General features: G+C 41.8%; 2 protein-coding genes across 2 annotated transcripts; both read left to right on the forward strand.

The window, feature by feature from the left end:
• Positions 1-25,396: 25,396 nt before the first annotated feature.
• Ankrd34c (ankyrin repeat domain 34C) lies at positions 25,397-39,402 on the forward strand. The gene is made up of 2 exons (XM_041646659.1): positions 25,397-25,731; positions 34,515-39,402. The coding sequence occupies exon 2, from the start codon at positions 34,559-34,561 to the stop codon at positions 36,161-36,163; it is 1,605 nt and encodes a 534-aa protein (XP_041502593.1). The 5' UTR covers positions 25,397-25,731; positions 34,515-34,558; the 3' UTR covers positions 36,164-39,402.
• Positions 39,403-49,601: 10,199 nt separating this feature from the next.
• Tmed3 (transmembrane p24 trafficking protein 3) lies at positions 49,602-56,294 on the forward strand. Its single transcript, XM_041646647.1, has 3 exons — positions 49,602-49,888; positions 51,319-51,567; positions 55,508-56,294. Exons 1-3 carry the CDS (start codon positions 49,712-49,714, stop codon positions 55,742-55,744), a joined length of 663 nt encoding a protein of 220 aa, XP_041502581.1. The 5' UTR covers positions 49,602-49,711; the 3' UTR covers positions 55,745-56,294.
• The last annotated feature ends 15,795 nt before the right edge of the window (positions 56,295-72,089 follow it).

The following is a 72,089-nucleotide window of genomic DNA, read 5'->3' on the forward strand; positions in this document are numbered from 1 at the left end:
AATCTGGAACAGGGTTTCTCAAGTTCATACTGTTGATCACTTGGGCAAGCCGATTCTCGTTGGTGGGGAACTGTAATGTGTATAGTGGCTTCAAAACATCTCCACCCTCTCCACAATCAATGCCAGCGGTGAATTCTTCTCTGTGACCTGTGGCAGCTGATGGCTTCACACATTGCTAATTCTGTGCTGGCGACTGATGCAGGCTCTACCCTCAGTTTGTTGAGAATCACTGTTCTGGCTTCTAGAAACTTGGCTAGAGTGAAGGTTAGCTTTTGTTTGGTCAAGCCTGGTCATTAGACTGAAGGAGTAATGTATTGCCTAGTGTACACAAAACCCTGACTTCCATTTCCAGCACTGTGAAAAACAAACAGAAACAAAGAAACAATACCAACCATGGATGAGGAAGAGTATTTCTTTTCTGACTGTATCTTTATGATGTCTGATAGCCCTGTCTGCCATAACCCTGAGACTGATCCCTGAGTTCCAGTGTTGTCAAACAGCTTGATCAACCCTAGAGGTACTGAATAAACCTGAAAATTCTAACACATAAGGTACTAGTCAGGGCTCCATAGAAAAACAGAACTTATAGAATGAATCTCATCTATTATCTATCTATCTATCTATCTATCTATCTATCTATCTATCCCTTCATCATCTATCATCTTTCTGTTTGTCTATCTCTCTGTCTATCTTCCCACCTACCTTTCATTTATCTATCTATCATCTTTATATATAGGATTTATTAGAATGGCTTACAGGTTGTGGTCTATCCAGTCTGACAATGGCTGTCTACCAATGAAAGGTCCAAGAATCCAGTAGTTGTTTAATCCACAAGACTGGATGTCTCAGATAGTCTTCAGTATATTCCAGAATCCCAAAGAAGCATCTTCAAATACCTTTGAAGAAATGGACTTGTCAGTGAGAGTGAGAACAACCAAATAGAACAAGTTTCCATTTTTCCGTGTTGCTTATAGAGGCTGTCACCAGAAGGTATAGCCAGATTAAAAGTAGATCTTTCCACCTCAGAAGATCTAGATTGAAGGTGTGCTTTCCCACTTCAAATGATTTTATTAAGAAAATAATCTATCACAGATGTATCCAGCACTTGGGTTTTAGTTAATCCCAGATGTAGTCAGGTTGACAATCAAGAATAGCCATCACACATATTGATGAATGTGGTCTAGATCCACTATCTCATTGAGTGTTAAAAAGAGAGTGGATGCTTTCTTTAACTACCACCACCAAAATGAAAACAAACAAACAAACAAAGAAACAAAAAAGCCCAAATGTCCTCCGATCATCTATTTTGTTATCCTGAACTCCAGACTGTTAACGTTCATCACTATGATAATCTTTATGATTCATTAAGAGAAAAGGTTTATTTCAGGTGTTGGGCCTGTGGTGAGGAAGGGCATCATGGCAGGGACATGTGAAAGAGAAAATCCATTCACCTTGTGATGGGAAGCAAAAATAAGAATGAGGAAGGGGCTAGGATCTGACTATCTCCTTTGAGGGAATACCATTAAGAACCCAAGGACTTTACACAAACCTCTTTTCTGAAGGCTTCCATCACTTCCCAATAGCACATCCTGGAGACCAGGCCTTCAACATGGCAGCCTCTGGGGGACAGTTGAGATTCAAACTATTACAAGTACTGAGTGGGACAGGACATCCATCTCTTCCCTTTATTTACTAATTCTCAGAAAAACAAGTCATTGCCCTACTTTATGCTTTGAAATAGTTTCAGGCTTATTTTAAGACAGTACAGAGCATCAGGTGTGAGATGAGAGTGTCTCTCTGTGTGTGTTTACGCATGAACACATGTGTGTGCTTGTCCTCAGGTTTCCTTCCTTCTTGTAAAACTTCCAGTATTCAGCCATAAAGTGATATTCCAAAGGCCTGTTTAGTACTCATTATCTCCCAAAGGCTAGTTATTTGAGACAGGCTGGCCTTGAACACATGATCCTCCTGCTTTAGCCTCCTAAGTGCGAAGATTCCTAGGCTGCACCATCATCCCAGCAGGTCCTACCCATAAACATCATAGATCGGTTTTATTTCCTCCCTCTTAAAAAATAACTTGCAGTGGTGACTGAACTTAATCAAATGATGCCTTAGGGAGTCATTCAAACCAAATCCACACTGTAGTACCACTTTGGGTAGAATGTTGGAGACATCTTCAGTGATTTTTGCTTTATAGCTTTATTGAAAAATACTTTATATGCTATAAAGCTCAACTGTAAATGTATAATTTCGTGATTTTAATATATTTCAGTCATGATTCAAACATCGTTTTGGTTTCAAGATATTGTCAACATTCAGAAAGCTCTGCTGTGCTCACTTGCTCATGTTCCTTACTTCAGTGGAATTATTTATTAATATAGTTTGGAAATTTTATATGAGTCCTGTATTTATATCATCTCCATCCCGCATTTCCCCTCAAACTACTCATTATGCTCCCAGTTACCTCTCATCTTCGTCACCTCTTCTTTTCTTATTTTTTCTCTTATTATTATTGTCACACACACACACACGTGCACATATGCCTATATAAATAAATGCATCCCGCTGAGTCCTTTTAGTGTTCTTTGTGTGTACGTGTGTTGAGGGTTGACTACTTGGGATTGGATAACCTATCAGGGATCTTGTCCCTGGAGAAGACCATTCCTTTCTTGTTTAGAGACCATTAATTGCTTATAGCCTTCTTACTTCAAGTCTCAGGCAATGACAGGTCCACATTCTCGTTGGGAGCTTGTTTTCTCTGAGTGCTTCATATTGCTGCATGGTATTTTGTGCTTTGCTTTTTTCACACATCATGATACTTTCTGAGCTTCACATGTGTAGCACAAGTCAGTACTTTCTGGGTTTTTTACTTCCTGATTTTGTTTTATTGAATACAGTATTTATCCATTGATGGGTATTTTGGTTGTTCACAGGCATGCACACACAGACACACACACACACACTCCTTTCTATTGTCTAGAACTTTAGAGGTCGATTTTGTTAGTTGCCCTCACTTGATTTTACAGTGGTGTGAACTATCACATAGTTGGATTGCAGTTCATTCCGCTAATCACCTGTTGATGGACACAATTTCATTTTTCCATTTTGCTATTATAAACAGTGATGCTATGGACAGTCTATCAAATTATATCTGCTGTCTGTTCCTTGTGATAATGTGTCATTTTGCCAGATTGTTAGACATGGGTTTGCTGAGTTGGGGAGAAGATGGGAAGAGAAGAGGGGGGAAATTGCCATTGGGTTGTAAAATAAATGAATAAATTTAATTAAAGATAAAAATTATAAGCCAACAGAGACAGCTGACCTGAGTTAGTGTGAGCTCACTGACTCTGGACTGAGAGCTGGGGAACCTGCATAGAACTCAACCAGGCTCTCTGAGTGTGGGTACCAGCTCTGTGGTTTGGGCAGTCTGTGGGGCCACTGACAGTGGAACCAGGATTTATCCTCAGTGTATGAGCTGGCTTTTGGGGGCTCATTCCCTATGGAGGGAGTTGCTCAGCCTCCATATAGAGGGAAGGGTCTGGGTCCTGCCTCAACTTGATTGCCAGATTTTGTTGACTCCCCATGGAAGGCCTTACTCTTTCTGTGGAGTGGATGGGGGCACTTCAGTGGGGGGAAGATAGAGGGTACAGAAGGAGGGGTGGGAGGTAAAACTGTGTTTGGTATGTAAAATAAAAAGAGTTTTAAATAAAAAATAAAAAATCTTTAAAAAGTATTATTTTTTTAAACAAAACAAAACAGCAACCAGAAAACATTTAGAGGTGAAGAGCGACCGGTGATCCAGATTGTGAAGTTGATTTGGTGGTTGACACCCAGGGTGAATAGGAGTGTATTCTGGGTGAGGAGGTTTACAGATAGGTAGGCCCTTTAACTAATTATTTAATCCATTAATGAATTAAACTTTGAGTAGCAGTAAAACGACGGAAAGTGGGTTTCATTAGAGAAGGGGGTTGTCAGGGCACACCCCTGGAGGTTGCATCTTGACCCTGGTCACTTCCTGTCACTCCTCTCTGCTTCCTGGTTGTCATGATGGGAGAATCTGTGTTTGCTAATACCCTGCCATGACGGCACACTGCCTCAGCACAGACCAGGAGCAATGCAGCAAGCCCGCCATGCACGGTAATCTCTGATATCACAGGCTAGGGACACCTTCCTTTGCAGCGTTTGTCGCTGTAATGAGAAGTCAGAGTAACAAACTATGTGACTGAGGACACATTCCATTAAAACTCCATTTGTGAAAACACGCTGTGGAGGATTTGACCCTCGGCAGCTTGAAATTATTATGAATATAAGAGAACATTTTTTTCTCCTAAACTCTTGTGAATTTACTGTATGACACTCTTTTAAATAATGTAAAAATAGGCAAAAATCCAAGTCTCACAGAAGAAATACTGGACTTCCATAAGCCAGAGTAAACATGGTGGAAACCTGTGTTCTATGAAGTATGAAATCAGCTTTTCACTCTTTATAATGAAATGCAATGTTTCTATTGAACTCACAAATAAAAATATCACACCAATTAATTAAGAAATGGAATATTACTCAGTGTAAAGAAAAAGGGAACCATGAAGTCAACAGGAAGATTGGTGGCCTTGGGATAATATTAAAGCAAGGTGATTAAAATTCAAAAGGAAAAAGCGGCATGTTTCCTCTCATGTGGGGGCCTTCGCCTCTAATGTATACAGGGGTGATCTTAGGCAGCTGTGAGCGGGTCACAGAGCAGCTTCCAAATAGGACACCAAGAGCAGGCAATCCTGGTGACAATGAAGGATGGAATGCAGGCAAAAGACACATGGATGAGTATTGAAAGGGGAGATAAAGTGATTTTTTTCTAGTTCCAACTCTGTCACAGTTTTTTTTTTTATTTTTTATGGAGGATAAATGAATGAAAATGTAAATGTCGGTGCCAGTGTAAAACCTTAAGAGAGAGAGAGAGACAGACAGACAGACAGACAGACAGATACACAGAGAGAGCTCATGCATGAGTATGTGTGAGCCAGAAGAGGGGGTGTTAACTGCCCTGGCCCTGGAGTCACAGGTAGTTGCGAGCCTCTGGACATTGGCGCTGAGTATCATACTCAGGTCCTCTATACGAGAACTACTTTGTTTATCAATAGTATATGTGTATGGTGTGTGTGTACATATGTGATTAGTTTCCGGTGCATCTGCAGAGGTCAGAGGACATATGGAGTTGGTCATTTCCTTCTACCTTTAGGTGGGACCCAGGGATCAGACTCTGTATCAGTTTTTTTCCTTAGGGCCACCAACCAGCTCCCAAACCATGACCTAGAGACTTTTAGTTTCGAATGCTTGACCTAGCTCAGGCACAGTTCTGGCTAGCTCCTTTAACCTGTTGGCTTCTCTTTATCTACTTTTGCCTCTAAGCTTATAACCTTTTTCTACTTCTGTATATCTTACTTTCACTGCTTCTCTGTCTTTCTGTCTGTCTGTCTGTCTGGGTGGCATCTGATAAGTCTCTTGCCCAAGGCATGTCTCTTGTTCTCTCCTCCTTCTCTCATTCCTCTTTCTTTCTGCCAGCTCCGCCTATTCTTTTCTTCTTTAGCTATTGTCTGTTCAGTTTTTTACTAGACCAAGTAGGTGCCTTAGACAGGCAAGAGGAAGCAAACGCAGCACATCTTTACATAACTAAATGGAGCATAAACAATAGTAGCACACATAGGCACAGTTAAAGTCATATTCTGCAGCATAAATAAGTGTAACACATCTTTGCCCAGTTAAAATGATATTTCACAACAAATTTCATATAGCCAGGCTTGCCATCAAGTGTTTTGACCTGCTGAGCCATTTTGCCAGCTCATGAAATAAAATTTAGTCCTAAAATATTCAGTCAGTATAGAAGTATAGTAAACGATGTTATTTATTGTAGTGAGAAAATGAATTGCCACTACTTGCTTTCTGGTTACAGTATTGTTACTGTTACAATAGTCTTCTGATTGTTCAAAGGAAATAATTCATATTTCTTAGAACACGTAAACAGCAATAACTTTAGATAAATAGTTCGTGATTATTCCTTAGAGAAAAAAAATATGAACAACAAACATTCAACAATCCAGGAGTGATTCATTAATTATGGTGGAATGAAAAAGTCAAGAAAGCAAACCAAGGAAGTTATAGGGTGAAGACAGTAAGCACATTCCTCCATGGCTTCTGTTTTAGTTCCTGCCCTGTCCTTCCTTATAGTTGTAAGCTGTAAGATGAAATAAACCCTTCCTTCCCTGAGTTGCCTTTGGTCATGGTGTTTATCACAGTAGAAAACAAATTGGACAAAAAGGTATTATCTGAATGATAGTCCTGTCCAGAGAGTCATGGTCTTCAAAGGTACAAAAGCACAGATTCTCTTCTTCCCACTGCCTTGTTCAGTTGCATTGTTAATCACTTCAATTTCCCTATATTCTGCAAAATAACTACGGCAGTGTCTTTTTCACACTACCACTAAAGATCTGTTTCACAGTTAAGTGGACACCTCATCTTTGAGACTCTTCTCCCCACAAAGCTCTCTTTGGTTCCACAACTCTCCCATCCACCTCTATGGCCTTGCTTACATGGCTGAATCCAACTCCTTCACAGAGACAAACACAAACTCCCTGGGGCAGCTGGTATTTGGATCTTGCCTTACTGTGTGGTTGGTGGCTGTTCCCACTGCTGAGAATGACTCCCCAGACTCTCCTGGGAGGGTTGGAAGCTCAGCCATAGGTTGAGGAGCTTTTGAAGCTGTTCTGCTCCTTAGGAGACTGACTTTGACACACCATCAGTGAGATGAGAGACTTCAACAATGCTTCGGGAGTTTGAATAAGATGTCCCCATGTTCTCAGGCAGGCATTTAAATGCTTGGCCCCCGATTAGTGGCCCTGTTTGGGTAGGTTTAGGAGGTGTGGCCTTGCTGGAGGAAGTAGGCCAATGGAGGTGGGATCTGAGGTTTCAAAGTCATGTGCTATTCCTAGTTTTCTTTCTCTGCTTCCTGTTTATGGTTTGAGAAGTGAGCGCCTAGCTGCCAGCTCCATCCTCTCTGCACGTCTGCTGCCATGCTTTCCTGACATGCTGGTGATGGAACGCTAACCCGCAAATAAATCCTCCCTCCTACAAATTGCCTTGGTCATGGTGTTTCATTGTAGTGAGGGAAAAAGTAATTGAGATAGATGCTTCCTTTGGTCATGTCCATGGACAGAAAGTTTGTTTGTTTGTTTGTTTTAAATACAGGATCTCATAGTGGAGAACAGGCTACTTTCCAGCTCATGGCAATCTTCCTGCCTCAGCTTCCTGAGTGTTGGGATGACAGACATTGCCATTATGCCCAATTTGCTGAGTTCTTTAGTGGCTGGACAGAAGTCAGTAGCATTTGACTCTCCACACACCAGCTAGACCCACAAGCCTGCTGCGCTCCAAGCACCATCAGTTCAAGATCATGCCCCAGTCCCTGGCAGAAACTGGATCAAGATGCAAGATCTATCCTCCACATCTGCTCTAAAAAAAGTGATTAAAATATGAGGGCAGGAATAAGGGTCTCCGGAGAACCTCGATGTGTCAGACTCAATTTTGCAGGGACATGAAGCCTGACAGAAGGAGCTTCTGGGAAGGGCTAGCCCCATCCTCATCCACCCAGTCTTCCCTGGGGACTGCAAGCCAGGGCTGCATTTCCAGACAATTCAGGGCTTGACTCCCAGTTCCTAGAGATTTGCATATGCTAAACCTCCTTTGGGTGGCGAGAGGGGGGGGGGATCAGGGTTTTTAAACAAGATTATTTTTAAAAAGACACAAGGCTTTTACAGGACCCAAACGCACAAGCTCACAGCTTCTAACTAGGCTAGCTAAACAAGGATGCTCCTCGGAGGGAGCTGCGAGTGCGGGCTCTATTTTAGGCTCTTAGGAGGAACACGGGTGATCATGACTTCTACTGATAGAGTGGCTATTTAGGGACATTTATTTTTGCTGAAGTATTTGCTGAGTATTTTTATAAAGAACTTTAAATCTGAAAAGACCAAATCACATCTGTAGGAGCTTTGAGAATGGGGTGGGAAGGAAGAGGGCACCCATAATATTGTTGCTTTTATGTGGCGGTGACACCTTAGATTCAGTCTCTCTAGAGCAAAGAAAGGAAGAAGTAAAGCAGAGGCGGCAGCATAAATATTACATGAGACAGCTTGCTGCCTCTGCAGGCTTCCCCAGGGCTGCCATGTTCCCTGAGGAACAGGATAATAGAGAAGTTTCAAGTGGCCATGCTTCTGAGAACTATGGCTTCATTCAGGTCTTGGGATTCTAGGTTCTAGGGAACCCACTGGGTCACCACCCTGTATGGTCACTTTTATTCTCTCTCACATTCTCTGGGAAAGTTGACCTCAGTGTTTCAGGCAGCATGGAGGACATGTGGCACAGCTAAGACCTTCTAGACACTGTAGCATCACCATCTTTATCTCTTTGAAAAAGAAACCCATGCTTGGGCTCCATCCCACCCTGTTATGTAATTTCTGAGGAAGGGATTCAGGTATGGGGATGTCAGTTAAATACTCCAAGGGAGTCTAATGGACCATCTGCATTAGAACTACTGCTTTGCATCTCCTGCTTTGATGTGCAGAAGATTGACTTGAAGAGTTTGCTTTCTGGACCCAGCACAGGACTGGTGCAGAATCTGAGAATCTGACTTGTTCTTAAGCTTCTATGTGCTGCTGCTATTGGCATCTTTCATTGAAATCCCAGATATAGATCTCTTCATACTGGACCAGCTGCAGGAGCAGATGGGCTCCCCTCCCCAGTCAATAACCATAAGTGCAGTTTTGAGTTATTCCAAACCTGAGCTTTGCCCATCTAAAGGAAGTATTAATTGGGCCATGCCATTGCTGAGAGCCCTTCAACCTCAGATTTTCTGCCATTTGAGGAATGCCGGTCAGGAATGCTGTATTAGATTTGCTTATGACAGCTTATGAGAATCGGGTGTACACTTTCCTGGAATTTTGCCAGCCTGTCAAAACATAGTTATTATTTAAAATTTTATAGGAACTTGTAGGCCAGGCCAGTCAGAACAACAGGTATGTTTATTTCTTATAACCTCTTTATACCCCAGTTCAAAAAGGAGGAAGGCAGAAGACTTCTTTACCAAGATAAAACAAAAACAAAAACAAACAAACAAATAAACAAAAAACCAAAGTAATTACCTTCTTAATACCCAAAATATCAAGTAACCATGTACTAGGTCAAAACATCCTGTTAGTAGCCACATCTTAGGTCAAAACTCCTGACATATAGCCTTGAAGGAGCAAGAATACTTCTGATCTCTCTGATCTTTAGTCAAGGTGGAACAGAGATCCACTTTTGTGAGCTCACACATGGACCTATAAAATAAGTTGATGTAGCCATTCGAATACCTAACAAAATAGACTTCTAACCAAAAGTAGTCAGAAGAGACAAGGAAGAACGCTTTATACTCATCAAAGAAAAAATCCACCAAGATGACATCTCAATTCTGAACAGCTATGCCCCAAATGCAAGGACACCCACATTTGTACAAAAAACAACACTGAAGCTGAAATCATTCATTGACCCTCACACATTAATAGTGGGGGATTTCAGTATCCCTTTCTCACCAGTGGACAGCTCATCCAGAGAAAAACTAAACATAGAAATATTGGCGCTAACAGACGTCATGGCTTAAATGGACCTAACAGATATCTACAGAACATTTCACCCAAACAAAAAAGAATGTATCATTTTTTCATCATCTCAAAGAACTTTCTTCAAAACTGACCACATACTTTGACATAAAGCAAGTCTCAACAAATACAAGAAAATTGAAATAACCCCTGCCTCCTATCATATCGCCATGGTTAACCACAGAAACAACAGAAAGCCTATAAACTCATGGAAACTGAACATCTGAATGACTACTGGGTCAAGGCAGAAATAAAGAAAGAAATGAGAGATTTCTTAGAATTCACTGAAAATTAAAGCACAACATATCAATACTTACAGGACACAATGGAAACTTCATAGCACTAAGTGCCTACATAAAGAAATTACAGAGGTATCATACTATCAACTTAACAGCACACTCATAAGCTCTAGAACAAAAGGAAGCAAGCACACCCAAGAAGAGTAAATGGCAGGGAATTATCAGTCTAAGGAATGAATCAATAAAATGACAACAAAGAGAACAACACAAAGATTCAATGAAACAAAGAGCTTGGTTCATTGAGAAAATCAACACGATAGACAAACTCTTATCTAAATATAACTTGGTTCATTGAGAAAATCAACACGATAGACAAACTCTTATCTAAATATAACTAAAGGACTAACTAAAAGAGATAATATCCAAAATAACAAAATCAGAAATAAAAAAAAAAAAAGAAACATAACAAGCCACCAAGAAAACATAGCCACCAAGGAAATCTAAAAAATTAAATGATAACTCTAAAAAATAGTACTTCACCAAATTGGAAAATCAAATCTAAAATTTAAAAGAAAGACAATTTTCTCAATACATATCACTTACCAAAATGAAATAAAGGCGAGATGAACAATTTAAATAGATCTATAGTCTCCAAGGAAATAGAAGTAGTCACTATAAGTCTCTCTCAACACCCTCCCCCAAAAGCCAGAAGGTTTTAGCACAGAATTCTACCAGACTTTTAAGAAAGAACTAATATTTTTCAAATTATTTCAAAAATAGAAACAGAAGGAACATTGTCAAATTCATTTATGAGATCACAGTCACCTTGGTTTCCAGACTACACAAAGATTCAACAAAGAAAATTACAGACCAGTTTCCCTCATGAACGTTGACACAAAAAATACTCAATAGCATACTTGCAAACCAAATCCTATGGCACATCAAAAACATAATCCACCATGATCAAGTAGGCTTCATCCCTGAGATACAGGGAGGGTTCAACATCTGGAAATCTGCCAAAGTAATCCACCATATAAACAAACTAATAAAAAAAATCACATGGCCATTTCAGTAAATGCTGAAAAAGCCTTTGACAAAATCCAACACTCCCCATGATAAAAGTCTTATAGAGATCAGGGATACAAGGAATATTCCTAAATATAATAAAAACAATATACAGCAAGCTAATAGCCAACATCAAATTAGATGGAGAGAATCTTAAAGTAATTCCACTAAAATCAGGAACAAGACAGGCCACCCATTCTCTTCATATCTATTAAACATGGTACTTGAGTTCTAGCTAGACTAATAGGACAGCAGAAGGAAATCAAAAGGATACAAATTGTAAAGGAAGAAGTCAAAGTATCATTATTTGCAGATTATATGGTAGTATACATAAGTGATCCTAAAAATTCTACCAGGAACCTCCTATAGTTCATAAATACCTTCAGTGAAGTGGCTGGATACAAGATTAACAACAACAACAAAAAGAGTAGTCTTCCAATACACAAGTAACAAATAGACTGAGAAAGAAACCAGAGAAGCAATACTCTTCACAATAGCCACGTTCAAGCAAGTGAAAGACTTGTATGACAAAAACTCTTAAGTATTTGAAGAAAAATTTGGAGAAGATATCCATGCTCATGGATTGGTAGGATTAATACAGTAAAAATGGCTGTCTTACCCAAAGCAGCCTACAGATTCAGCATAATTTGCTTCAAAATTCCAGCTCAGTTCTTCACAGACCTTGAAATAACAATACTCAACTTCACATGGAAAAACAAAAACCCAGGATCGCTAAAACAATCCTATACAATAAAAGAACTTCCAGAGGTTTTACTATCTCTGATTTTAAGATGTACTTAAGAGTATAGTAATAAAAACTGCAGGGTATTGACATAAAAATAGATAGATTGATCAATAGAATCAAATGAAGATACAGACATAAATCCACACATCTAAAGACAACTGTTTTTTGATAAAGAAGCCAGGAATATACACTGGAAAGAGAGAAAACATCTTCAACCAATAGTACTGATATAACTGAGTGTTGGCATGCAGAAGAATGCAAATAGATCCATATCTGTCGCCCTGCACAAAACTCAAGTCCAAGTGGATCAAAAACCTCAATATAAAACCAGATATACTGAACCTGATAGAGGAGAAAATGGGGAAAGCATTGAACACATTGGCACAGAAGACAACTTCCTAAACAGAATATCAATAGCACAGGCATCAAGACCAACAATAAATAAATGGGACCTCATAAAGCTGAAAAGCTTTTACAAGGGAAAGGACCCCTTAAACAGGACAGAACAGCAGCCTACAGAATTGGAAGAGATTTTCACCAACTCCATATCTGACAAGGACTAATATCCAAAACATATAAATAACTCAAAAAACTAGATACCAATAGCCCAATTTCTAAACAGATAATTCTCAACAGAGGAAGCCCCAATGGCTGAGAAATATTCAAAGAAATTCTCAATCGTCAGGAAAATGCTAATCAAAACTACTTTGAGATTACATCTTACACCTGTCAGAATGGCTAAGATCAAATACACAAGTGACAACTATGCTGGTGAGGATGTTGAACCAGAGGAACACTCCTCCATTGGTGGCAGGAGCGCCAACTTGTACAGTTACTGTGGAAATTAATATAGCAAGTTCCCTAAGAGACTGGGAGTTCATCTACCTCAAGGCTCAACTATATAACACACTTGGCCATATACCCAAAGATTCCCCATCCTACCACAAGGACATTTGCTAAACTATATTCATAGCAGTTTTATTCATAATAACCAGAAACTGAAAATAACCTAGCAGTCCCTCAAGCTAAGAATGGATATAGAAAATGTAGTACATCTACACAATGGTGTATTACTCAACTGTTAAAATTAAAAAAATGACATCATGATATTTGCATAAGAATGGATTGAATTAGAAAAAAAAAATCATCCCAAGTGAGGCAGCCCAGACCCAGAAACTCAAACATGGGATGTATTCACTCATAAGTGAATATTATTTGTAAAGGATATTCATGGTACAATCCACAGACCCAGCGAGGCTAAGTAATAAGGAGGCCTCAAGGGGCAGGGTACACACATGGATTTCTCTGGGAAGGGGAAATAGAATAGATTTCAAGAGTGAAGTGAGGGCAGGTTGGGATGGGGACAGGAGGGATCAGGCGGGTGGGTGGAATAGAGGGAGAAAGTTCTGGCAGAGATGACTGGAATTGGAGGGCACTTCGGGGGGCAGTGCAGAAAACTCGTGCATCAGACACTCCCAGGAATCTCTGAGGATGACTCCAAGTAGTGGGTGATATGGGGCATGAATTGGTCATCTTCTGCACCCAGGCAAGGCTTCCAGTGGTGTGACTGAGACATCAGTCCAGTCACAAAATTTTTGACCTACAATTTGTCCTGCTTTCAAGATGTGCTGGGGTAACAGTGGCATAGAACTTGTGACCAGCTAATAACTGGTCCAACTTGAGATCCACACCTTGAGAAGGAGCCCATGACTGACACGGCCTGAAGGGCCAGGAACCAGAGGCTGAATCACTAAGAGACCTGGGATAGAACCAAACATGACTGGAAATAAATGAATAAATGAATGAATAACGTCAATGAAATTATATTCTTCTCTCTTCATAGATTGGAGTCTAGCCTAATTATCATGAGAGAGGCTTCATCCAGCAACTTAACTATTATGTCTACCAATGAAGGAGATGACAAGTCATTAAAATGTATTCCTTTCCAATTATTCAATAATTCTATTATTGTATATATTCTTGGGGCTATAAGATTTTTGTGGCTGCATGCCAGAAATACCATAAAACAGCTGGAGAGTCCACACAGTTCTACTGTAATTTAGTGAATCAAAATCATCCATGACAGAAAAATCTACAGGGTCGTAGAGAGTGAGACTGACTGACTCTGGGGTCCTTTAACCTTAAATTTGAAAAGTCAAAGGTCTTCCAAAGGGAACTTCTGGAGAGTCTGGGCATGAGATGCAGTGAAAACCAAAAACAAGAAGACTGAGGTTTACATCTAATTAATTTTCCTCCTGCAAAGAAATTCAAGACATCCCCCTTTCCAGTGTTCTGGGAAATATATAGAAGGCTTTGAGGTTTCTAATGTTGTATTTTCCATTTCTTTGCCCAGTGACATCAGCAGCATTCATATGTCATTCAAATCACACTCCCTGCTTAGCACCTCCTAGGGTTAAGCCTTTGGGGGAGTTCTGTTCATAATGAGTGAAAAATAGGACTTGTTTCCAGGAATCTAGTTAGAGCAATATACAAATAAAAAGGAACTTAAGGTTCCATCCACTCTGCTCTGCTCTGTCAAAATCATGACATAAATGGTTTCCTGTTGGCAGAGTCATATTCTCTGCTCTCAATATTTGTGGATGTTCAGACTATCCCTTTATAAGCTCTCTCAGGGTACCATCTGACAAAGCATCATTTACACAGGCTAGTGCCAAAAGGGTCTGAATGGTTCAAGGAGGGTCTCATTGTTCAAAAAGTTATGCTCCATGACGGCATTCATGGTAGCTTTTTCAAAATCTTATGTGTCTGGATGACTCATTTCAATTCCCACCTGAATGAGCAAGAAAAGGCATTCCAGGCAATCTTTGCAAATATTTCTATTCTGTTAGCATAGATATAAAGAGCTAAAATGAATGTAGGAGCAGTTGTAGGGGAATATTTTTTTGTTCTCATGGGAATCTCATTCAAATAAAAATAAAAGAGCAACCTTGTACAAAAACCAATTCAAAAATGGATCAACAACCTTAATTTAAAACCCCCAAACACTGAAAATTTCACAAGAAAGCAGGGAATACACTTCAAGATATTGGTGTAGGCAAAGACTTTCAAGATAGACTATTAATAAATAGCACAGGAACTAGCACCATGCATCAACAAATGGAGTTATATGAAAATATATTTCTGTACAGTCAGAAGAGTTAAAAGACAGTCTACAGACTGGGATAAAAATCTTTATCTGCTACACTCAGACAAGGGGCAAATATCCAGAAATTACAAAGAATTACAGAAATGAAGTTCCTAAGGAGGAAAACTTCCAATCAACAATAAAGAAATTAATTGAATAGACATCTTTCAAAAAGTAAACAAACAAACAAATGAAGACAAATGGCCAAGAATTACTTTAAAAAGTGTTCAGTATTTGTTGATATCAGGGGGAACGCAAATTAAAAGTACTTTGAAATATGTCCTCTTTCCAGCTACCTTCAATTAATTTGACAGCAAATGTTGAAGAGGAGGTGGAGAGGAAGAGCTCTTATTCACTGTTGTGGGGGTGCAAGTTTATAAAGTCATTGCGGAAATAAGTTTAGATATTTCTTAAAAATTTAAATAGTCATATAATATGACTATTTTTTTTATCATATGACCCTGATGTTTCAAAGCCTATCATAGAGATGTTTTCACCTCATGTTATTGTTGCTTGATTCACTATAGGAAGAAATTTAAATGAACATAGTCCTCAGCATCTGCCTGGCAACAAGAAGGCAAAGGCAGAAAGCACTGGCACTATCCCTGCAAGGCACGAGTTCCTGAACCACTCACCTAAGGCCATGCTCAGATCATTTACCTAATAAGAAATTGAGCTCTTGTCTAGTGGTGTGTTGAACAGCATTGGGCCTATTATCAGTGCTCTGTTGCATATTTAATACATTTGGTTAGGCATTCCTACTAGAATTTGAAATTAGAATAGAAAAAAGACTATTGTTTAAGATGAGGGTTTCTGTTAATTGTAGCATATTTAATAGAGTCATTTGAATGAAACAAATCATCTCACAAAAGAAAGGGTGGACAAGATAGATCTGAAGTGTTCCAAGTAAGATAGACCAGAGGTTGCTGCTGTGGAACCCAGTAAAGAAGAATGAGAATAAGAAAGGACAGATTTATTTCAAAGTGAAGGAGAGGAAAGGCTTCAGAAGTTCCCAAAAAGACAGCTGAAAGGGGCAGAGAAAAGGATGGGTGAAGTCCAGAAAGATGTGCACTAAGTAACCAAACTTCTAACTGCAGAGCTCCGCAGAGGCAGTGAAAAGTTCCATTGGAACAGGAAGCCAGGTAGTCCAGGTGAAGAGAGATTGACAGCCCTAATCTATGGGCCAGCCCATGCCCTCACAAACCACAAATTCGCTTGAAAGTTTTGATGGGAAAGTAATTTCTCTGCTGAGCACATCATCAATAGTGGAAAATAATTCCACTTGTCACCCCATAAAACTGAGAGTGGGGTTGCTGGGTGCCCTCCCCCCACCCCCACACTTGAAAGAGAACCTGTTGTTTAAAGCTGTGTCACCCTGGAGGCCAGAGAACAGAGAACACCATTAACCTGCCACAAACCGAAGACAAGAGATAGCCCAGGGATATAGTTATGAAGAGTGAGGGGCCTTGGTGTTGGCAAGCCAAAAAGTGAAAGTAGTGGGCTGGGTTCAGACAATGACATGCATGCACGGGGAAGGCGTCTTCACCCTCAGTTGTCAGGAACAAATCTCATCAGCTGAGGTCACCCTGGGGTTTGACACCCTGAGCCCAGTGTCAAGGGTGGGCATAGCTTTAAAGCTACCTATCTGCCAATTTTGATTATGAATTCTTTTCATTGTAGGGATAAGTCCTGCCCCTAAGGGGGTGTGTTCGCCTCGGGCTAATGTTTGTCTATAAATTTGGCGAGCATGCTCCCAGCCGCTTCTTCTGCTTTCCTGGTCTCCGCGGGAACGGTGGTTCTGTAAGTCTATTTCTCCATTAAAGCTGTATATATATTTTTACAATCTGTCTGCATTCGTTTACACTGTTACATTTTGGCGCCCAACGTGGGGCCAAATCATTTCCTGCTTCGTGGAAATGTCTGCTGGAAACTATAGGCCTGTAGGCCGAAGATGGATGCCCCAACAGTACAGAGGAACTTTGGGTGACTGTCCAGGCAGCGAGATGTCTCTGTCATTTCTAGAGTTTGTAAGTTGCTTATTTCTTGTTTGCTTAGGTAATATTATATCCTTCTGGAGTCTTTGATGGAGTTAAAGAATATATAGATAGTTATAGTTTTCCTTAGTTATGAAAAAAGATAAAATAGATGTAAATATTGTAACTTTTACTTGATAACTGTTTTGTTATATGTAATTTTGCTATGTTAAAGTTAAAGTCTTCCTTTTTTTGTTTAAACAGAAAAAGGGGAAGTGATGTAGGAGTGTCATATATCGATCTGTTGATTTCATTGGTTAAGCAATAAAGAAACTGCTTGGCCCTCATAGGTTAAAACATAGGTGGGAGGAGTAAACAGAACAGAATGCTGGGAGGAAGAGAAAGTGAGCTCAGACTCGACAGCTCTGCTCTCTGGAGCAGAGACGCCATGCTCCTCTCTCTGGGGCAGACACAGGCAATGAAGCTCCAACCCAGGATGGACGTAGTCTAGAATCTTCCCAGTAGGCACACCTAGCAGTGCTACAACACATGATTAGAAATGGGCTAAATTAATATGTGAGAATGAGCCTAGAAGAGGCTAGATAGAAATGGGCCAAGCAGTGTTTAAATGAATACAGTTTGTGTGTTGTTATTTTGGGGCATAAGCTAGCCAGGCGGCCAGGGTGCTGGGGACGCAGCCCTGCCGCTCCTATTACAACATTTCATTGTTGGACAATCTTTTATTTTCCTTTCCATTTCTCTCTGCATTTCCCATGGGTTTTTTTTTCTATACTTTTAGTAATATTTTGAGTTTTATTTTTAAAAAGCTCTTTTGTTTTTAGTTTTTATCTTTGCTATCTTTGTTTTTAAAGGTTCTAATTATTGAGAAATATTTTTACCATTTTTACTTACTTTTCTAAATCTCTTCATGTTTTGGCTTCACTACACCCTTTTCCTTTCTATTTTTTCCTTTCTTTCATTTTACTTTGCTACTCAACTACTTTCCCTTTCTCTGAAGCACTATCCTAAATGATTTTTAAATCTGTAGCACACTTAACATTAGTTTTGTCATTTCTGATATATAGTCATTAGTGATATATTTGTGGGCTTTAATCCATTTTAAGTGTGTGGTTTGATGTTGTTCCAGCAATTTGTTTTCTCTACTCTGAGATGTACTCCAGGTTAAGCTCCTCAATAAAAACAGCCACAAACATTCCCAAATAAACCCAGAAATTAAAATACAAGATACATGTAAAAATAATGATACATGATTCCTCCAAAACTCATAACTCATCAATTACTATACTTAAAGATACTAAAATATGCAAAATATTGGATAAAGATGTCAAAAGTTTACTTGTAAAAATGACCAATGATTCCAAAAATGATACAAATAAGCAGGCAGATAAAATACAGAATCTAGAAAGGAAGTCAATCACTTAGAGGAAGATATCAGTAAAATGAGGAAATCAACAATATGGATAAGAAAGATAAGAAACATGAAAGAAAGATAATCAGAAAAGAGATTACAATTTTAAACAGCAGTAGCAACAACAAACAAACATAAATGTAAAATTCAGCAAATCAAAAGAAAAGCACAATTAAAAGCATCATATATTGTCTTGACTAAGCTGAAGAAAGATTAAAGAAAGAGACAAGGTCAAGGAAATGCTACATTAAGAAAAGTAAAAAAAAAAAAAAAACAATGAAAGTCACCAATTATCCAAAAACTATAGAATTTATTTAAGAGTTCAAATCTAAGAATCTGTGGAATAGAAGATGAAACTGAGATTTAAAACTAAAGGCATAAAAAATATATTCAATGAAATTATAGCATAATGTTTCCTAAATCTAGATAAAGAGATAGAAATCTCAACATGAGAGACACTTATAAATTCAAATACACATGACCAGCTTGAGTTACACTGATGCTCAAGCTGGATAAGAGCACAATAAAAATGGAAATTGCAATTTGATTTCCCAATGAATATAGTTATAAATTTTTAAAGGTTTACTTATTTATTATGTATATGGTGTGTATATCTGCAGGTCAGAGGAGGCCACCAGATCAAATTACAGATGTTTGCGAACCACCATGTGGTTGCTGGGAATTGAACTCAGGACCTTTGGAAGAGCAACCAGTGCTCTTAACCTCTGAGCCATCTCTCCAGCACTATAGTTAAAAATTTTTTTTTCTTTTTTCTTTTTTTGGATTTTTCGAGACAGGGTTTCTCTGTAGCTTTTTGGTTCCTGTCCTGGAACTAACTCTTGTAGACCAGGCTGGCCTCAAACTCACAGAGATCTGCCTGCCTCTGCTTCCCGAGTGCTGGGATTAAAGGCATGCGCCACCACCACCTGGCTTATAGTCATAAATTTTTAAGTAGAATTCTTGGAACCACATTAAGGAGCCTATATACCATAAACAAATTGCTTCCTTCCAGAGATACTGGAATAGTGCATACATACAAATTAATTACTGTAATACAACACATAAACAGACTCAAGGCAGAAATCACACAACTATCTCAATAGATGTAGAAAAGGTCTCCAACAAAATTCACTATTTTTTCATATTAGAAGTCCAGAGGAAACCAAGACTAAAGGAAACATGCATTTACAAAATAAAGATTAGGCACAAGAAATCTATAACCAAGATAGGAGATAAACCAAAAATTTCCTCTAAAATCAGGAACAAGACAATAGTTCTGACTCTTTCTCTTCTTATTTAATATAATGCTCAAAATCTTAGCTAGAACAATAAGAGAAATAAATAGGATATAAACAGGAGAGGATGATGTAAAATTACCTCCGCGGGTAGATGACATTATCCTATACTTAAACAAGCCTGACAAATTCCATCACAAAAACCAATTAAATAAACAATTTGAGCAAAATATCAGAATACAAAATCAACATCTAAAACGAATGGCACACTGGAGAGGTGGCTCAGTGATTAAAAGCACTGATTGCTCTTTCAGAGAACCAGATCCAATTCCCAGCTACCTTATGGAGGCTCACAACCCTTTGTAACTCCATTCCCAAACAGTCCCAAAGGCATTTCATGCACATGGCACACAGACATATATTCAGGCAAACATTCACACTAGTAAAAATTAAAATCTATAAAAAGCCCAAGTCAGTAACTTTTAAAATGTCAGTAATGAACTTACAAGGAAAGATGTAAGGAAAATGATATTATTTGCAACACTCTTAAAATTATCAAGAAATAGGAGCAGTGAAGTGACTCAGGGGGTAGGACAACTTGCTGCCAAGCCTGACAACCTGAGTTCATTCCCCAGAACTCCATGGTAGGATGAGAGAACAAATTTCTGACAGTTATTCTCTGACCTCTATACACAGCCCACAAACATAATGCAGACCAAATAAAAGTAAAAAGGTTACATAAAGATGATATCTAAAACTAAACCTTTGAGACATGGAGAAATTGAAAAAGACAAATGACCTTTCATGCTCATGGGTTGGTAGAACTCCTATTGTGAAATGGCTCTGTCACTTAAAGGAACCTATATAGTTATTGCAAGCTCCATCAAAACTCCAATGACATCTTTCACAGGGCTAGAAAAAGCAATATGAAGGTTCATGGTGAAACATCTCAAATAGATAAAGCATAGAAAGGAGAAAGAGCAGGTATCACAACACCTGCTGGTCAATCATACTGCAGAGCCACAGCACACATCATGGCACAAAACCAGACAAAAATGACAGTGGATAGAATGGAGGATCATAAATAAACCCTCATGGCTACAGGTATCTAATCATGACAAAGGAGTTAAAATTACACCTTGAAAAGTTGATGCAACATATGATGCTGGGGAAAGGAGCAAACACATGGAAAGAAGTGAAATGAGGTCTAGAACTTTCATCTTGCAGAAAAGTCAAAGTGTCTCCATAAGAACTGAAATTATAAAACTGATAGTAGAAAGCAGGAACAACACGTTATAGCAACAATCTGCAGGGCTCAAATAGCACACAGTGGGGGGAAAACAAAATTGACAGACCTAGTGGTCTAACACCTTTGGTTAGAGGGAGCTGGAAATATAGATTATTAAAATTTTATTGCTTTTATTAGCTTTAAAACATTGTTATCATTATTTTAATTGATCAAGAGGGTCTAGTACAAAGGTTCATGGGTAAGAAAGTGGCTGTGTTATTCACTGATAAGCAGATTTGGAATAGTTTGAGAAGCTTTGCTTCATACTGTCACATATGACATTGGTGGCATAGAATAGAAGAACACACACATACATACACATGGGGGATGAGAAAGAGAGAGAAAGATGAGTCTTTAGCAATGTGTCTTGTTCACAGCTGAATCTGAGCACACTTAGGAGGGCAAATGAGGTCATACGACCCAGATTCAATGAACTTTGCTTTTGAAAAAAAAATCTTTCAAATATCCTGGGATACTATAGCAGCTTGTTTAAAAAATATTAATAGATTAGTATTAATAGGTTAATACTAACAGGCATAGCTAACACATAAACAGACCTAGTAATTTACCATTTTACACCATGGTAAGTTGGGGCATGAAGAATGAGTTCAGTGTTTCTTTCACCAGAGAGGGACAGAACTGGGATTCAAATATAGGCTGTTTGTCTCCATGATCTGTGTTCTCATCCAATAGAATGTACTTCCTCATAGCACAAAACAAAGATGTAAAGGATATATTTGTGCATATAACATAAATGCCACATTTTCTTTGAGACATGAAAAATGCTCATTGAATATTTTGAAATGGCCATATAAATCAACTATAAAAAGAAAATTATGTAAGTCAGACAGTTCAAGTATAGCAAAATAATACTAGTTATAAATGGCAAAGATAATGAGTGAGAATATGACATTAGTGATAAAATGGGGCCAAAGATCCGACTCAAAGATGAGTAATTCTGAGAAAACAATTTCTAAGTGGAAAACCACAGTTTAAATATGAGAGAAATTTTCTGTCTTTTCAAGCAAACACACACTCAAAACTGACTCAATGAGAGAGAAAAAATGAATATTCCAGCAGTCATCAATGCTTTCCAAGAGATAGTAAAAAGACAATCTTTTCTTTTAAAATCCACAAAGCACAGGTGGTTTTTGAGGGTCATCTAAGAAACTCTCGATGAATAGATAAGCAGGGTAATAATTTAAATATTTCTGAGGAAAAAACTGGAATGCTAATCTGTTAGATTAGCATAATCCTTTTTAAAGCTCAATTAGAGATCAACTATCCTTAACAAACATCAATTTATTAATAGGGATGAAAAAAACTACCTTCATGTAAGTAAACCATTAGAATCCAGCAGTATGCTTGCATAAAGGAACGAGCATGGCCAAGCAGAGTTTGGATACTATAGCACATAGTATCATAGGGACTGTGTGAAACTTCTGGAGAAGGTACTATGGAACCACCAACTAATAAAGGCATAGTAGGAAATAGTATTTATACATTTAAAAAGAGCAGTAAAATTGATAGCCCTCTAGTAAGTGTGAACAGCTGGGTAGCCTGCATAGCCCCCTGCATGTGCACAACAGTTGTGTACCTTGGTCTGTTTGATGGGCCCCTGGCAGTGGGAACATGTAGGTGGAAGTTTTTGTCCTACCCTTCCTGAAGCCATTCAGTCCCAACAAAATACACAGATGTTTATATCAACTATAAACTGGTTGGTCTAATAGCTCAGGCTTATTATTAACTAGCTCTTGCAACTTAAATTAACCCATAATTCTTATCTATATTTAGCCATGTGGTTTGATACCTTACTCAGTGAGGCATTCTCATCTTATTTCCTCTGCATCCGACTGGTGACTACAGACTGAGTCTTTCTTCTTCCCAGAATTCTCCTAGTCTGGTTGCCCTACATTAACTTCCCACCTGGCTACTAGCCAATCAGCATTTTGTTAAACCAATACAAGTGACAAATCTTCACAAGGTACAAAAGCATTAATCCACAGCACTCCCCCCCCCCTTTTTTTCTTTTCAAAACTAGAATGCTGAATCTAATCTCCTTTGTTTAACTTTTTTCCTGACCATTATCCATATCAACTTGTAACCAACATTCTAAACAAAGACAAACAGCCATAATCTGTTTTTGGGAATGTGGATGTAGTTTTCTTTTTTTTTTTAATTTTTAATTTTTTTTTTGATGTAGTTTTCTAGGCTACTTCCTGTTGACTGGGGGCACTGATAATCTTATGGGGACCCAAAGAAAATTTAGGATTATAGTCAACTCATGACTGGAGTATTCTTTCAGGCTGGATCATCTCAGCCAGCAGTCTTGAGGCTGTTCTGGATATAGAACTCAGAGAAAACTCCAACAGAGCTCCTCTGAAACATTGGATCATCTTGGCCATGTATTTCCCATTGGAGATTTGGCAGGGGGTCTTACAAAATCAAACCTTATTTTTCTTAACCCAGAATGAATCCTTAGCCTCTCACTTCCTGTGGAAACAAAGGCAAAACCTCTTCTCCAAAGTAACATATCTTTTTATTTAAATTTTAAAGTCAAGGCAGTTTAAAAATATATAGATTGGATTAATTCAGCAACATTTTTAATCTAACGTCTGCTAGCAGCTCTTACTCCTTCCTCAGCAGTCAAGCAATTCAAAGACAATAATATACAGTATCCAGACTCTCTGTGTGTTTTCCATTGCTACATGGATTTTTTTACTCTATTTCTTTTATTTTTATTTTGATTTTTGTTTTTGTTTTTTTTTTAACTTTTTATTGAGAAAAAAAGTTTCCGCCTCCTCCCAGCCTCCCATTTCCCTCCCCCTCCTCCTGCCCCCCACTCCTCTCTCCCTCCCTCTCCAGTCCAAAGAGCAGTCAGGGTTCCCTGCCCTGTGGAAAGTTCAAGGTCCTCCCCCTCCGTCCATGTCTAGGAAGGTGAACATCCAAACTGGCTAGGCTCCCACAAAGCCAGAACATGAAGTAGGATCAAAACCCCGTGCCATTGTCCTTGGCTTCTCATCAGCCCTCATTGTTCTCCATGTTCAGAGAGTCTGGTTTTATCCCATGCTTTTTCAGTCACAGTCCAGCTGGCCTTGGTGAGCTCCCAATAGATCAGCCCCACTGTCTCAGTTGTTCTTTTGAGACAGGGTTTCTCTGTGTATTTTTGACTGTCCTGGATCTCACCCTGCTGACCAGGCTGGCCTCGAACTCACAGAGCTCCATCTGCCTTTGCCTCCCAAGTGCTGGGATTAAAAGTGTGTGCTACCACAGGAACAAGATCTATCCCTGGTATGTGAGCTGCCTTTTGGGAGCCCATTCCCTATGGTGGATGCCTTGCTCAGCCTTGATGCAATTGGGGAGGGAATTGACTCTACCTCAGCTTAATGTGGCAGGCTTTGTTGACTCTCCATGGGAGGCCCTTTCAGAGGAGTGGATGGGGGTGGGTGGGTTGAAGGGGAGCTGAGGGGTAGAGCAGGAGGAGGGAAGGAAGGGGGAATGTGGTTTTATGTAAAATGAATAAAAAGTTAAAAAATGGAATGAATAGAAGAGAGGATAGTAGAAAATGCCACCAGAGAGTATTCAGAATGCAAAAGAATTTCCTTTGAACAGATGTATTTTTTTCTTTTCTTTTTCCTTCTCCTCTTTTTTTTTTTTGAGATGGCATTGGGGATGGGGGAGGGGATATATCTGGTAAATGAGTGTGATCAGAGTACATTGTGTGAATTTCCCAAATAATCAATAAAAATATATCGGAAAGATTTGGCAGGCCACATTTTGAAACTTCATGCTGGAACATTGGACATAAAAATGAGATAGATAATTTTCAAGAAATATAGAAATGACTGAAGTTGACTGAAGAAGTAGGAGGTTTGGGGGTAGGATAAACAGACACTGTGTGTATGTATATATTTAGAAGAAAATTTAGCTTACCTCTGGAAGCTGACTAGTGGGAGGAGGGTGCTACAGGGTTGGGCAGAAGGAGGCACCCATTTTCCAACTATAGCACCCTGCTTTGAATGATATACAGCAGCCATGAATTAATTTAGTTAAAAGACAAATATTGTTAGTGATGACTCCATGGGAAGTCATGGGAGTAGGGAGGAGGTGGGTGAAAGGATGGAGTTGATGGAATCCGGAGTTATGCACGTGGGAATCACCGCAAGTAAGCAGATTCTCTCTCCTCTCCTCATTGCGGACTGCCATCCTGAGATTCCAAGGAATTTATCAAGAAAATCTGAGGCAGGCAGAGCCACAGGACGACCAAAGAAGATCTTTTCAAATCTCCAGACCACAAGGTCTGGACACAACAAGTGTCCACCAGGGGATCTAAAAGCTCCTGCCAAGTTGTTGAGTAAGTAAGTCTGATCCCTTCCAGAGCTGGGGACAAGGGGGCGGGGCAGCACATCCTTTTCCCTTAGCGGCAGGTAGGCACCTCCCTATTCCCCCGTAGCCCCCCCTCTTACAGCTTCCTCGCTCACACCCACCCACACAGCCTTCTCCGTTGGCTGCTGGAGAGCCATTCTCAGGCGCCAGCGGGCAGCAGTGGTTTGTCAGCCAGCAGAAGCCAAGCTGCGGGACTGGACTGCGCAGGAGATCTGCAGACAGCAGCTCCAAGCTGGGAAAGGGTTCTCACGTTTCTTTAATACTTCTTTTTCTTATTAAATGCCTCTCTCCCTTTGGCTGCCACAACTTGGAAGAGCAGAAAGTGATTCAAATAATTGACACAGAGGCTTCATTTATGGCCCTTGAAGAAGTTCTGAGTAAGTCTGCATTCAACGGCATCCCCAAGAACAGGGATAGCCAAGCTTCTGGCCCTGCTTCAGACAGGCAGAGCCCTCTGGCAGCCCAGCTGAAGCTGCAAGAGGTGGAGCTGTGGAAGTGATGGCAATGTCCAAGTCCTGGACCGAGGTAGCCTAGCTCGGTAAGCAGGTAAGCATCCCCACTGGGTAAGTGTACCCTACGGGCTTCCCCACCGGGCACCCAGGTGAGACCCGAGGCTCCACAGAAGTAAGTCCATGTTGTTTAGCCAGGGCAGGAGGCGGGGCTGAAGGAGAGAGTCTGCTTTTATCACAGGAAATTGTGGGAGACTGGAATGGAAGGATTTAATTTAAATATATATGTATTTAAATATACACAAATTTAAATATACATACATTTGCATTAACGCGTGGGGGATGAGATGCGTAGGAGCCAGAGATTTTTGTAGGAAATGATTGCAGATTGGGGCTGGCGTTTAGGCGTCTGGGTTTTTACAGGAACTGAAGCCATAGCAAAGTCTTACGTTTTTGCATGAACCTGTGATGAGTGGGCAATGAGAAGATGCGATTTTGAAAATGTGCACAAAATCGTAGAGCATCTGTGTCTGAGAATTTCTGAAAGATGATGGCATGGGCATTTACTGCTCTGACTTCACTTGGTCCCCTCCTTCCTTCCCCCATATTGGCCTTCACGAAGGTGTCCAACGACACTGACAGCAATGGACGCCCACACACCAGGCGCGGCCGCACCCCGGGTTTCAGCACCTCGGACAGAGCCTCAGCCGCCGCCGCCACCCCCTCCTCCCCAGCCCCGCCCCGTGCAGCCTTGAGCCAGTGACTCGGATTGGCTCCTAGACTGTTACCTCTAACAGCAGTGGGCGGTGACTACCTTGGTTCAGCCAGACAGGGCTCTTGAACCGCAAACACAAATGTAGAGTTCAGTTTTTAATGGGCTTCTGCTTCCCGTGACTACAGAAGGAAGAGGCTGGGTGCAAAGAAATCCTTCCAAGCTTCCGCAAATGCTGCGGCTGAACGAAGTGCCCTTCTTAGTTTCGGAGTGTGTATCCAAACTTTCTCAAGTACTTGTCATTATAAACCGCTCACTGTGTGCCAACAACCTGATAGATAGATCGTATAATTTTATACGCCGTGATATCTCTATCTGTATGCTATTTTTATCACCATTTTTTTCAGATGAGAAAGACTGAAGCAACAGAGACTAAGAAACTTTTCCAAGTTTATATAAACAGGGACTGTTAAAACTGACTGAATATTAAACTCTGCTCCAGCCTGCAGAAGTGGAACCCTAAGTCTGAGCAGAGTTCCCTCTGTGAAACAGCTCGGAGCTTGGAGTTGGAGGGACAGAACCGGATCAAAGTTGTAGCACTGTGGCTTTGGACATTCTGCATGCGTTACAGCATGTGTTTGGAGCTGTAGCTCAGGACATAGAATGTCTGCTCAAAGCCTTGGGTAAGACCATTACAGTCAGTAAAACCAGGGGTAAGGGTTGCATACCCAAAATCTAAGTCCTGTGGAGAAGAAGATAGGAGAATCAGAGGTTTAAGGTCATCTTCCTTTACTTGTGAATTTGAGGCCACACCGAGATACATGAGACACTGTCTTAAAAAAACAAGTGCTTACAAGGTTAACATAATGATTCCCTGTAAGAAGTGTGTGTGTGTGTGTGTGTGTGTGTGTGTGTGTGTTCCTCAAACTTTAACTGTGGTTGGTGAAAGTAAGAAGCAGCAGGTAGCTGGAAAAGCTACAAGGCAGTAATGAACAGCACTATCACACTGTAGGCCCGGGTTCAGAGCAGGGCAGAGCTCCATGGAAAAGATGTGAGACAAGCTTATAACTCCTTAGGAATGTTTTAAGCAGAACATCTTACAGGACATTCACATACTGCCTATCATTTGATCCTTACCACACTGTGAAGTAGTAGGACCGGAGATTCTTATATTCATTTTGCAAAGGAAGACGTGCCCCGAATTCCTTAGGTACCTACCTAGCAACATACCTGAAATTCTAAACAGTTCTCTTGCATCTTTATTTGGCAATACCTCCTGCTATAGACTGTCATATCCTTTGGAGTTTGAAATTTGGCAATTTCAGCACTAAAAGCATTTAGATAAATAGTATTAACATGTGGCAGAGATGACTTCTAAGTCACTTTTGGATCAACTGAATAGATGCATATTAGCTATATTCTATTTTGTTCACAAAGAAATTAAAACTCTCTTTAAAGATTCACAAGATACCAGGCTTATATTCAGTAGAAGTTGAAGAAGTTTAGGAGTAATAAAACGAACTATAGCCAGAAACAAATGAATATAAAATATATCTTAGAAAGTCCTGGAAGTCTGCTCTGGGTCAGTAAGAACAATATATACCTAAACCTTTGGGGTAAGGCACAAATAATTTTAAAGATACAAAATATTTACTGACCTTTCTCTTTTGCATAATGACAAACTTCAGATCACTGAAATGTTTACTTGTATGATGAGTGAGGAAGGACAACTGGAAATTTGTTGGACCTGTGACCGAGGAAAGGAGCCATCAAGGGAATGACATTATGTCACTGCATCTTTACCTGAGTAGTTGCTAGTTACATAATTTGTGATGGCTCTCTTGACCATATGCACCTTAAAGCTAACAACAGCAACAAAAGCCTTTACGTGTATTGTTTTATTTGATCCTTCTGACAACTTTGAAGATGTCAGCAATAGGATGTGAGAGAAAGGATAAAACTGTGGCATTATGGCCTTTTGCTTTTATATGCAAGCCCCTGTTCCTGTTTAACCCAGATAAGTTAATGAATGTATGAATAAGGCTAGTTGTAATACTTTAGAGAATGGCAGGGCCTTGTCATGCTAAACAATGACTAATCCTTCTTAATATATTCAAACACAACAGTTAGTATATCACGCCAGGGGCTGGAGAGATGGCTCAGCAGTTAAGAACACTTGCTCTTGCAGAGGACCTGGGTTCGATTCTCAGAACGTACATGTCAGCTCACAGTCATTACACACCCTCTTCTGGCCTCCTTGTGTACTTGGCAAGTGCATGATACACAGACACACATTCAAGCAAAACATTCATACTCGAAATAAAATAAACAAATCTAAAAACATTTAAAGTGTCCTGCCAGTCCAATAGCATATGATGACTGTAGGACACACGACTCTCAAGCCTACAACGTGTGGACTTAGTCTGTAAAAAACTTAGGCCGAGGACTTGGAAAGATGTGATAATGTGTGATTCTAGGTTCAAAGAGGAGAAGGCTCAAAGTCCATTATTTTAGCTTCATATTTTTCAGTCTGGAAGATTGAGCTAGATGGCCCCTCAGAGTGAAAAGGGGCACAAGATGCCTGTACTTTATAAAGAAGAAAATAGTATAACTTCAGGACAAGGATGGAGCGTACCCTCGCCCTGTCATGCTAGTCAAACAGTACATGATTTAACTTTTGCAGGAGGTATGATTTAACTCTTGGATATTGGTGGTCTTTAGTCTTCACCATTTATTTCATAGCCCTGGTGCTTTAGAAGTCATGATAGTATTCATCATAGCTATAATGTTAAGTAAGTTAAAGCTTATGGATCATCGAGATGCAGGTGTAGTGGGCATGACCAGAGCATGGGAAGAGAGGCGGCAGGGAGACAATGCTCATGTTTAAGTTTACTTCTTGCTCTGAAACACAAGAAAATTATTTTCTTTGAGGTTATGATTTGATTATATTTCATCTTTAATTCTTTGAAAAAATTATATATTTTTTGAGACAAGGTTTCTCGGTAACTTTGGAGCCTGTCCTGGAACTAGCCCTTGTAGACCAGGCTGGCCTCGAACTCACAGAGATCCACCTGCCTCTGCCTCCCGAGTGCTGGGATTAAAGGTGTGCACCACCACCACCTGGCTATGTATTTTTATTTTTGAGACAACTTTCATTGACCTGAAATTCACCAAGTACGCTAACCTGGATGTCCAGGGAGCATCAGGGATCTTCCTGTCTCTGCCTCCCCATTGCTGGTTTTCCAAGTGTGTTCTGCCACACGTGGCTTTTTCACAGGAATTTGGGGTCTCAAACTCGGGTCCTCATGCTTCCAAGGCACATGTTTTAGTGACCCAGGCACCAGGCGAGGTTTTAAAAATAAAATAATGACATTTAGAGTGGCCAAAGTGACAGCATTTCAAAATTCAGAGAATGTGTCAGCTGTTTTCACTGAGAAATGCAAGCTTAGAGACCCCCGGTAAACATCTCAGGTCTTCCTAGTATTAGGTGTTCCTAGCATTTACTTCATGGGACACAGAAGAGAATTAATTTCAAATGAAAGGAAGCTAGGCAGTGGTTGATTCATGCATCAAATGTATCACTGGTCAGTTCTGCCTTTCTGAGTTCTCTCTAGCTTTACTCAGCACTTGTATTGTGAGAGCCCCTCCCAGTCTTCCAGTCCATTCTTACCCTCTCCCCAATGATTATGTCACCTTTTCATTTGCAGCTGTCCACTATTTGACATTTCCGCACATGAGCATCTACCTTTAGGACAATAGTCTAAAGGGTGTTGCCTGTCCTACTAGTTAGCTGACTCCACCAATGCCTGCACTCTTCACCCCTGACCCTATATACCACAAGTCTCTCTAAATTTCTGTGATATGCTACAGTTTTCTTTATAACCCTTGGTGTAATGCCTTCAATATTTTGGTTCAGGACACTTCCGTCCCATTTTTAAGGGCTAACCCAATCGTGCATTAATTAGGACTCCTTTCCTAACCTGCACCCTTAGTTCTTCATGGTACTCATCTCATCCTGCTGTACGCTTGTCTTCAATTCTGCAACTTTCTACACCAAACTACAATTACTTCACATAGAGGCTAAGAACATGGACTTTGAGGTAAGACTGCTGGATTTGAATTCTGACTCTACTATGTGTAGTAATATGGGGCGGCAGGGCTGCGTCCCCCACACCCGGCCGCCCACATGGCTAGCTTATGCCCCCAAATAATTACACAGACACTGTATTCTTTTAAGCACTGCTTGGCCCTTTAGCTCTAGCACTTACAGGCTAATTCTCACATCCCAATCAACCCATCTCTAATAATCTGTGAGAACCGGTCTTACCGGGAAGATTCTAGCCTAGTCCATCCTGGGTCGGAGCTTCATGCCGGGAGCCGGGCATGGTGTCTCTCTCTGAGGCGTCTGCTCCCGAGAGAGCAGAGCTGTGGAGTCTCTGACCTCACTTCCTCCCAGCATTCTGTCCTGTTTTCTCCTCCCACCTATCCTCTAACCAATTAAACGGGCCAGGGCAGTGCCTTTATTAGCCAATGACCTTCCTCCATCAACTATGTACCACTTTGGGGGGTTTTAGATAAGTGACTTTCTCTCCCTGATGCCCAGTTTAAACTTTAATTTAAGAAACAAATAATATTAGTATCCTTCTCACAGTATCATTATAAGGATTAAGTGTCAGTGCACAGAGACATTGTCATTGGTCAGCACATTGCTTGGTACACGGAAAGCATACCATAAAAAGCTTACTACTTTCCTTCTAGATTTTAAATATCTGCATTACATATATCTCTTAAATCTTCATATCTGCCTATGTTTGATGATTAATAAATGAATAAATAAACAAATAACACTGATGTTTTATTCAGGACTTACTTGATTATAAATAGCAGAAATTTTAAATCACATAACCAGAGACAAAAACACACCAACTTAATCTTCTAGAGTGTTGTTTCTTGTTCTTCAAAGGTCAAAACATTCAGAAGAAAGAGGAGAATTCTCTCACCAACTAGTTTTTCAGCTTATAGGTGGGTTCACTCAGTCAGTTACAATCATCTGGGAGCTGATTGGGACCAGACAGATGAAATAGTCTCACCTACATCCAGGAAGTTAGCTTATGTAACACTTGACCTTTCTGGTGGGATAGCCCAGTCTTCCTCATTAAGGAGGTAGATTCCAAAATGGAAAATTTAGATGTTGTAAGGCCTGTGAAGGCTTTGCTAAAAAGTGATGATGCTATTTTGTCTATTTATTGGTCAGATATTCATTCATTTACCAGGATAGGAGGTTTTGCAGCCATGCTTTACAGTTTACTGTACGTGTCAGTCTAGGGATAAGATGACTGGATCAGAATGTAGGCTTTAGTTTAGTATAGTGGTGCCTATTTATACTCCAGCAGGTTCCTGATGGTTTCCTGCATCCTTTTGGTTGTCATTCTGTCTAACACTGAGTGGTACCTTGTACTTTGATTTGATTTTCCTTGAGTACTAATGAGAATGAGTACCTTTGATGAGCATGTAAACCTCATGGGTCATTTGTGTATCCTCTTTTGGAGGAAGTGATTTGGAGCAGTTCTTTATATAGTCTGGATATGAGTCATTGTAATTTGCTCAACTTTCTCTCTTGGATCCTGATTGATTTTTCTCTTGATTACAAAGGAAGTAACATTTGAGCTGATGTTTGGAGGATGATGAATAATTAAAGAAGAGCAGGGAGTCCTTATAGTTAGAAACAAGAGCAGTGCCAGGAGAGGGAAAAGTGGGCGTATTTAAGAAACATTGACATTTTAAGGTAGGCAGAATGTGAGAAGAGCTGGCATTGCAGGAAGAAGATTCTGGGGGGTGAGTTAGGGTCAGGGGAAAAAGGCTTCCATGATGGAATAAAGAGAAGTGTTTTCATTGGATACCCCCTTTCGTTTAGGTAAAGCTTGTAAACTCTGCTTTGGATCTCTAGATCTGGAGACTAAGAAGTTTATTGAATATTAAACAATGCAAGACTTTAACACAGCCACCATAGGTAGCACACCATTAAGGAGATCATTATAATAGCAGCAGAGAAAGAGAAAGCCATGTACACAGAGAGAAGATGAAGATCAATAGGATATTAAGAAAGAAAAGAGATGAGGAAGGAGACAGAAATAAAGAGGTATTGATATGTCAATTGTGCAATGTACTGAGGTGACAGCAATTTTTCAGAAACGCTTATACATATAAGCACAATTGCAGCAGGTTAGACTTAGAGCCTTTAGCATAGTGCATCTGAAGTAGTGGGAAATGCACCGAAGACGGAAGGTACAGGCGTTGCTTCTCTTACTTTTCAAGAAAAATGCTTCCAGGAAGAGCTGGGATGGATGAATGAATCTCTTTCTCTTAATGTGGTATGATGTGCTGTGATGGTGATGGAGTGTGTGTGTGTGTGTGTGTGTGTGTGTGTGTACGCACATGCGCATGAGTGTGGAGAGGCCATAGATCAACCTTGGGTGTTATTCCTAAAGAGCCATCCTCATTTTTATTTTTGGGGACAAGGTGTCTCACTAGGACCTGCAGTTCAGCAACTAGTCTAGGCTGCCTGGCCACCAGGTCCCAGAGCTGTTAGCTCCCCATCTCTAGAATTGCAGGTGTACTTTACCATGCCTGTCTTTTAAAATGGGTTCTCAGAATGGAATTCAGGTCCTAATGCTTGCATGGCTGAGCTATCTCTCAGGCTCTTTTTTTCTTTTTTATGCATTAATTTTTTTTAAAGGATGAGCGTCTATTTCTTAGTTATAGCCAAGAATGCTTTGCCTTCCAATTTTCTAGAAAATGAAAACTGAGAAGCCATTGCTTTGAGTAGTACAGAAATAGAAAGAATGCTGTAGATCAGATGAGGAAGAATGACAGGCCGTCCACTCAGTGAGAGCTGGAAACCCAGGTGTACATGTGGAGAGGTAATTCCTGCAGACATGCATCATTGTAATTGACACCCATAGGCTGGCCAGGATATCCATGCCAGCTTTCCCTTACCTCCTTATTTGTATCTCAATGTATCTCAAGCACACAGTGTGGAAGTTCTGAGTCCATGGGCAAGACAACTCGTATGAAGAGAACAAGTCATAACGCTAGAATGTGGCAAATTTTGATGGAGGAAACTTTGGTTTTTGAACTTTGTTTCACAATACATGTGAGCAAAAATTCAACACCGGTCCCTGTTCTCTGCCATTTATCAGTTCAACAAGAGGGAAGAATGTGGCATTGTGGGGGCTACTGTGAATTAGGCAAGGGGGAATTCCGACATCTGCTGGGAAAGGGGGGACTAGACCCTGGAAAAGAATGGACTTATTGAATTTATTTTACATATTTATTACTGCTTTCTCTTCACAATCATAGTGATACATCTTAATTTAGGAACACAACAAAGAGAAAGAAAATGAATCCCTCCCTAGGCCTATTATCTAGAATTAGGATCAACATGTTGGTGTATTTTCTACTAGCTATTCTGATCCACATCAATAACAATGCTTTTAATGATTATTTGTAAAGTGGCCTACTCATTATGTGTGAATCACTGCTAAGTGCCGAGGATCCAACAGTGACAAAAGATATGAATGTTTATTTCCTAAAGGAACTTATTTCTATATTTGTATTAACTGAGCAGTCAACACAACCTTATCTTGAAATTTAAAAATAGTTCCTGTGTGCTCCGCATTATACTGATTGCTTTTCATATTGCTAGGTGGCTTTTTGTGTGTGTTTGTTCTACACATGTTTTTAGAGTTATTCATTTTATTTTATGTGTGTGAATGTTTTGCCTTCATGGATGTATGTGTACCAGGGGTATGCCTGGTGCCCATGGAGGTCAGGAGATGTTGGGTTCCCTGAAATTGAAATGTTAGCCACCACGTGGATTCTGGGACTCAAACCCAGGCCTTCTGCAGGAGTAACAAATGCTCTTAACTCTGCAGCCCCTAGCCAGGTGCACACTATCTGAAGAAATCTTTAGAATAACCCTAGCATGCAAGTCACTACTATTTCCCATTATAGATGAATAAGCTCATTCATAGGCATTAGATAACTTAGTTCAGGCAACACAGCTTGGGATCAGGATGGGACATGATTGTACCTAGACTTTGAAATAATTGTCCTGCACAGAATAGCAACAGAATGTGTAATGATTTTTCTTCCTCTTTCTTTGCTAGGGCTGATTGACCCTGTGGCTCAGAAGTCCTAAATTGTAACCACCATGATGGATGACGACACTGAGTTGAGGACTGATGGAAACTCCCTCTTAAAAGCTGTATGGTTGGGGAGGCTCCGACTGACCAGACTCCTCTTGGAAGGGGGAGCATATATCAATGAAAGCAATGACAAAGGTGAAACAGCTCTCATGGTGGCATGCATTACCAAGCATGTGGACCAGCAAAGTATTAGCAAGTCTAAGATGGTGAAGTATCTGTTGGACAATAGGGCAGACCCCAATATCCAGGATAAGTCTGGCAAGACTGCACTCATCCATGCTTGCATCCGAAGAGCTGGGGGAGAAGTGGTGTCCTTACTTCTGGAGAATGGAGCAGACCCCAGTCTTGAGGATCGCACTGGGGCTTCAGCTCTGGTCTATGCAATAAATGCAGATGACAAGGATGCACTGAAGCATCTCCTTGATGCCTGCAAGGCCAAAGGTAAGGAAGTGATTATTATAACAACAGACAAATCATCTTCAGGCACAAAAACCACCAAGCAGTATCTCAATGTCCCTCCATCACCCAAAGTGGAAGATAGACCGTCACCACCACTGTGTGCATCTCCTTCTGACATTGAACTGAAGGCTCCTGGTTTGGGTTCTCCACCCAATGAGAAGGATGATGATTTCTTCATCCTCCAAACAGGACACCAAAGTGGCTGTAGTTCTTCTAAGGCCCTTAATGAGCCTGGATCACCCACCAGGAAAGTATCTAGCCTTAAAAGGGCCCGCTTGCCCCAGCTGAAGAGGCTCCAGTCTGAACCCTGGGGCTTGATTGCTCCTTCTGTGCTGGCAGCCTCCACACGCCAGGATGAAAACCATGGCACAAGCACAGACAATGAGGTCATCAGGAGCATCAATGACATGTCTTTCCCTAAAAGGGGTCCCCTCTCCAGAGCCAACAGCATTGACAGTAAAGACTCCACCCTTTTCCCCACAGTCCAAGAACAAGTTCTGAAAGTTCCAACCTCAGCACCAGCTACCTGGAAAGCAGCTTTCGAGAAAGGCCAGGCTCCCCATCCACGCCTTGCCAGGAGAGGAACGCTTCCTGTTGACCTAGAGAAGAGTGGGATGTGTCCACCAGGATCGACAGTCCTGAAAGATCCAGCATCTCTCAAGCTCTTGGAAAATGGCCTCTATGATTTAGATGTACAGCCAGGGTCTGACCCACCCAACTCTGTGTCCATTGAGTCAGGCAAAGGACCTTTAGATAGAAAGAAACTAAACAGCTCACACTTGTCCCTTTTCCATGGCTCTCGGGAGTGCCTGGATGCTGTACCCAGCACATCTCCCAGCTCAGTGCGTCGCAGGCCCCCTCATCTTTTAGAAAGAAGAGGTTCGGGAACTCTCTTACTAGACCGCATTGCTCACACAAGGCCTGGCTTTCTTCCTCCTTTAAATGTGAATTCAAACCCACCTATCCCAGATATCAGAACCAGTAGCAAACCAGCTTCCCCACTTGCTGGTGGCTTAAAATCTATGGTTCCCGTTGCTCCAAGTTCACCAAAGAGAGTTGACTTGAGAAGTAAAAAGAAACTTCTTCGAAGGCATTCTATGCAGATTGAACAGATGAAGCAGCTCTCTGACTTTGAAGAAGTCATGACCTAGAACCCCTTAGAAACAGTTCCCTCACTCCTAGTCTTTAGAATAATGAAGAAACCAAATCTAGAACAACACATCCACACAGCACCTCTTCATCCCAATCATGGTGTGTGACAGCTTCAGAAAACACGGTGACAGGTGCAACGTCACTTTTGAGACAAACCCAAGGGTTCTTTCAGAGGGCTACTTCTGAGATAAACCTTGGGTGTTGCTGTTTCACACACCAAAAGAGCTCAGGATAACTGGGTTGTGGAGTTGAAGGTACAGGAAGAAAAAAATTCTCCAAAGGAATTAAATTACCTTTGTAGTTGGAAGGTAACAGCACAAGTTTAATGGTTGGTTTTTTTCTGCCAGAAAAGCAGAAAACAGGAATTTAAAACATGAGATTGTATTCAGAATACGCCATTTGTAGTCTATAAAGTGCCTAAAAAATGAAGTTTTCATATTTCTCTGGAAAGCAGAAAAGCTCAAAAATACCCCCTAACTTCTGTATCTGAATACCTTAGTTCTACATGGCGAAGGAGAAGCAAAGTGTTCCCTCATGGAAGAGGTTTTGACATATGGGTCTCACCTCTCACTGTGCTGTGACCATTGTTAAAAATGTAGGGAGGGCATTCAGATTTCCCACTAATGTATTTTGGTTACATATTAACTTGGGTGTGCTGTTAATCCCCAAATATCACAGCAGATCTGTGCTGTGTGCCACAGGAACTGGTAATTCAGAGATGAGCATTCCTCCAGAAATGAAATCAGAGGCACCACACAGGATCCATGTTGAAATAGTGTGGAACACTCCCTTTTAAACAAGCCTATCATTAACTAAGTTGGACACAGAGGTGATATTAGTTGACCCAACAGAACTTTACAAGTGTCTCCTGATTATCATTAAGACAGTTTGGAGATTTATGATAGGCTTAGTGATAAATGACCATAGGACATGTACAGATGAAACAGCACAGTAGGTAGCTTTCCAGCTGGAAACAGCGGGAACTGGTTTGATTTTTTTAAGCCTGAACATTTAATGGGGCGAAAACCATCATTTCCTATTCAATGATCTGAGTAAATTGAGGGCAATCTGGCTTCTTCTTTACCTGCATTATCTACGTGATAGAAGATTTATATAAATCACCTCTGCAATTCTTCTGAGGTATGAACAAACCCACAGAGGAAGAGATGTAGCACATTTGGTATAACGTAGCTACATTGTAAGTGAGGAGTTAGAGCCCTCATTTTCCCCCATTTCTTTTTCCTCTTATGTGGGCTGAGGTGCTTTTGTCCATTGGTTAAGAAACTCATGTGTCCCCACAGATGGCAACATGCATAGGAAGAATCAAGGCTTCGGGTCTGACAGATTAGGGTTTTTACTTTCAAGTGTTTGACTTTAGGAAAATTAGCAGTGCTACTTTTGGCCTCCGTTACATCAGCTGTGCAATGGTATTCACAATGTCTATAAAGTTGTACTATGGATTAAACCATGGAGCAGATAGAGGCATCAGATTTTGTGTGGACCATAGGTACAAATCATTAGATGACTCTTTAGTTATTTCTTGAGATCCTGTGAGCCTCAAAAATATCAGGCAGCAAATAATGTCCTATACAAAACAAAGTCAAGTCTAGCTAAAAGATTTGAGTGTCTCTATGGGACCCTTAGTGATTCTATAAATACTAATTCCTAAAAGCTCATTTGTCACATAAAGCATCTGCCACAAAAGATCTATATCTTATACCATTTCTATAACGTTGTATGATAGAAATTCATCTACATTTATATTCCAAAAAGTTTTGAGTAATACTTATAAACAAAAATGTTTATTTTTTTAACAAAATGATTCCTTTCAGGAAAGTACTCACTGGATTTTGGCACTTTTCACACTTGGGGCTGACAACTGTTATGGAGGGTATGTCCTGGGCATTGTGTGATGAACAGTAGCATCTTGGCACTACTCAGTAGATGACATTCTGACATCCAAATGATAACCACCAGAAAGACTCTAGACATGTCCAGATGTGTCTGTTCTGACAGCAACACTGCCTTGGTTGCTCACTAACGCTCTTAAGAAATGCTGTATGTGGTGGAAATTTGCCATAAAGGACAAAGTGAATTGGAGATGTAACCTTCAGAATTCTTAGAAAATCCACACAAACAGGAGTATTAAAGGTCTTGTACTTTGCAGAAAAGGAGCATATTGGAAAGAGCACATAAAGCATGAAGATCAGGGCTCAGGAACTTGATTTAATGTGGGAAACCCATAGGCTTTTCAGAACCGCCTAGTAGTTCTCACTCAGTAGACACGCTCACAAATAACAACTCTGAATGCACTAAAGAATGAATCGTAGAGAAGGCCCTGCTTTTAGCATGTTTAACACACACACACACACACTCACTCACTCACACACACCTGCACATTTCTAATACATTTTAAGCTATGATTCGTGTCTATTGGAACTAGCCTCTGCTAGTAGAATCTAGCTGTGAGAATAAAAAGACATCCCAGAAGAGAATTTCATAAGCCTTTAGCTAAGATTTGGAAGCCTAATTTATCCTGAGTAGTAGCTTTGGTACATTCCTATTAGTTAGCTTAGGTGAAGTACCAAATAATAAATTTCTCATTCAGAGTAGTTGGACCATTGAACAAAAATATAAGATCAGCTATTTTCATGCTGGTGTCAGCCTTCTCTAGGTAGCCACCAGGACAGCATCTTCTCTCATCGCTTCCTGGTGATGTATTAGTCAAGTTAGACTGTCCTAAGCTAATGTTGTGGCAAAATTACTACACCATTGATCTTGCTTAAATAAGTATTCTTGTCTATGTCAATGAACTTCACAGAAATGCTTTTTAAGAATTGTTTTAGATTCACACATGCTTCCTAGTCAGGGGTTAACATATCCCTTTGGAAATCTAGTCACTCTATAAGTTAGCTTCTAACTACACTTTTAATTATCTATCCACTTAAGTGTCTAGGTTGTTTCTAAATATAATTTAGAAAGTGAGCCCGAAGTTTAAAGTCTAGAACTTTGGTTTGGTTTCTAGATATCCCAAAGCCTTTGGGTTTTTTTTTTTTTTGACACAAACTACTGTCAACTCTCTTAAAACTTTGTCAGTAAATGGTACCTTGTACATGCAGGATGGAAGTGCCCTTCCTGCTTTGTGTGTGTTGGTGCTTCAGATGTAGCTCATGTTGCCTCCCCTGGTTCTCTGCAGTGCTCTGTCCTATCTCAAGCAGAGGATGTGTGCAAACATGTGTCCAAGTCCATGCAAGGAAACCATTTAGATGTTTCTAAGATGTCAATAAAAGATATATTACAATCCTTCAATACAAATGACTTCTCTCTTTTTTTTTCCCCTTCGGAGAAATTTCAAGGGTAAATATTATCTCTGTACATTTTCTTTCTTATCAGTTAAGACAGTATCTCACTATGCTTGGATTGGTCTATGGTCTTTAGGATGGTATTGATAGCATCTGTCAGCAACATCAACTTTATCAGAGACTCAATATTTTACATTCATATAAAGTGAAAAGCCAGCTTTTCCAAGAGTGAGCTTTATGGTTGGTTTCTCTTCTGTGGAAAAGAATTCTATTAGTGAGAAAGTGGTTGTCACATTTGAAAAGAAATACTAAAATTGAATCTGGGTCTTTATTTCACAGTGTAGAGTTAAAATATGAATAAAATGCAAAACTAATTTAATTTTGTTTCTATAAATGAAATTGGCTTATATTTTTCCTTTTTAATACTCTTTATCTGTGGATTTGAAGTCCTATAAAAAGTTATATGTTGAAAACATGGTCCCTAGTCTGTGGTGCTATTGGGAGATGGGGCTTAGTGGTGGTTAGGCACTGATGCTGTATCTGAGGGGGATAAAAGGGTTCTCTCTCTCTCTCTCTCTCTCTCTCTCTCTCTCTCCCTCCCTCCCCCCTCTCCCCCCCCCCACACACACCAGGTACTTGATCCTTAAGTTTTTGAGTACCAGTTGTTATTTTGATTATATCACAACATAAAAAACAAGACTGAGTCTGAATGTGTAGTAATAAGAGCGGCGCGGCTGCGTCCCCAGCACCCCAGCTGCCTGCTCGGCTAGCTTATGCCCCGAAATAATTACACGGACACTGTATTCTTTTAAACACTGCTTGACCCTTTAGCTCTAGCACTTACAGGCTAATTCTCACATCCCGATCAACCCATCTCTAATAATCTGTGAGAACCGGTCTTACAGGGAAGATTCTAGCCTAGTCCATCCCGGGTCGGAGCTTCATGGCGTGTGTCTGGCCGGGAGCGGGGCATGGCGTCTCTCTGAGGCGTCTGCTCCCGAGAGGAGACCTGTGGAGTCTGACCTCACTTCCTCTTCCTCCCAGCATTTTGTTCTGTTTATTCCACCCACAGGGCCAAGCAGTTTCTTTATTGCTTAACCAATGAAATCAACAGATTGATCTATGACACTCCCACACCACGAGTGATTTCTAATGAAGTGAGATTTATTTGGGTACACATTGCTAGTGGTGGAATAGTTTAGGAGCATGGTGATAGGAAGGGCCCAAGCTGCTTTCTTTACTCCACTGCAGAGAAGGGGGTCAAATGGGCACATGCAGAAGGGAAGAGTGGATACAAAAGAGTAGGCACCTTCTAACAGATATTCTTCTGGGAACTCATAAATCTTTTTAAGAGGGTAGAACCCTGCTACCTAAAAATCTTATAGGTCCCGAGGTGTCTCTGTGGATTACATTGATTGCTAGATTTTTACATGAGTTTGGGCAGGGACAACCCACTTCTCAACTTTAGCATTCATTCTATTTACTTAGTAGATATAGGGTTTCTTAGGTTAGGCTTATGAAATTCATTTGGGCTGTTGTGGTTCACTGAGGAGCACACTTCAGAGATCTTTCTAAAGAAGGTGGGGGGAAAGGACTGAGAAAGGGAAAGGACCAAGGAAGGCTATGACCTCTAGGGAAGTGTTGCTTGCCCCTATCTTCAGAGAGGGGCTATTAAGATAGTAAAAATCACAAGTATATTATCTCCCTGCCATGCAAGGGGCTCATGGCTATCATTCCAGATTTGACAGTGGCAGATGAAAGCCAAGAGGGCAGGCAGCTTTTCTCCTATTGATCTCAGGGAGTAACTCTAGGCCAAAACAGAGAAGCTGTACAAGCTCAGTGGTGAGCACAGCTGGGGCAAGTGAGGCGGGGAAAGGGGTTTAGCCAGGACCTTTAAACTGTACCAGACACTCAGAGCTAGTCTCCTCTGCTGCTTCCTGGAGCAGATTTAAAATGTTATGTTTTTCTAAGAAATTACTCATTCCCTCCTAAGTTTATCATTTTTGGGCATAAAATTGCTGATAATGGTGTTTTGAATAATGTTTCCAAAGCTGCTGCTTGATTTTTTACTTTCTTTAATCCTCATGAAAGAGTCCTGTAAAGTCCGAACAGCCTCACTCTGGTAAAGTCCAAGTTATCACTTTGCTCTTTTATTACAGTTTGTGATTTGGGCTTTCTAAGATTTCTCTACCAAGTTCAAGTCATAAAAATTTTGTTCTATGTTTTCTTTTAGAAACTCTGTGGTTTTAGGCTTTATATTTAGATCTACAATACACTTGAATGAAATTGTTACTTATGATGTGAACGATGGACTTAGGGTCACTTTTTGGCATGTGGATATTCAATTTTTCTGGCCCTATTTGCTGAACAAATTACCATTTTGAATTTTGTCAAAAGACACTGTCCACATACATGGTCAGGTTCAGTTATACAGACCTTGTCTAGAAATTAATAAATTAATTTAAAAATTTGCTCGGAAATTTAGCAAATGATTTTCAAGAGCTAATACAGTGTTGAAAAGGAAGAACAGAGCTGGAGGGTTAGCTTTTTGTGGTTTCATATCTTTTTATAAATCTCTAGTAATCAAGCTAATGTGTTGTTAGCATAGAGAGAGACAAATTGAACAAGGGGACAGATAAACTAGACTGGAAATAGATATATTCATACAGAGGAAATGAAAAAAGAATAAACTATTGGTATATGCTAAACCATGGATGAATTTTAAAATAATTATGCTGAGTTTAAGAAGGTATGCTAGGGCTGGAGAGATGGCTCAGAGGTTAAGAGCACTGACTGTTCTTCTAGAAGTCCTGAGTTCAATTCCTAGCAACCACATGGTAGCTAGCTCACAGCCATCTGTAGTGAGATCTGGTTCCCTCTTGTGGCCAGCAAGCATACAGACAGACAGAACACTGTATACATAATAAATAAGTAAATCTTTAAAAAATAAATAAAATTAAAAAAAGGTATGCCAAAAGAGTATTGTTTTATGATTTCTTTTATTCAGAATTCAAGAAAAAATTCTAATACATTCAGTAGAGAAAAAGTAGACTATTCTAAGAATGACGGGGGCGTGGAGAGAGATTATTAATCAATGAGATGCCTTTAGTGTGATATACATGTTTATTTTGTGACTATGACAGTGGTCTGGCAGGTGTACATATCTGAAAACTTACCTAATTAAACATTTTAAACATATTTATGTTGGTGTACATAGATTATACCTGAAATTTTATTAAAATGTCTTCATAAGTCACTTTGTAGATAGTTCATTAATATAGATTTTTCAACTTGTCAAAATCTAAAGTCACCTATGAGGCAAAACTTCAGGTACACCCATTGGGATTATTTAGATTAGATTAGCTTCTAGTGATTTTCTTGATTGTTTAATGAAGAGGTAAGACTCACCCTAGACAAGGGTGGCACCATTCCCTGGGCTTGAGTCCAGGACTACAGAACAAGGAAGAAGCTGGCTGCCCAAGAACATTCATTGTTCCTTTCCCCCTGGCTGTGGATGTGATGGGACCAGCCACCTTGAAGTTCCTGTTGCCTTGACTTCATACCAATGGACTGGCTGCACCTGCAACAGCGAGTTAAAATAGACCTTTTCTTCTCTGAGCCACTGTTGTCAGGGTGTTTTGTTATCACAAGAGACACCCCAGATACAAAAGGAAGAATCCAATACAAAATATAAAGGGAGCAGGTAAGGTGACGTCACATGTAGGTGAGAGGGAGGAGGCTTTGTAGGGGCTGTGAGTAACAAAACATCTCAAAATTGAGTTGGCCGACCCTCTGGACAAAGAAACAACAGCCGTAGAGTCACTGAGTTGGAAGTCACTGAATAAAACAATGAAAGAAAAGGAAGGAAATTGAAAGGGAATATGTGACTACTCCTAGGTACGGTGGAGAAGAACGTTTTTTGTTGATAAAAGGGAGGACATAGAGGCAGGAACATCTGGGAGAGTCCAGAGTGAACATGACTCTGAACTGGACAATGTGAGAAGAGTAGGGATGGGAGAGCCAAGAGACCAGGGGACCAAGAGGTCACCGGGGTAAAGGTTATAAAATAACAGGTATAAACAAAAGGGCTGGATTATATAGGGAACAACCACTGGGAGAAGGGCAGCCCAGCCCCTGAACTGGAGAGTTCAGAGTATGGCATGGGGTCTGCCAACTATAACCTGTAACAGCTAGGGACTGAGGGATGCTGGGAGAATCTGGTAGCCAGTTTCTAGTTTGATGTATTAATAAGCACCTTAGTTGTCCCAGGTTTGAGACCTAACAGTCACCATCACAGTCCATGAAGCCCAGGGGGAACTTGCTAAAGCTGAAGGGATGGCAGGTGTGGGAAGGGATGAGGAGCAGTGTGATGCTGAGTGGAGTCAGGGTTCGATGACTGGGACGCTGGACTGTCCCTAAGGGAGAGAGTGGCATGGTGAAGGCCCTCACTATTTCTCCATCTCTGGCTTCTGTTTATTCTTCCTGTGAAGCTGTCAGAATGAAAATCCCAGAATCTCCAGCATTGGTATGTGGACTGGTGGGGAAAGTTACCTTGGGAGAGTTCCATTTCTGGAATGTCGCTTTCCCATAAGTTTCGACTTCATGGTCCTTTGTTGTTTGCTACGCTATGTGATGTTTTCCAAAAAGTATCTTTAAATTAAATTTTTTTCTTGTTTTCAGGAAGAACTTAGATTCAAATAATCTAACTTGCCTTTCCCTGAAAATCCAAGCATTTGTCTTGTTTATCAGTGGCAGCATTCTTTTGTGACTAATTTTGTTGAAGCAGGCTTGAGGAGATGGACCGTGTGCTGGCTAGTTTTATGTCAATTTGACACAAACTAGATTCATTTTGGGAGGAGGAATGTCAGTTGAGAAAACACCCTCTACTAGATTGGCCTCTGGGAAAGCCTGTAGTCCATCTTCGCTTTTGAAGATTCACATGGGAGGGCTCAGCTCTTGTGAGCAGTGCTGGTGGTCCAAGCTGAGGATGCCATAAGGAACCAGCCAAAAAGCATCACTGCCCCCTGGCTTCTACTCCAGTTCCTGCCTCCAGGTTTCTGCCCTGGTTACCCTCAGTGATGACTTATAAACTATAAGTGAAATAAACCTTTGCTCCCCATGTTGCTTTTGGTCATGGTGCTTTATCAGAGCAATAGAAACCCCAATGAATACAGATTTATTTAAATAACCTGGGATTTTGTCAGCCTGAGAACCTGAGTGTTGATGATGTCAGGAGGCCTCTGCTCCCCAGCTCATGAGAACTGTATAGACTGAGAATAAACTTTTTGTTGCTGAGCCATGAGATTTCGGGCCGATTTTTATGGTATCATAGCCTTTTCTATCCTAACCAATGCATGAAGAATGGAGTCCCCCTTCTCTCTTACCCCCCCTCCCTTATTTCTTTGTGCTTTTTCTGAGAAGAAAAAGCTCTCTGAGAAAATTAAAAGTGTTTGTGATTTTTTTTTTAAAAGCAAACTTTAGGAACCAACTATTGGTTCTTCAGCTCCTAGTGTACAGTTTCAGCGACCTACTTTGACAAGGATAAAATGCAAAACAACAAAATGAGTTATCCAAACAAAAGCTGGAGGACCTTTACAATTCATATTATAATTAGGAGACCAAGTTTGATGATTTTTCAAAGCCTAGATTTCTGTGAACCCTTCACAGGTGACAAGTGAAATGTCATCAAACAGCTAAGTGTTCTTTTCCCCTACAGTTCAGGGTACATACTGTTAAGAAAAGAATCTCTCAGCTAAATATTGAGCTGCCCTGGTTGTTTATATAAGGGGAAAGGTGAAATTTTAATTGTAGCAACAAATTAATATAGAAAATCCACCGTGTGTTTCCTAGAATCTTTGAGAACATCAGCAAGTGAGGAGAGAACCATGGGGAGCATGACAGCTGCAGGGAGGAGGTGGCCTGGGTGAACTGTGAGGATTCATGGCGACTTTGAAACTGTGCTGTACAGTAGACACTATGTTTGAATTTTTGGTGACATGTTTGGTATTGCTAAATATTTTAAATCCTTTACATATATCGATAAGGTTTTTTTCTCTCACATATGGGTTTAAAATACCAACACAAAAAGCTTGAGGAAAGCCACTGCAAAAGGATCCTCTTGCTTCTGTTCTTTGAGAGCACACATGCCAGTTTGCTGACTCATCTATATAATATGGGATACAGTCATAAAGGAATCCACTTTACTGTGAGGATCACCTTCATATGCGATCTGTAAAATCTTTCTGTCCCATATCTTCATGATATTTTGAGCAAATCCACAGCTTTTGAGCTATTTGGGGAAATTAAAATACAGGCAAGCTTCATTTAAGATGGTGCTTTACCCCAGTGTTGGGGATTTGAACCAAGGGCCTTGTACACCCTGGGGAAGAACTTTACCACAGAGGTGCACTCCCAAGAATTTGAGCAGCATTTCAGTGAACAAGGTCAAACTCTGCATGTTGGAGAGTGCTCTTGCTATGTGGGATAAGGATGAAATGGCACAGACAGACTATCTTGTATTGCCTATTTCACCTTAGTGCACTTATTCACCTTTTGAAGTTTTAGAACTATTAGATTATACACACAGAGAGAAATTGGACAACATAAATGGGTGAATCAACAATAATTAATAGTGTGAATCCCTGAGGCACCCTGAGCCTTAACTTTCTGGCTCTTTCCACTTTGGGGAAGTCCAATCCTTCCTTTTACCCTTATGATGCTTATTCCCTTCTTTCTTTCCATTGAATTATCTTCTTGCCTGAAACTTAATGTGAATCAGAATTGTAATAGTTGCTTTTTACATTGTAAACCCAAATTCAAAGAAAAGGTTTGGTGTGTGTGTGTGTGTGTGTGTGTGTGTGTGTGTGTGTGTGTATGATGCACATATGTATGTGGTATATGCTCACATCACATGTGTGGGAACATGCTTTTCTGTGTGGGTGAATGCCTGAAGAGAACACTGGTGTCCTGATCTGTCACTGTCATTCTTATTCCTTTGAGCAGGGTCTTCCACTGACCCTGGAGCTGGGTGGCTGGTTTCTCCTGTCTCTGCTGGTGTTATAGTCATGCACATGCCATGCTCAGACTTCTTTATGTGGGTGCTGGGATCTGAAATCTGAATTTCGTGCTTGTGAAGCAATCAGACACACTGAGCCATCTCACCAGCTCCAAAAAGAACTATTTAAGTATTTATTATGAACCACAAAGTTCATTATGACGTACAAAATTCAGTATGTTAAAGTACTGAGCTTTGTCATATGCTTTTTTGAATCTATGATACTAATTTCTAAAAAGGATTTCACAAGTCACCTCAGGAATAGGGCAGACAGATGTTGTTTTAGCTTTCTTTCAGATTTTTTAGTTTTAGGAATTTCTACCACATATGATGGAATACAAAATTTCAAAGGCACTTCAGACATTGCCTAACATGCTATAACTTAATATAGCTTAGCTCATGAATCATCTGCACAGCATATTCAGTATATGGCTGTTCACCCATCTCTGCTCCAGTATATGCAGGGGTGGAAATTGTGCTGCCCATTCATTCTCTTCCTGAAAAATCCCAGAAAGTTATTCCAGTTCCAGAAAGATATTTTTTATGTTGAGTTGAGATATATCTCAGTGTCATCAATGCTTAGCATTCAGTTTTGCCATATGGAACACAGAGAACTAATAATCCCAAGTGATGGGTAGGGGCAGTGTCCTTTTTGGGAAGCACATAGCCTCCAGGATTGTGCAGATTTGAGGTCAGCTTCTGGCTTAGCTGTTGATAAAATAGGTGAAGTTGAATACTGTAGAAGATTGTTTAACAGTCACAAATCGCTCCCATTCCAAAAGGTTCCCTCTTTACAACCAGGCTTGATGACTTCTCAGCTTAGAGGTCAAGGTAGAGTCTACTTCTCCCTCTTCTTGTATCTAGGTCAGCTTTGGACTTGACTGACCAGTAAAATGCACAGAAGGTGGTGTTGGAAGAATTCTGGAGCCTAGCTCTTAGAGAACCTTGCTTCCTTTGCTTGGGTCCTCTTGGGATACTTCTCTGGGCATTGCACATAAGAAAAGCAGCCTAGCCTGCTGGTGGAGGATGCTTGGAAGGGAGACAGGTATTACAGCCAATAACCCACATTTGCCCCAGACATGCCATTGGGTCATCTTATAATGACCAGTGCAGGTGGACTCTATGTAAGTGTAGCTTCATGGGCAAGTCTAGGGAAGACTGCCCAAAGCTCAGCTGTCCAACTGACCCACAGAATCACGGAGATTATAAACCACCGTGGGCTCGAGCTGCTGACACACAAGACAAGTGTTACTGAATTAACATAGTCAACTCCTGTTTCTTCCTTGTCAAATAGGAACAAACTTTTTTTTTTTTAAAAAAAAATACATGGCAATAGTGAAAATTGACAATTATAAACTACCTTGAGCTGGATAGCTAGGTGACCCTGTGACAGGTACATTGTTAGTGCCAGGTAAATGATGGGTGTAGTGTAAACTTTTAAAGCTAACATTCTCCAGTTGTTTATAGTTTTTCATGCTAAGTCTTCCTTTCTTTGGCATTCTCTTGTTTGAGGCAGCTTCCTGGCAGTGGTTATGCTACCCCTTCCTCATCACCTTCCTCATCTCCCCAATTTTGCTAATATCTCTCCTAAAATAGTATAAGAGATGCCACCTGATAGTGACCTGTTATTCTTTAGAAACCCAGGAATTTCTCTCCTCTTACATGCAATTTGATGCTGATTCTAATGCCGCCCACTCCAACTTAAACAGCTATGAAATCAGGCCTTCTCCTCTGAACTTATGCGAGTTCCCCGCTCTTGAAACCTAAACATCACATCTCATATTTAACCCACGAGAACGTCTGTTGTTGCTTTTGGCTTTTGCTTCTCTTGAGTCTTCTAGTTAGAGAATTATAGCTTTCAAGTTTCAAATATTCTTCATTAAAAATGCTAAGAGCTGGTGGGATGGCTCAGTGGCTACGAGCACTTCCAGTTTGGTTCCCAGAACTCTCATCAGCTGAGTGACAGCTTCCTGTAAATCCAGCTCCAGGGAATTCAAAGCCCGTGGTCTCCTCAGGGACCTGTACTCATGTACATACTCACATGCAGACATGCACAAGCGTGTAATTAAAAATTAAAAGGTTAAAAGAATGTTAAATAAGACAGGCAGGGAAGGAGCCTCAAGGCACACTGCTCAACACCTCTTGTACATCTAGCATAGAAATCGTATACATTATTAATAATTGTATTATGGGTAATGATGTTTCACAACTTATAGATTGCTTTCACACACATTAGCTTCTTGATACGTGGTCCAAAATGGCCAGTGGCAGTGTGTGCCAGTGTTATCCATATGGTGGTGTATATGAATACTGAAACTCTTTTGCTAAAATCAAGATTCACCATATCTAATAATGTTCTAGTGAAATAAAATCTTATTGAGTAGCAAATAACATAACACATATTTATATACTTTGTTTATGGGGCTATGGTGAACATGAAAATCCTGTAGGACTCTGCAAATACTCACACACACACACACACACACACACACACACACACACACACACACACAGGTGTCTGGGCAGTAGTCACGAATAAGACAGTAAATCGATTTGTCTTTCAACACTTTTGAGAATTCAAAGGAGATGACAGAATCTCACCCCCAAAAATTTTCAATAAACCCCGAATGTCAAAACATAACTGAAATCTTTTTAGAAACTTTTAATTTCAGAAGAGAGTGTGTGTTTTTGAGAGAAAGCTGCCTCCCCACTCCCGCAGGTGTAGTCATGGGTTTAGTCTGTTGAAAACTTCTTCACCTAGGGTAGAGTAGGGGAATGAAGAGTCCATTGCCCTCCCTGCGTTTCTTTTTTGTCCAGGTATCCCTCCTAACTACTGTGGGTGTTCCTTACATCCCGGATTTCTCGGGAGATTTGGGAGACTAGTGACAGCAAGCCAGTAGCAGAGTAGAAGCCCGAATGTTTCTGACTACAAGACCTGGTGGAATGAGAAGCTCAGGCTCCTGGACCAGGGGGCGGAATACGGCTCCTAAATTCGGTGACGCGCAGGCGCAGCGGGCGAGAAGGTCTCGGGCCCACTTCTTCCGCGGCGTGCGGCTGCGGCTGCGCACTGAGTCGCCGCCATCCCGGAAGCGCTGGGCTGAGTTCGCGCCACGTCTCTCCTGGCCGCCCCTCCCCTGTCTCCGCAGTCCCTGAGTCCCAGCCGCGGCTCCGAGGACCAGATCCAGAGCATCATGGGCAGCGAGGCCCCTAGCGCTTCATCCTTCCAGATGTTGCTACTGCTGTTGCTGCTCCTGCTTCGGGCCGAGCGACTGCGGGGCGCCGAGCTCACCTTCGAGCTGCCGGACAACGCCAAACAGTGTTTCCATGAAGAGGTGGAGCAGGGCGTGAAGTTCTCTCTGGATTACCAGGTGCGGCCCTAGCCGCCTCTCCTCACCCGGGCACTAGCGCGCCGCCATCCGGAGAGGCTAATAAGATTAACCACCAGACGCTGCGGGGGTCGGGGTTAACCCCCGACGGGTTGACGTCTCCTTGAAAAGAAACGTTTGTATCATCCAGAGTCACCCCGCGCCCCACCGAAGTGACCCAGAGTAGTTGGGGAGTTAGGCAGGCTACAGGTGCGTGACGAGGATGGGGAGGCACGTCGCCAACCCGCGTCCTGCAGGATTGACCAGAATGATCTCCCCAGGTACCTTTGACTCTATGAACCCCAGTATTAACTAGTTGACACAGGCTGACAGTTTGTCTCAACTGTTCCTTGGGCTGCATTTCTTGCAGGTGCTGAAGCCAGCCGCATCTTTTACAACCGGGGTTGGGGTGAGCCAGCAGCAGTGATTTAAGGGGTGTTTGGAAAGGAGGGTTCAGCACAGATTTTGCGGTGTTCACAAGGAGAATCTCCCTCCCCTTGGTGTGGTTATTCGGCTCGTCTCTTACCATATGGCTCAGCGAAGTCAGGTCCTGCACTTTATCTCCGTGGACATATCAAATAGCTAACAGTTGCCTTGGAAAGGGTCTGCTCTCTAGGGTTAGTGAGCAGGTCTAGGGTCAGGATTGGAGGGACGAATGAGCATGTTGGGTCAAGACTTCTGGAAGTGAGGTGACACAGGCAGCCCAAATGGTGCACCCTGAGCAGCCCTTCTGTGGTAGAAGCTCTGAAGGATGCTTCTGTTTGAAGACAACTTCATGTATGATGGAGTCACTGATGAGACCACTCTCACATCTGTGGACAACGTGCAAAATGTGTGTATGTGCCTGGCTCAGCCAAGGCGGTTTAAGAACAAGAACAGCGTTTTTAGTGCTGTAGCCAGTGAGGCTCCCAAAGCCATCAGGGTAGGCATACCCCAACGTCGGGGGTGGGAGGGGGTAGTCTATAATCACCAAGGAGACAAGCCTCTGGGCGTGCCTGTGTGGGAGTTTCTAGGCTAGATTGAAGTGGGAAGAACCACCCTAAGTATGGGTACCGTCATTCCTTGGGCAGCGATCCCAGACTGAATAAGGAGAAAGCCAGCTGAACACCAGCGTTCATCTCTCTCTCTGCTTCCTGACTCTGGATGCCATATGAGCATCTGTCTCATTCTCCTGACATCATGACTTCTCCTCCATGCTGATTTGGGAGCTAAAGTAAACCCCTTCTTTCCTTAAATTGCTCTTGTCAAGTATCATGTCGTAGTAACAAGAAAAATAGGAAGTGAAGGGGCCACTGTCACTTACTTAACTGCTCAGTTTGTGTTGGAAAGTAGGGAAGGGTAAATTATGAAATGCTTCCCAGTGGTCACTGTTAGGGTCAGCAGTTTGAAGTATCGGTTGCCCCCAGTAACAGCACACTTTTTGTGGTTGTCAGGTTATCACTGGAGGCCACTACGATGTAGACTGCTATGTGCAGGACCCCTTGGGGAACGTCATCTACCGGGAGACCAAGAAGCAGTACGACAGCTTCACACACCGGACGGAGGTCAAGGGCGTTTATCTGTTTTGCTTCAGTAATGAATTTTCCACCTTCTCGCACAAGACCGTCTACTTTGACTTCCAAGTGGGTGACGAGCCCCCCATTCTCCCAGACATGGGGAATAGGGTCACAGCTCTCACTCAGGTGAGTGGACGTGACAGAGGCGGCACTAGGGGAACCCTCCTGCTCTCAGCGTCTTCCGCTTGCAAGAATCACCGTCTAGCTCTAAAACACTCCGTTCCCCTTCTAGTCCCTTTTTTACCCAGAACCCTTTCGTAGCTGTTGCTTCATCCTTCCAGCTGTCTTTCTCTAACATAGCACCTCTTTCAAAATTACGCCATGTACCTCTCTGCTCTGATTGTGAGGACCAAAGTCCTGCTTCAGGAGTGTATTGGTAAGGGTAACACAAGCTACCATAACAAACCCATATGTCAGTGCCTCACACACTGTTCTCAGGATGGCCTGGAAAAGGCTGGTGGGTGACCTGGGAATCCAGTCTCTTGGGAATCTCATTTCTTCTTCATTTTCCCCTTTTTCTTTCTTCCCCTCCCTCCCCCTCTTTCTTCATCTCTCCCTCTCTTCCTCTTTCCCTTCCTTCCTTTCTATTTTATTGTTTTGCTGAACCCAGGACCTTGTGCACGCTAAGCACAGGCTCTGCTGCAGAGCCGTGTCTCTAGCCCCAAGGCTCTTTCTTCTCCCTTCCCTCAGGCTTCAGAGTTCTCTGCCTTTGGATGCCCAAAGGAGAAATGAGAATGGCACAGCTAGCCCTTCAAAGCCCTGGCCTGTAGCCACACATGTAACTTCCGATCACGTCTCCTTGGTGAGCACTTGGGTAGCAAGTACAGGCTCTGAGCAGCAAATCCCCACTGTGGAAGAGAAATGATGACATTTTTGAAAGTCGGGTAGTTTCCATTGATTCCCATGGCTCTCGAGATGATTGACTAACCCCTGCCTTCATCCTGAGTTCTCCCTGCTTCTGTGTAAGCTCGTCCTTCCTCTCACACATAGGCTGGGCTTCCTGAGGGCCAGGACTCTGCTATCTCTTTGCTCTTTTATTCTCAATACCCCAGCGCATGAGTCGCTGCACCCAAAGGAGCTCACCAAATATTTGTCTTATGACTGATCACCATGGCTTGGAAAACCTGTAGGACAGGAATAACTCTCTGTGGTACATTTATTTTAGGACCAAAGCCAGAATGGCTCAAGTATCTAAAGAGACCGACATTTCCCTGTTTGCACTCTAAGGAGATTTTATGTTCTATTTCTCTTTGGCTTGTGCCCGGTCTTTTATCATGTCAGCACAGTTAGAGGATAGAGACTCATTGCTCAGTACAGTAGCCACTATGCACATTTGACTCTTTAAATAAAAGAAGATCCAGCCAAAGGCACAGATTGTTCTGTTGGTCACTGATGAAACTGGAAGATTTCGTAAGTCTGAGTTTAAGGGCTCCCTTGTGCACCAGTAGGAGAAAATAAGAGAGAAAAGGTTAATGAGTTAGGGCAAGAGAAAAGCCTTCCTGGAGCCTGGGTTCCCATGTGATCCTATTGCAAGGAGAAGGGCAGGTGGAGTTCGTGAGTTCCCCTTTTACCACTATTGTATGGTTTTACTCACTATTATATGGTTCCCCTTTTAGTCCGTTCCTGTTTTCCCACATCCCTTGAAGCAAGGCAGGGCAGCAACTAACTGAAATTTTGTGGTGACAAGCTGAAGAGCTTTCTGGTAGCCTAGCACCAATGGGAGGCCCCAGTGGATGGGGAAATAGCATGTATTTATAAGGCAAGGGAGTGCTCTCGAGTGTGTCACTGTCGGTGGCATACTGCTTTGGGGAGGGCTTATGCCATGCATCCTAATCGTGCACTGCGGTTTGGGTGTGGTTTTCACCCCCCAGAGGTTCATGTGCTGGAGGCTTGGTCTCCAGTGTAGCAGGATGGAGAGGTGATGGACTTGTGCTGAAGTGTCAGGCTAGGGCCAAGGGTCACAGGAGTTCCCAGCAGTGGATCAATTGAACAGGGAGGTGGGATTATTGCATACAGCTGTACAAGGAGGTGGGGTTATTACATACAGATAAGCAGGGAGGCAGTGTTGTACTGTACAGTTGAAAAAGCAGCCAGGCTCAGTTAATCTTGGTAGGAACAGTCTCTGTAAGGTGGATCTTCAGGCTGTAAAGATCTGGGAGAGAAAGCTACAGTGGACATTTTCTGCATAGTCTATTAACATTTGCACTAGGACCAGGAGGGAAATCTTTGCCACTGCTCTGAACCTAACCTAGGGACAGCTTCACCACTTCCTATGGGTCTAAGACGTTGGAATACTTGATCATGCCCACGTCAACAGCTCACATCCACTCAGGACTTTATTCGCTTAGGCTTCCCCCACTACCTCTATTAACATTAACCAACTCTATTTTGCATTTTTATTTTAAAAGATTTATTATTTTATTTTATGTATATGAGTGTTTAGCCTGTAAGTATAGCTGTACACCATATGTATGTAGTGCCCAAGAAGGTCAGGAGAGGGTATCTCATCCCTTGGAACTGGAGTCACAGCTGTGAACAGCCATGCAGGTACTGAGAATCAAACATGGTCATCTGAAAGAGTAGCCAGTGGTCTTATCCATGAGTCATCTGCCCATCCCTATTATTATTATTATTATTATTATTATTATTATTATTATTATTATGCCAATGAGTTTAGTTAGTAAGATTACTTTTGATCATCATCTGGAGCATGGGTATTTATTGGAATGTAGTGAGTGTTCCTCTCCTGGCAATAGTTAACTGCCATATGGATCCTCAGTGACTGGGCCTCGTGACCCCCTCCATAATAGAATGTTGACAGGTCCAGTCTTGTGCAGGTCACACAGCTGCTGGAGTCAGACCTTATGCAATAGTTGTCTATTGCCACAGACACAGTGACTGAATGCTACACCCATCTCTCTTTCACAGCTCTGGGTACCAAGAGTCGAGGCATGCTCAGTGGTCCTCTGCTCAGTCTCAGAGCTGAGATGGAGTTGTGGACCATGTTGTGCTCTTACCTAGAAGAGGAATTGTCTGCTTCTTGTTAGCCAGGTTGTTGGCCAGATTCAGTTCTATATAGTCATGTGACCAAGGACCTTATTTCATTGCCAACCATTATGCTGTCAGCCCCTTGAGACATTTTGCTGATTTTTGTAGGGGTTGTCTTCTTTCAGCTAGGGAGAATGTCTGCTGCAACAGATGTGAGTAGATCAGGCCTCAGGATCATCTCCCTCCCTCCCTGATTTAAGTCCAACTGTGCCTAGTAACTGTAACCACAGGAGTGATGGCTCCCTTGTCATAAGTTCCTGGGTGGGGACCAAGGACTGGTGGTGGTGTTCAAAACATTTTCAGAGATCTGCCTATGACAGACTATTTTAGGAGGCATATGTAATTGTGAAGTGGTATGTGTTACATGTGAGCATATGTGTGTATATGCACGGTTGTGTGTTCACATATGTTTATGATTATACATGAAGCTGTAGGCATCAGTCATACAGTAGATAAGCAGAGGATTCAAAGTTGGGCATAAATGTGTCGAGTTCACACTGCTGTTATTAGCTTGTGTGCCTCAAGTTCATGGTGCCTCTTTGGGCCTCAGTTTCCCCATTAGTAAGGATAAGTAAGCTAAAATCTGACTCTCCTTTACCAAGGGTAGTGATCATGCCTGTCAAGGCATTGTAAAAATTAAATAAGAGAAACAGGATAGGGCTTGCACACATAGGCTCGAAACACAGTCCGATGCTAATTCTGTCGCTTACTAAGCATGTGTGATTAGACAAGATACACTCTCTGAGCTCCCGCTAGGCTTTACTGTCGGGTTATGAAACCACATAAAATGTTTAACACAGGAGGTATCAGTGGATGATGCCTCGGATGCTGCCGTGACCCTTGGCTGCCGGATTCCACCCTTTCTGACATACTGTTCGCAACCGACCGCTTTTCTCTCCCTTTTCGCAACTGACCGCTTTTCTCTCCCTGTTCGCAACTGACCGCTTTTCTCTCCCTGTTCGCAACCGACCGCTTTTCTCTCCCTGTTCGCAACCGACCGCTTTTCTCTCGCGCCTAGATGGAATCTGCCTGCGTCACTATTCACGAGGCTCTGAAGACTGTGATCGACTCCCAGACACATTACCGCCTGCGAGAGGCCCAGGACCGAGCCCGAGCTGAAGACCTTAATAGTCGGGTGTCTTACTGGTCTGTCGGAGAGACTATTGCCCTGTTTGTGGTCAGCTTCAGCCAGGTGCTACTGCTGAAAAGCTTCTTCACAGAGAAACGACCTGTTAACAGAGCTGTCCACTCCTAGCCACGCTGGACCACACCACAGCCCCTTGCACCCTCTGGTCTCTGGTTCCTGCAGGGATGGGGGTGTGACCCGGGGTGAAGGGACGGCTGCAGGGAGAGCAAAGGCCACACTTTGTTGTTTGCACTCCAGCAACTGAAGCTCACAGATGCCAGCAATCTGGAGCATCTAATTGTATTGTGTGTGCAACATTGACCAAAAATGTTTACGGGTCAGCCTAGGGATTGGCCACTGTTGGGGGGGTCAGTGATCCAGCAGCCAGTCTGTGGGAGAACTCCAAGCACCTGGGTCTTCAGGGCAGCTTAAGATTCTGCCACTGCTCCAGGATACATGGGTCATTACATTGTTGTGTCTTTTTTCATCTGGACATCAAGAACTCTCAGTTATGGCCTTTCTTCCCATAGGCCTTTCTGTACCTTAGGATATCAGGTCTAATCTGGAAGCAATAGGGTCAGCTGTACAATCAGGACCCAAATGGAGAGTGGGTGTCCTTGGTGAGCTCCAGCTTCTGGAGGCAGAACTGTGCTAATAAAACCCACATTTGAGCACTCTGGAAGGGCGTGCCTCTGCTTCTTTGCCTTAAAGGAAAGTGTGATAGAGAAAGTGGGTGTTCTGGAGCTGTATGCAGTGTGTGGTAGAAATGTGGAGAGGAGCCAGTGAACCACGCCTCTCCTAAGGGAATAGAAATAGGAAGACCCCCTTCCCGTTCCTGTCACCGGGATGTGCACAGGCTGTATGTAAATGGTTTCCTCCGTGACTACAACCAGGCCCTGTCTGCATGATCAGATGCTGTCTTTCAGTTCACACCTGGGCTGCCTCTATCCAGACTGACAGAGCATACCTCTCACACCTGGGCTGCCTGTACCCAGGTTGACCAATCACACCTCTCACACCTGGGCTGCCTGTACCCAGGTTGACCGATCACAGTTCTCACACCTGGGCTGCCTGTACCCAGGTTGACCGATCACAGTTCTCACACCTGGGCTGCCTGTACCCAGGTTGACAGAGCATACCTCTCACACCTGGGCTGCCTGTACCCAGGTTGACCGATCACACCTCTCACACCTGGACTGCCTGTACCCAGGTTGACCGATCACACCTCTCACACCTGGGCTGCTACTTTTTGATTTTTGTTTTGAGACAGTTCTTGCTATGTAGCCCAGGTTAGCCTCCAGTTCTCAATCCTCCCTAGGGCTGTTTTAGCTGGCGTGCACCATCATATCTAGCTTTGACCTGTACTTCTTAGATGTTCCCTAACTGCAGACTCTTTGCCAGCCCAGCTATTGTGAGATCTGCCAACCTGAACATAGTGTTCTTCAGTCGCCGAGGAGGCCAAGGAGTCAAGACTCACTGTAATACAACTTCTCATGTCGTTCTGAGACAGTGAGAATGGGGAGAGAGAGAGCAGGAGCATGTTTTCTAACTGATAGAAAAAACAAAACAATAGAATTGCTAATGCCTTCTGCTTTATGAATGTAGCAATATTTAACTGTCAAGAGCACAGACTAAGGGAGACGCTGTCCTGTTCATTCAGTTTTGGAGATAATGTTTGCAATGAAACTCACAGCTCGTGTTTATTGTTTGCCAAATATTTTTGATCAATTATATACTAATAACAAGTTTAATAATTACCCAGGCCCAAAGACATAATTTTTAACATGTTGAGTTTTTCATTTTTCCAGCTCATGAAGCAAAATTTAAAATAAAGGACCTTTAGATAGAGAAATCTAGTAGGATGCTGCAAAGAAGAATTTCGAACACAGAATAAGTGTGGTGTGTAGAAGAGATGAATGGAAATGGGAATTTAGGGAGGAAAGAAAAGTGGAAGATCTGAGCACATACTGGATGTCAGACAGCAACTCACTTTGATGCCTGATGCTGCATCCCAATAACCAAAACCTGCAACAAGTTAATGCTTAAACTATCTTTCAGAGCCTTGCTCATCATAAAGAGTTTTAGATACAAATTTTAAAATGTGGAAGACCTATGGCTTCTCCGGCCTTCTTTGGGTATTCAAGAAAAAGAATAGAAGGCACTCCCTTGCTTCAAGCCTGTACTCCCTGGGGAAGACTCCCTATTTCCCATGCAGGCAGAGATGTTCAACATTGCATTTGAGTAGGAAATATTCAGTTAGTTTGACCCTTTGGGATTTGAATTCAGGTCTGCCATGCACCATTGTGTCAGCATGGGCAAGGGGACGAGCTGCTTGCTTCGAACTGCCCTTTCTTGGGAGGTGGGCGAGAGAGAGTGTACTGACTGGACAGAGAGTTGGGCCATAGGCATCGTTGTTGAACAGAATTCACTCTCTTAGCAAGATCTATTTGAGTTTAAGCTTGGATGCTGCTGACAGGGGAAGCTGAAAGGCACATCTGTTCCCAGCATACCCAGGACACAGAATCCCTATGGAAGAGAAAGACAACTTCCAACTTTCCTTGAGGGTTAATATTCTTATATTAAGAGGGGAAAGAGAGGGCTTTAAAAGCTGAGGGCTGGGTCCATAGAAGTTCTAAGGTTGGCATTTTCAGGAACTTGTGTTTAAGTCTCATAGGAGGGGGAGAAGGGGGGAAGGGAAAGAGGGAGAGAAGAGGGACTGGGAGAGAGAGCTAATGAAATACGGTGCGCTTCATACCATAGGTTTCAAAAACAAGTGGAGCTTCTGCAGGGACATTTGTTAAAATACATTTTTCTCTAAACAAGGTAAAATTATGAGACTTCTGCCAGGCATCAAATTAATATATGAAAAAGGTTCAAAAGAGAATTTGAAGAGCAGACATTGATACAGAGCTGGGAAGTAGCTTAAGGTCCTTGAGCCAGGCTCGACAGTAGCCCAGGAGTGTGCGCTTGGTAGATGGAGGAGGCAGAGAGTTGCAAAAATAGCTCAAGGTGAGGCTTGGGATTGGATGACCTGGAGGGGTGTGCGGAAGTAGGAGTTTTATTTTTGATGTTTGTCTGTTTTAAATACGTTCTCCCCCTCTCAAAAGTCTAGGCCCCTGAACTGCCGTTCTCACCACCCAGGGAGTGGCATGGACGCCCATAATCAAGCAGATGTCTGGTTCTAAAAATAGTCATCCTTTAACCTTTCCAGACTAGGGCTGGGAAGAACTCACAGCCCTTTCCTCTTGGGATTTCATCTTTAATGTTAGACTGTTTTCTGCTCTTAATGACACCCAAACTTTGTGAATAGTCCTCCGTTAAATCCTGCTCAATTAGAATGAAAAGAAAAGAAGGATGGAAGAAGGGAGGAAGAAGATAGTTGTTGCAGATTCTGGGTGCTACAGATTAAGTATTTTGACCAGGCTTCCCCAGTTTCTGTGATTCCTGGTTGAGACTGACTGTTCAATAGCTTTGTTCCCCACTGGGGTTGCAGTGGTCATGGGCTATCGTGCTTTGAGTGATGGTTCATTTTGTCTCAATACAAAGTACTTCAAAATAAACCAGAAAATGGCTGCTCGTTTGGGATTAGCAAGGAATCCCCAACTGAGATGGCCACTTTTAAGCCTTGGATAGCAAAGTCCTATCTTCTAACTGTGACCATAACAGAACAGGTGTTAAAACACTTAAAAGACAGGGACTTGGGGCCAGAGTGATAGCTCAGTTGGTGAAATGTTTGTAGCACAAGCATGAAGACCGGAGCTGGGACCTTAGAACCCACATAAAACCCAGGCATTGTAGTGTGACCTTATGTGCCCAGAGCTGGCCATCTAGCCTAGCCAACTTGGTGAGCTCCAGGTCAATGAGAGACATAGTCTTGAAAAATATGTGGATGATGGCTGAGGAGTGACGGCAGAGGTTGTCTTCTTGTCTCCACATATACATACAAGGACATGTACCTGCACACACAGCAGAAACCCACTTCCCAGTTCTGGAGCCTGGGAGCCTGGGCTCTCCATTTGTGGCTTGCAAATGACTCTTTTTCCCTGGTCCCTACAAGGATTCTTAAAATAAATGGATTTTTGACATAGCCCATGACCAGTGGTACTGAGTATATACCATCCAATTCTCTCAATCTATGTTGCTTTAAAAATTAATGATATTCTACTCAGAGTCACCATATTTATCAAGTTTGTGAGTCTTACAGCTTGAGTTAGTTATCATTGCTCCCTCTTGTCTTCTTTATGAAATACTGACCCGCACAAATACACTTAAATGATAGAGCAGTTTGATAACGATCCAGTTTTGACAATCACTTGGGGGCTGTGTGAGGATAAGCACATCACATAATCTCTCCTTTCTGAGCCTCAGTTTCCTCATTTGTAAGTAAATGTAATATTACGAGACATTGCAGTACAGTGCATGGAATGAAACATTGGTTACAACCCAAACGCCCATCAGGAGGGGGCTGGATAAACAGACTGCAGATGACTTACATGTGGGAATGCTTTATTATGGTCGGAAATGAATGAAATGCTCTCCACACAGTCATATGAAATGATATTGAAAGTGTATTGAAGATTGAAAAACATTGCAAAATGTTTCAGTGTGATACCCCTCATTTCTCATCAAAAGCGTGCAGAAAACGGTATTTGTGTTAGAAAGCTATGTGTGTGTGTGTGTCTGCATATATATATATACAGACACACTAAAATACATGCTAAAATTATAAAAACACAGATTGTACATAATAATATGGAAGTCATCACACTGGAATGGACGATGAGAAATGGGACCAGGGAGGGCTACAAAGGAAGCTTCACTTTAGTGAGGAGTCTTATTTTCTTCTTTTAAATAGCTAAGATATATATTACAAAATTATCATCTGTCAGTTCTAGGTGGCAGGCGCGTGGGAGTTTGTTAGGTTTTCTTTTATGTTTCTTTGTTTGAAAATCTCAAAAGCAAAGTAACCAAAAAGGTGGAACTACTGCCTGCCTTGTCTCTTAGGGCTGTTGTGGGGCCTTGATAGCAAAATATTTGTGGATGTTTTTTATCAAAGTAAAAGTTTCTGCATAAACGTTATTTCTATAGCCAATCTGTTTTATTTGCTGTTGACTCTATTAACTTTATTGCAAAAGTCCACGTTATCTGGTAGCTTCAAATTCTGGATGGCATTTGCAGGAATCAAGACAAGAGTGGGGATGGAGGAGTTGGTGGTGATAACGGGGATGGAAGTGCTGGTGCTGGTGGTGATGATGGGGCATGGATGATGATGGTGTCTGTGCGATGTTGATGATGGCAGTGGTAGTTATGGTGTTGCTGGTGTGATGGTGGCAGTAATGGTGGGGATAATGGTGTGGATACATGAGGGTGGTGATGGTGACGATGGAGCTCTGATGACGATGATGTCTGTGGTTAGGGAGGAAGAGACAGTGGTTGTGGTGATGGTGACAGTGGGGATAGTGATGGAGGTAGTGGTGGCGGTGACGGTGCTGTGGATGGTGATAGCAAAGGCGGTGGTGAAGGTGCTGTGTGTTGCGGCAGAACTAGACTTGATCTACCTTTGTGCCGTATCATGTACCAAAGAATTTAATAGTTTGTGTGTTGAGTTTCTTGCTCTGTTAATAGTAAACTTCCCAAAGGTGAACTGAATGACTGTGTATTCCCCCACTGCCCCTAGTAAACACTCTTCAAAGCTCTGCATTTAAAGCTATAATTACATATTTCTGTAAATACTTGGTGAATTTTACTATTTTCTTAGCACTGAAACAATATGAGAGATAGCCACAAGAGGGCAGTAGAGAAACACAAAAAAATCACATTTGCGTCTGAAGACTGAGGGACCAAGCCAGGTTCTCCACTCCCGCAGCTGCTCTGTGCAGGGAAAAAAAGCATGTCTTTCAAGGGATCCCAGGACTATTTGAGGTGTCATAGAGTGTCATAGAATTTAAGAACTGTTTAGAGGCATCTGTTCATGTCCTTAGCCTTAGCCAGTGGCATCTTGACTGTGACTTAATGGGAAACCTTGAGCCAGAACCATCCAGATGGGTCCCTTGTGAATTTCTGAGCCATAAAAACAGGCATAAGAAATTATTATTATTATTTTTTAAATCATGTGCTGCTGACCTTTGCAAAAATGTATGTTGCTGCAAAAATCACCATTACCTGTGGCATGTAGCAGTCAATATGTGTTAACTTTAATTGCTATTCAGGTGACTCTTAAATACAAAGAAGTCATCCCCTCCAGTGTTTTCTAATTAAATGCAATCATATGTTAGATAGTGTACATATACTATATTATATATGACTACTATATATCATGTATTTTATCACATATGACAAATAGTATATATAACATATCATATATTGTGGATATATATATATATATATATATATCTTTATAAGTTTGAAGCAGTGATACAAGTGATACGGAGAACTAATGCCAAGTATGTCTTACTAGTAGACTGTGGAAAATAAGCTATTAGAAGAAAACTAGAAAATAAAACATTGATTCTCAAATCAAAACCTAGTTTTATGCTGTATGTATACAAGAAACATATACAGGAATAGGAGTAACAAAGGTGCCCATATAAACAGAGCAGGTAGCTCAACTGGTAAAGTGTTTGTCTTGCAATTACAGGGACCTGGTTTTGATTCCTGGCACCATTGTTAAGAAATGTTTGTGGTGGCATGTTCTCGCAGTCCCAGGGGCGAAGAACTGGAGACAGACAGAGCCTGTGACCAGCCAGTCTAGCCTGCTCAGTGAGCTGCTGGTCCCAGATCCCACCTCAAAAAACAACGTGAAGCATCAGTAAGGAGTGCCACCTGAGGCTGCTTCAGGCTCCTTCCCCCTCCTTCTACTCTACAGACTCATGAGTGAACATAACATAAACAAATAGCAGCGCGCACACACGCACGCACACACACACACACACACACACACACACACTAAAAAGAGAAAAGAGGAACACGTTTAAGTGATTTTCTCGTTTCTGACTTAAACATTCTGGCCTTTGGTGCCTGTGGGGTTGTACTGACAGCCCCTTTAGGAATGGGCAATAGGCTGGTGCTGGCAGTTTATCTCCTGAGAAATGGCCACAAGTCTTAAAGGAGGAGCAGAGAGGCCTCAGTGTTGATCAGGAGCCGAGCATTGTCCAAACACTGGCCTGCATGTGTACATCCTTGAGAGCCCAGCGAAGGTGAGGGAGGCCAAGGGGGAGCAGAGTCAGTGGCCTGCTTCTCAGAAGTGTGCCACGGGGTGGAAGCAACAATTTCAAACACACAAAACTATCTTTATTTCTAGTTAAGATAATTCTTAATGGGGCAAACTCAGAGTAGTTGACCAAAACCCCGTCAGAATTAACAAAGAGTACAGTAAGGTGCCTGGTTTTCACACACACGCACACGCATGCACATACCACATCAGACACGGACACAAAAATTACCTTCCTGGAACCCAACAATAGCTTATTAGAGAAACTTATGCCAACAAAATCATACTTACATTTTACCACTAGAGGAAAAATGATATATTTTCATATATATATATATATATATATATATATATATATATATATATTGATTTTTGAGACAGGGTTTCTCTGTAGCTTTTTTGGTTCCTGTCCTGGAACTAGCTCTTCTAGACCAGGCTGGCCTCGAACTTACAGAGATCCGCCTGCCTCTGCCTCCCGAGTTCTGGGATTAAAGGCATGCGCCACCACCGCCTGGCTTTTAACATATTTTCAATGTGCTGAAAGCCAAAGAGAAAGTTATAAAACACTAGCCATAGCATTTTCCCATTTGGGAATGTGCGCACACACACACACACGAGAGAGAGAGAGAGAGAGAGAGAGAGAGAGAGAGAGAGACAGAGACAGACAGAGAGAGAGATAGAGATATTTGCATTGATAACAATTCTAAAATTTAACCACCAAACTATTGCTACAGTTTTATTCTGTGGCAGATCAGGTATGATTTGTAGGTTTTGCTTTGGTTCATTGCTTATTTGTATTTTCCTCTTTAAAAATGCATATTAATGCCTAATAAGACAAAATCTAAGGGAGAACTAATAACATATGCTCTTTAATAAAGTCCCCTCATTTTTGTCTGTCCCCAAATTCACACATTGTCATTTACTTCTAACTCCACCTTTCCCTGAAACCCTTGTTGGGGAAATAATGAGCAATATGGGGAAACTTGCGTCTGGGGTTCCAAAGCCAGAACACTTACTAATCTACCACATTGCTTATACAATGGTCTGTGGGTGGATTTCCTTCATTTATTCTATACAGACTGAAAGAAAGTGTCCCATAGCAGAAAAGAGGATTTCCCATGAATAAGTGGGCTGTATTCTCAGACATTTTAAGATAAACAGAAACTCATGGCTTCGAAGATGATTGCACAACAGAAATATATAAAACTTCATTTGTCTGATGCAAGACTCTCTGTATAATCGCCACCGACTTCTAGAAAATGAAAGTTATGATTTGCCTGTTCTCTGAAGCCTGCAGGGAAAAGTGGATCAGGCAGACCCTTGGGTGTTTCATTCCTTTTCTGACAGTGACTCCAGTTTGCAGAGATCTAGGGGAAGTGTTTGGTACAAAGGACAAAAGCTTCATTCAGTACCCTGTAGGCTTTTCTCTAAACTTTGCCCAGGGTCTCCAGGCATGGAGCTTTTGAGGAGCAGACCATATGGCCCTCCTGTGACAGATGGGTGAGCAGCCAGCCTTCTGTACCCTTTATCTCTTACTTCTATGTTCAGACTCCCTCCAGGAGCACACTGAGGAAGAAAAAATACAACAGTAAACAAAAACAAACAAACAAACAAACAAAAACTCAAAGAAAGGTATCCGAGGAAAAAGGATTCTCTTTGAGAAATCCAGGACCACTTGCTCTTTCTACCATATGAAAAATGGAACCACAGTAGAGATATCAAAAGTCTTAGATCAAAATAAAACAGGACTGTTCCCTGCGGAAGGCTGAGCTCCACATTGAATCTATTATCTGTTCGGTTACCCTCATTACTTCAGTTTTGGCTTGATTCTAATTAATTTGGGAATCGTGGTAGAGGAGAGAGGTAACATTGTGTTACCCTTGGAGCTCCATAATTGTCGAGTTATTTCTCTTTACTGTGGTGAGTTGGGATGGGGACCAGTGAGCTATCAGTGCCTTGCTTACCTTTACCAATCCATATTTGGGGTCTATATACTGACATGGTAACAGAACCATGGAAGGTCAGTCCTTTACAATTTTTGTGGATGCCCCATGAGGTGGTGTCCCATTATGAGGACACCAGAAAATGTCATTTAAGTGGCATTTCATAGTGCATGAGATCTGTAAATCAGACTTGATGTCCCAGAAGTCACCTTTATTGGGCTGCTCAGTAGTTACTGTATAACAAAACACAACACTAGACTGATGAAAGAATAACTTCAGAGCCTAGGGATGATAGGAGTGGCGAGCACAGGCTGTCCAATCAGAGGGTCACTCGTAACAGAGGAACTTTGTGGTAGGTAAGGGGATGGCCTGATTAGACAGAGTTCTGTGCCTGTGCAGAAAAATGCCCAATTAACCCACAGCCAGGAAGATGCTCAGAGTCCCAGAAAACCAGTTAGCTACTGTCTTAGTTAGGGTTTCTATCGCTGTGAAGAGATACCATGACCACGGCAACTCTTACAAAGGTAAACATTTAATTGGATAGCTTATAGTTTCAGAAACTTAATCCATTATTATTATGGTGGGAAGTGAGGCAGCTGGGAGTATGTTGCTTGGCCTATAGGCAGACATGGTACTGGCGAAGGAGCAGAGAGTTCATCTTGATATGCAGGTAACAGGAAATGAACTCAGACACAACATGGCTTAAGCACTTATGAGACCTCAAAGCTCGCCTCCACAGTGGCACACTTCCTCCAACGAGGCCACACCTCCTAATAGCACCACTCCCTTTGGTCACCACTTTCTTTCAAACCATTACAACCACCAAAAGGCAGAATTTTAATTCCAAAATGGCTGGATTTCAAATCAAATAACTGCCATACCATAACCAGTTATCCAATGTTGCTTGGCCACAGTAAGCATCCACTCCTTGCTTGGCAAACACACTATCGTGGCAATATTTTGTTTCTGCTCTAACAAATAAAGCTTGTCGGAAGATCAGAGGGTGGAGGTAACCACCAGTTATCCATAGAGGCCAGGCAGTGGTGGCACATACCTTTAATCCCAGCACTTGGGAGGTAGAAGCAGGAAAATCAGGAGTTCAAGGCCACACTGGGCTACTTGAGAAGTAACCAGTTTAAAAAAGAAACAGAGCTCACACCTTTCATTCAGCACTTGGGATCTCACGCCTTTAATCCAGCGCTAGGGAGGTGGAGACAGGAAGTGATATGGCTGGGCGGAGAGAGGAATAGAATAAGGTGGAAGGGAGAGAGGAGCTCAACCCTTTTGGTCTGAGGATTTGGTAGAGGTAAGAAGTCTCCCTAGTAAACGGCTCCTTTACTTCTCGAATCTTTCAGCATTTACCCTGATATCTGACTCCAGCCTTTTATTATTAAGACCAACTAGAATTCGCGCTACACACTATGATCCCAGACTTGCAGGCAGGAGAAGGAAGCTCCTGGGTTTTTCACTCCTTGGTCTGTGCAGTTCTCAGGGTTTGGGATGGAAATGCCAGCAGGTGTGAGCAGTATTTGCTGATCCTGCTCAGAGGACCCAGGTCCACCCCTTCCCAGTATGGCAAGCCCTCCCTCTCTCTCAGCCCTTTCTTTTCCAGCTGTGGCTTCCTAAATAGCATATGTTGCCCACAGTTGCAGCCAGTTTTTAATGGATTAAGTGACAATGTTTAAAAAAATGAAATGAGAGGTTTAATTTTATCCATCTGGGCTCCAGTAAATGTCATTATTACTAGCTGAATGCCAGAGATGTCAGGAAAATAACAGTTGTCTCGTCCAGTTTCTTTTCATTAGCAGGAGGAAGTGGCCTTCATGGAACATTCTGATGAGCAGTTTTCTTGTTTCCTGCATGGCTTGGACAGCCACATACATAAGAACAGACTGCCTTTCTACCCAGGATTGATCCACAACCCTGCGACGTTTTTCTGCAATGATGAAACAATCGACCAGAATTTTGTTAGATGTAAGAGGAAACGGAGTAGGCTTTGAAATGATTAAAGAGTTTCCCAATGACAAGAATTTCCCCTCTGTGTTATTAGTCGGAGTCTCTAAAGAGCAGGAGAAATGAAACTGATAACAAAGGGCCTTATTAGACATACTCCCAGGGTTAGCTCAGAAGGGCAACAATGGCGGTTTCACAACTGAAAGGTTGCTCAGTCCATGAGGCTTGATGTCTCAGCAGCTCCAGTCTAGTGCTGGAGTCCAGGAGGATTCCTGGAGAGCTGCTGGTCTTCAGCCTATGTTGAGACACCATCCCCAGAAACAGGGCAGATGAACTTGCCAGTGGGAGTGAGAGCAAGCAGGCAAAAAACAAAACTTTCTTCTTCCATGTCCTTTTTTTGTGGGCTGCTGCTAGAAGGTGTATCTTCCCACCTCAAATAATCTGATTACTAAAATTCCTAGCATCTTGCTTGGAATAGTTGGTTCCAGGCATAGTGAAATTGACCACCAAGATGAGCCTTCACTCAAAACAATTCCTTTTAATTTTTTTAACAACAGGGTGAGAGGTTTTGTCTGGAGTCTTTAGCACCACATCCCTAGAGTTTAGATATAGGTGCTCAACAGGAGACAGCTTCCTAAATATAAGCCAAGTAGCACAGACACTGAGAGAAACAATAAGTGGAATCTCCTGAAACTGAGAAGCTTCTGTAAAGCAAAGGACATGGTCAACAAGACAACGACAGCCTACAGAATGGGAAAAGATCTGCACCAATCCCACATCAGACAGAGGACTGATCTCTAAAAATACAAAGAACTCAAGAAATTGGTCATCAAAAGAACAAATAATCCAAAAAAAAAATAATGGGGCACAGACCTAATTAGAGAACTCTCAACAGAGGAATCTAAAATGACTGAAAGACAGTTAAGGAAATGTTCAACATCCTTAGTCATCAGAGAAATGCAAACCAAAACAGCTCTGAGATTTCATCTTACATCTGTAAGAATGGCCAAGGTTAAAAACACTGAGGACAACTTATGCTGTGGGAGTGCAAGCTGGTGCAGCCCCTTTGGATATCAATATGGTGATTTCTCAGAAAATTAGAAAACAACCTTTCTCAAAACCCAGTAATATCACTTTTGGGTATATACCCCAAAAGGATGTTCAATCATGCCACAAGGACATGTGCTCAACTATGTTCATAGCAGCATTGTTTGTTGTAGCCAGAACCTGTAAACAACCTAAATGCCCCTCAATTGAAGAATGAATAAGGAAAATGTGGTACATTTACACAATGGAGTACTACAGAGCAGAAAAAAAAATAATGATATCCTGAAATTTGCAGGCAAATGGATGAATCTAGAAAACACTATACTAAGTGAGGTAACCCAGACTCAAAAAGACAAATATTTATGTACTCATAAGTGGCTTTTAGACATAAAGCAAAAAAAAAAACATAGACAATTCACAGTTCCAGAGAACCTAGACAACAAAGAGGACCCTAAGAGAGACAAACATAGATCTAATCTACACGAGAAGTAGAAAAAGAGAAGAGTAAACTGGGAGAATGGGGACCATGGGAGAGGGTAGAATGGGAGGGAAGAGAAGGAAAGGGGAGTGGAGAAAAATACAGCTCAATAAAAACAACAAAAAAGTAAAAGAAAAATAGAAATAGTAGATAGAGGCATTTTTAGCAGCGCAACATGTCAGTCAAACTATGTTGTGGAAAAAAAAAAACCTTGTGGGTCCTGTGTGGACCACTGTGAATGACTCCATATGACTGCCCATGAAAAGCAAAGGGCAATCAGACTGGGATACTTTAGTAACGTGATTTCCTCACTCTATCAGTCAGATATGGCTAGAGTCAAGCTGCATGACAAACATCCCACCAGCTTCTGCTTACAATTCTTTCTCTTGTTCATGGGTCAGCATTTAGGCTGTGGTTCTTCAGGGCTCTATTATCTCAAGTTGGTTTGACCCTAGGCCGTGGAGTGGTCCAAGTCTGCTTGCCACCTTATGTCAATAAGGGACAGTGGTATCTAGAATTTGCTGCTCCTGCCAAGGCTGGAGGAAGAGCTGATAAAAGCAAAGAAATAGGTGCTCAATGTATACTTAATAAATGGGCAAAGGAATAAATAAATAAATAAATAAATAAATAAATAAATAAATAAATGCTTATTTAGCAAGTAGACTCAGGCTGTGGGTCAGCAAGATGGGTCAGTGGTAAAGGTGCTTGCTACCAAGCCTGAGAACTTGATTCTGTCCTTGAGACCCACATGGCCAGAGAGAACTGATCCCACAAATTATCCTATGACTGCCACACAAACACCACAGCATGTGTGCACACACATAATCACATACACATACAAACTAAATAAGTATAATACCAATAATCTGGCTGTGACAGTAAACCAATAGCAAAAGTTTCTGTGCCCATGGGAAAAAAAAAACAATTAGCAAATAAAGATCTGCTCTCTCTGATGGTGGTGAATACCATGGTACAAAAAAAAAAAAAAAAATAAAGATCCAGGTAAAGGGATGGAGTTTGTGTGGGGTGCCAAGGCCTCAGATGATAAGCTCACAAGAGACTATTCCAAAAATGAGCTTTATGCCCATAGGCTTTCATTTGTTCCTTTGGGAATTAATTTTTTCTATTAATACCTTGAGGGTTTTACATAATATGTTTTGATGATCTTCATTCTGCCTTCTCTCCCTAACTCCTCCCGTCCCTTCCTACGTCCTCATTTGTGAATTTGTGAATTGCAGAGCCCAGCAATGCATGAAGACCTGTGTGGAGATGTTCACTGCAGTATTATTATAACTTTCCAAACCAAGAGCAGCTGAATACGCAGGAATGTGTTCAACAAGCTATGCTGCATCAACTGAGGAATGCTAGAAAAGGAAGCATTGAAGAGGAAGGACGTTTACATGCGTTCAGACAGGCAAATGTGATATGTCATATGAAAAAGAAAACAACATTGCAGGGTAGAATATATAGTGGGAGCCATGTGTGCCTGTATGTGTGTGTGTGTGTGTGTGTGTGTGTGTGTGTGCATGTGTGTGTGGTGTGCACATGTGTGTAGGTGCTCCTGCCCGTGTGCGTGCATGTAGTCTTTGGGTGTCTTTCTCCTCTGCCTTGCATGTTATTTCCTAAGGCAGGGTCTCAAACTGAGCCTGGAGCTCACTAATTAACTGCAGTGTGTGGCCAACAAGTTCTGGAGATTCAGTCCTCTGCCTCTCTAGGACTGGGGTTAATCGGTCACATCACCATGTTTGGCTTTTCACGTAGGTGCTGAGGATCTCAGCTCATCCTTATACAGAAGCTCTTTGCTCACTGAGTCATCTCTTCATCCCAGGAGCCAATTTTTAACGAGAAAACTGTTTATACCATAGGTGCCTGGTGTGTAGGGATGTGGTATGTATGTCCCTTTGACACATATCTCCAGATATGTGTTTTCCATTTGGGATACCCACAGAGGTCAGTAATTTAGTAATTGGGGGAACTGGTGGAAGGCACTTTCAAGGGAGGGGAGATAAAAACCAACTGTGTAAAAGAGTTAAGGGGAATAATGGACCAGATAGAAGAGGGCTACATTACAGTGGAGGACAAGAGAGCAGGGCAGAGGGGTTCTCAGGCTTTAGGGCAGTGAGGGACAGATAGCTGGCTCCAGAGTCTCATCTACTGATTACCCTTTGGCTTAGCTCTGTCCAATTCCAGGGTTGTTCTCAGCTGACAAGACCGGATCAGTTGCCACCAAGGGAGGGGCTATCTTTCCTTCACTTCTAGTTTGAGCCTCCTCTGCCTGTAGCTTATCAGTAACTAGCCCTCCTACTCTCCACACCCGTTTCTCTGGACTTTCCCTCACCCTGGGGTTGTGGCTAAGCTATCTGTGGCTCTTACCGGCTCTGTGGGATAGCCTAGCCCTTTTTATTTTTTATTTTATTTTATTTTTTAATAGTGGTCTCCCTCGGATGGCACCCACTGAGCCACAAAACATGAAAAATGAGCTTTCTACCACTAACTTGCCAGAGGAATCTTTAACCCATTAAAAGATGCACCTGGCTTTAAAATGTTTGAGAATTTGGGCTTATTCTGAAAGCAGGACTGTTCCGCTTACACTTTGGAAATGGCTTCTGTTTCCTTTACCCTCCACGAGAAAACTGCCCTGATGACTGGGGCTAACTGACTTCCTTCCTTGCTTGCCCATCTTTTCCTCTGTGTGTTTTCAGGACCCTTTAACCTTCTTTCTGGGTTTCTGAAGCTCTTTCTTATCTCTTTTTTGAATATCCAAAGGTTGCACATTTGGATAAAAATGGTCCCCATAGGTCCATAGGGAGGGGCACTGTTGGAGGTGTGGCCTTGTTGGAGTAGGTGTGGCTTCGTTGAAGGAAGTGTGTCAGTAGGGGGTTGGCTTTGAGATGTCAGAAGTTTAAGTCAGGCCTAGTGTGGCTCACTGTCTCTTTCTGCTTCCTGCAGATCCAGATGTAGAACTCCCAGCTTCTTCTCCAGCACCATGTGTGCCTGCATGCCACCATATCTCTTGCCATGATGGCAATGGACTAAGCCTCTGAACTGTAAGCCAGCCCCAATTAAATGTTTTTCTTTACCAGAGGTGCTGTGATCATGGTGTCTTTTCACAACAATAAAACACGAACTAAAGACACACAGCCTCTCTAAATTCACAATCAATTAGGGAAAGAGGAGCTCAAAACATTAGCCAGCGGGAGGGAGGCATTTTAAATACAAATCATAACGTTGCTCAATTGCTTAGATTAGACAAGATGCATATTTTTCTGTGGTCACTTTTACACTGATCATCAGCCCAATACTCTGGCCTGGTAGGAGACTGAAAGTTGGAAGTGTAATACTTTGTGGCCAAAGACCACCAGGAACACCTGCAGATGAAAAGCTGGGGCTTTTTAGCTGCTGCCAGGAGGAAGTTTGTATATCACAGGAGCTGTGGGAATCCATCAGGAGGGGAGTGCTATGTTAGGAAGAGCCTGCTAGAAGACTTAGGGTTGTGCCAGGAGGTTTGGGGATAGCTTTTGGAAGACTGTTGATGCTGCTAATAAGAGATAATGCTGCGATTGAGTACATCGACACATTTATTGCAGAAGTGAGTGAAGAACGCGTGAAGCCCCCGCCATAACCAGTAAAAAGCAACAGCTATTACATGAGCCGGAACTGTTCGATGGGGCTTTTTTTGTGTGGTGTGCCAGCACTCACCCGTTGTATTTTCACGCTTGATCGCACAACCCTCTTCTATCTTGCTTCATCATGGGTCCTGTGAAACCTTTTCAGATGTTTCAGATATTTTGTCACTCATAAGGCCCCGCTGGGCCAGGTTCTGGCTAGAAGAGGCAGCTTTGC

Source organism: Microtus oregoni, unplaced genomic scaffold, assembly GCF_018167655.1.
Source record: "Microtus oregoni isolate MIOR12 unplaced genomic scaffold, Mior012 000139F_ref0000186, whole genome shotgun sequence".
NCBI classification, from domain to species: Eukaryota; Metazoa; Chordata; class Mammalia; order Rodentia; family Cricetidae; genus Microtus; species Microtus oregoni.

Bases quoted from the DNA above. Each gene is read 5' to 3' on its own strand.
- Ankrd34c (XM_041646659.1), top strand. From the start codon at position 34,559: ATGATGGATGACGACACTGAGTTGAGGACTGATGGAAACTCCCTCTTA.
- Tmed3 (XM_041646647.1), top strand. From the start codon at position 49,712: ATGGGCAGCGAGGCCCCTAGCGCTTCATCCTTCCAGATGTTGCTACTG. The intron at 49,889-51,318 runs GTGCGGCCCTAG...TGTGGTTGTCAG, and splicing joins AGTTCTCTCTGGATTACCAG to GTTATCACTGGAGGCCACTA. The intron at 51,568-55,507 runs GTGAGTGGACGT...TCTCGCGCCTAG, and splicing joins GGGTCACAGCTCTCACTCAG to ATGGAATCTGCCTGCGTCAC.